Here is a 72089-nt window from a genome sequence, read left to right on the forward strand (position 1 = left end):
GATATTTTAGTCACATTCTGTATCAATGATCATACTGTACATACAGTAAAATGGATGTTAACTTTTAAATTCCACTTTAATGAATTGACAGAAGGGAACATTAATGACATTACAGAAAGGAAACAGCACAGCAGACACCTGTATCTAAACGACTGTGTCATTATCTGAGAATTACATTGTCATCCTTGAAGGGAAGACTGAAATGAAACATTGTGGAAAATGAATTGAGCTGTACAAATTATTAAAGAATACTGTGCTGAGAACAATACAAAATCAAATTTTGAATCACTCTCTGTCACTGGAAAAAAATTGCCAGCATATTAGAAACATTTTACTTTTCAGTTAGATAAGCAGGTGCCTCTCTGTGTAAAAAGGGCAGTCTGATTACAGTAGTTTAAACCACTATCTGCAGCACCATCCTTGGCAGAGAAACATTGATCATGTGAAAGACAATGCATTTAAAAAAGCAAATATGCTTTTGAACCTGCAGAGTCAAAGTGCAGTGTCAGAAGGGCTCAACTTTGTCAAACATTCAATTTCAAAAGATGAAATATGTATGCCATCAAAATGTTGAGCAATGACACAAAGTGCTGTAGAAAGTGTGATTTGAGATAAAGTTATACTTTTGAGATACAATTTGAGATTCAATTATAGTTTTTTTAGACTTACAAACAAAAAACAAAAGCACTCAAACAAGGAACCATCAAGGTGGACTTACCGATGCTCCACAATCATCTGTTGTGACGAATTTCTGCTGAGGGATTTCTAATGCAATTGTCCACTGTTCTGTCAGTAAAATATTCATATGTCTTGCCAAGTCAGCAGGTTCAAAATAATCTAAAGCAAGCATTTAGTTAAAAAAGAACAGACTGCATGGGACAAACCTTTTTGCAATGGCTAGTATTCCAATGGATCACCCTGCTTACAACAGTAAACGTAGAAGAGAGCTAGTTATTTTGCACAGTCAAGATGAACCAGGCAGGTCCAAAGAATCTGTAATTGATCGTTTCACACATAAATTAGGAATATATTTCACTGATAAAACTAATGACTTACTATGAGCCTGCAAGTATTAAATCCTACAGTCACTACCTTTGCTAAGAGCCTTTTAAAGGCAGAGTTGACAGTTGCTCAAGCAGCCAATGTAGTTGTGCAGCTTAAACTCTGTCATTCACCATCATTGGAAGTTTCGCAGTCAGATTTCCAAATCTCTGGAAATCATTGCAAGAAGATCTGGTATGCTCCCTTCTTTTTTTAGAAGGGTTTACACCAAACTTTTTGGGTCATATAGGTGGGCGGCTTTATATTTTAAGTGTCGTTGGGCTATGATAAGGATTCTGCAGAGACACATTTGTCAGGTTATGCTGAGGTTGTCATGCAGTGATCTAACTACTGTGTGGCAAAAGTCTTTACTTTTTGGCTGAAATATTAAAATGTGAAAGCTGCTATGAATTGTGGCTTTACAGTGAGGATACAGTGCCTATAGAAAGCAGTCACCCCCCTTGAACTTTTTCACAGTTTGTTGTGTTACAACCTGAATTCTTGTTGCATTTAAATGGGATTTTTTTTCCCTTTGATTTACACAACCTACTCAACACTTTCAATGTATGAAAAATGGAGAGGGGATGTGTGTGTGAAAAAACAGATAAATTAAAAATAAAAATCTGAAAAGTCTTCACTAGATAAGTATTCACCACCTTTGCTATGACACTCTTAAAAAAAGCTCAGGTGCTCAGGTGGACTCCATCTGTATGCAATAAAAGTGGTTCACATGATTTCAGATTAAATACACCTGTCTCTGTAAGATCCTAAGGTTGGGTAGTGCATTCAAAGCAAGGATACTACCATGAAGACCAAGGAGCTTTCAAAACAACTCCGGGATAAAGTTGTGTAAAGGCATAGATCAGAGGAGGGGTATAAAAAGATTTCAAAGGCATTGAATATCCCTTGAGCACAGTCAAGTTGATCATTAAGAAGGGAAAGGTATACGGCACCACCCAGAATCTGCTTAGAGCAGGCCATCCTCCCAAACTGAGAAGCCGGGTAGAAGGGCATTGGTCAGAGAAGCCACAAAGAGGCCAATGACAACTCTGAACAACCTAAACAGCGTTCCATGGCTGAGATGGGAGAACTGTCCATGTGTCAACAATAGCTGAGGTACTCCACAAATCTGGCCTGTATGGAAGAGTGGCAAGAAAGAAGCCATTTCTGAAAAAAGCCCATGTAAAATCCTGCTTTGTATTTGCAAAAAGGGAGACTCTGAAAAGATGTGGCAAAAGATTCTGTGGTCCGATGAAACAAAAATTGAACTATCTGGCCTAAATGCAAAGTGTTATGTCTGGCACAAACCCAACACAGCACATCAACCAAGTAACACCATCCCTAATGTGAAGCATGGTGGTGGCAGTATCATGCTATGGGGATGCTTTTCATCTGCAGAGACTGGGAAGCTTGTCAAGGTAGAGGGCAAAATGAATGGAGCTAAATACAGGCAAATCCTCCTGACTTGTGAGGGCACTATGTAAAAGGAACAGAATACCCTTAACTAAATGGCATGACAATTTATTCCTTAGGGTAGGTGGAAGTCGGTCATTTTGGAAGGGGGCTGAGCTACAGCACCCAAGCTCAGTGACTCGGTTGGGGGACAACGTGGTATCCGAGGATTGGAGGAGCGGATACGCTCGTTAACCTATGGGTCATGAACGAGGGTATAAATAGGGGGTGTAGTGTAAGTGATCTGTTCCTTGGTAAAGAGTTAATGTTTTAACCTATAAGGAGTCTATGTTGCCGTATTGTGAAACTGTGGGTTTTGTCTTGTGTCTGTTAGTGTTTTGTTAACTGTTGTCTGTTTGTTAATAGAATACCAGTAGCACGATCTGGAGCTGGAGTGAAAGCCAGCATAAACCCAGACATCACTTTCAATCCTGCATTTCACTGAGAACTGTAATACACCACTAGCACTTATTCACTGTCACTAGGAACTGTGTTTGTGTTTCGTGTTTAGTGTTGGTGTGTAAAAACTGGACTTTTGGGTTACGGGTCAAACCCGGGGATTTACAAATACTGAGTGATACACACCACTGTATCATGCCATCATTATTATTTACAGGTATTTGCCATAAGGCTCTGGACATTGTTTATTCAATAAACACCCTTGCACCTGTAAATCGTTGTCTGTTTTGTATCCACTCTGCACTGAACACATTTGTAATCATTTACCACTTTGCCACAATGGCCTAACTGTAAATCTATGGAATTTGTGAATTAATGAAATAACCATGAGAGGAACGATGTATTAAAATCTTTTTAAACTACCAAAAAACATGAACACATTGGTAGAAAAACATACTACTTTAATATGCAAAACATTATTAAAACATAATACTTTAATATGCACAATCTAATCAGATGACCTCTTCGGGGAATCAATTCCCAAATCCTCTGTATATTCTGCATGTAAACCAGTATCTAGTTGGGAGTTTAATGGGATTGATGTGCACACAGGTTTGAATCATTGATTCCTCTCAATTCAATTGAGTTTGGCATGGAGACTTTGTTCTTTTCAGAGTCAAAACAATCAATTACAAAGGGGTGATTCCTTGTACATATAAATGTAGTGATTCACAAGTCCAGAGTGTAAAACAAATATGTTCAGTGTGGAAAAAAAACAGTTTAAAATATGTTTAATATAAAAGTTATTTTTAATACTAATATAAAGTTAAAATATATTTTATTTCCTAACCAGAATGTGTATTGCTCAATCTTGTCTACCAGACCAGGAACAAACTGTTTGCAGACTGTTTCTGGGTGACCAGAGATTCTGGAGATAACACCTTTCTGGTGAGAGGATGACCAGGATTTCTTATCTTAAATACAAATGGTTGTCTGTGGATAGGCTTCATGGAGCCAGAGCCAGAATATTTCTGAAGTGCTAAACCTTAACATTCATTTGCTCTCAGAAACCAATTGGCCGACATGCTATACTAAACCTATACTGAAAGAGGGTTAATATTGAACTGGGAATGGAGAGATTTAAAATGCATTAATATCAGGAATATTCCAGTGAATTTCTACATTTTAAATCCCTTAAAATATGAGAAGTTTACTCTTATATTCACCAATAATTAAACAAACTAGACTAGAAAGCAGTGTTGAATATTTAGTATGTAAAGATAGGACATTTCTTGAGGAAAACTTAACTAATCAAGTTAACTCAATATATAATAACATATTTGGTGAGTTATGTTCCTTTGAAAGTTAATTATTTTAATTTTTAAAGGGTGATTCTGCCTTTGAGAGATTTGGTGTGCTGAAAGGACAATTGAGTTGCCAGGCTCACCTTTGTTTAAAACTAACTTTGACTCTCTAATTTTGTGTAAAACCTTCCAAAAAAAAAATTATAATAATTTCTACAACTAAACCAAGGACTTGGTTTATTGAAACTTGTGCGAAACTTAAACTTTGTTTAATAGCACGTCTGAGGTAATAGCGTTGGGAATTATAAGACTTTGCTATAAATATTATTAAAAATTTAAACTTAAAAACTTTAACTAAACCAGTAATCACTGAAAAAACAATCCTGTATGCTTGAAGACAAAGCACTTGGAAATCTTTCTTTAGGTTAAATTATTCAAAACAGCTGAGTCATGTCTACCAAAACTTTGCTACAGGACTCCCTTTCCTTCAAATGAAGTTCTACAAAATCTGAACAACAATCATCACTTCATTGTCAAAGCTACACTGAGACTGACTCACATCTTCTCAACAGGGATGGTGACTGTGCAGTTTGTTGAATTTAACAGGAACAGGAAATTCATATTGTTTAAGTGTTAATGATGAAATCTGTTATTAGTTTGAATATACTTTGAATGCCAGTTCTGACAATGCTTCTATAATATTTTGTATTGAATTTGGTAACTTCTGAATAAACAAAGCATTATTTTTTACATTTCAAGTGTCTGTTCTCGTCTGATACATAAATCTCTGATATTAGTATATGTGAACCTCAAAGGTATACTGCATGTATTATTAATGTCACTGTTATCTTTCTAGTCTGAAATATGATTTAACTGTGTTGAACAGTGTTTCAGTGGAAATAATTGTCGCACAGTTGTACCAATATTACACAACATGAAAGGAGAGGGATGCTGTATTATGTTTAGGCTTCTGTTTTTTTTTTGTTTGTTTTTGTTTTTTATAAATTAAATTTTTCAGTGCTTATTTTTAGGTAGTTTTTTTTGTTTGTTTGTTTGTTTTAAGTTCTTCAAGCGTGTAAATACTCCCTGTGGAACTGTAATTGCTTTGAATCTCGTGAGAAAGAACAATCCTCCACTCTAATAATTAAATCTTGAGCATGTTACAATCCTCCAATAGAAATGTAAGAATTTGCTGTCACTCAGTAGTTCGGATGGGTTTAAAGTATTCAGAACAAATCAATGCGAGATACAACTCAGTAGGTTACTGTATTTATTTATTTTTTCCACTGGGAAAGGGGTCAAGACAAACAAATTAAGTAACCATTTCCACTGTTTTTCTGGTGTTTATTGGATATGAAAATCAAATATAAAACCAAAAATCAGAAGCCTTAATTATGTTATACCTTCTGATCAGCAAAAACAATTATAGAATATTATCTGGCTTAGCTTCTAACTTATTTTAGCACCATGAAAGGTCAAGAAATTGTATTGTATTTAAAGATTAAGTGGTGGGGCTCTGAAAACACATCCTCACGTGTTTAAATAACATATCTGTAACTGTTCTCTTCATTGTTGACATCCTGACAGCGTTTTACACTTATAACTTTAAATTCAGTTTCAAAGCTCTTTTCAAAATGTCCGCTCTAGTGCACTGATAATGTAAGGAATATGGCCCACATTGTCAAACAGGTAACACAGCAATAACAATCTATCACAGAAAAGCCAGAGCAATTTTTTTTTTTTTTTTTTAATCACTCTTCCTGCTGTGATTTAGAGAAGGGTTTCTAAATTCTAGTCCTGGGGGACTCCTGTGTCTGCTGGTTTTCATTCCAACTGAGTTCTCAATTACTTAATCAATCCCTTAATAGAACTAATAATGTGCTTAATTTGACCTTTTTTGATTGTTCTCGCTTCTAAATAGTTGCCGATTTCAAGTTACTTACTGTATAAAATTGTATAGTTAATTTGAAATCTCCAACTGTTTCAAAACTGAAAACAATCAAAAAGCCTAATTAAGCTAATGAATAGTTCAATTAAGGGTTCAATTAAGTAAGAGAACTCAGTTGGGATGAAAACCAGCAAACACAGGGGTACCCCAGGGCCAGGATTGAGAAACCTTGCTATGAAGGATAGATCTCAAACCCCAGTGCACTAGAGTGGACATTTTGAAAAGAGCTTTGAAACAGACTTTAAATTTATAAGCAAAAAATGTTGTCTGGATGTTAACAATGAAAACAAAAATTACAGGCACGTTATTTAAACAGCTGTAGAAACACGTGGGGATGTGTAACACTCTATTTGTTCAGAACTCCGTTACTTGCTTTTGATGAACAGCCATTTGGCAGGACGACTAATTTCGACAGTATCCACTGGAATACTGGGCTATACTACTTCGACATTGTGCTACTTAGGTATGTATTAAAAGTACAAAGTGTTGATTCGTATCTAAGATGTTGATAGTGTGACTGTCAGCCCTTGTCCGCAGCACTCCCACAGTAAGCTGTGATGTGACTCTCTGGCTGAGCAATGCTTCGGCACACACACACTTGAGTGGGAGGGTGTTAAAGTGACAGATATTTCAGCCCAGACAAACAGCTTTGTTGACTAATGCTAGCTGCATTGCTGCAGTCATTCCTTCCCCCAGCCATAAATCACAGGTCCTGGGCTGATACATTGGAGATGTGGAGAATCTGTAGTGTGTACATTATTTAACAGAAGTGTTCCAATGTTAACTAAGCTTGACCCGACTTTTAATAGTTTTGACAAACATATTAGCATAACTACAAAAATGTACATATGCACCTGGGGTTTCTGTACAGAAATCAGATCAGATAGGCCAGGCATCTTTAATGTACAGAGTTCCTGAATTCTGGTATTGGTTACCATTTGAAATTTGAAATGACAATATATTTAAGGGTGGTTTCCTGGATCCCTCCTGATAACAAGATGTCTGTGCCAAGTTAATGAGGTTTTCCTGGTGTGTGCAAATGTTTAAATAAAAATAAGAGTTACCCTTATAATAGTTTCCTATAGCAAATGCACAGCATAGTGTAATAAAGCATAGAGAAGCAAAGGTAAGCATTCAGAGGTAAAAAAAAAAAAAAAAACAGAGAGGTATGGTAAAGCATATTAAAAAAATATGACCAGTCATGGTAAACTATAGTAAAGAAATACCATAACCATGGGAAAAGTAGGGGATTTACTGCGCAAATTTTCTGCTGTAAATTTTATTAAGGCAACTTTAGAAAACTGTTGAAACCACTGTAAGTATGTGCACAGAGCCGACAAAAAAATGCATTGTGATTGGGAAGGACCCTTTGATTAGTGCCAATGGAAAAGGATTGTCCACTGAGATATTCCAAGCTAAATGGTGTTCAAGTTCAAATTGCATGGCTTTTTTGCACAACCTAACTTGCCTAACCAATATGCTAGTCTTTGAGCAGTACATCACTATGGATAGTGACAGCAACACAACAAGGCATTGATGAGGACTCAAACAAATAAAAGTATCTCAACAGAGAGTGAAATGAAGCAGGCACCTGACATCATCAGAGGCTCCCTGCACTACCACAAAGAAATGCGGCCTCAGATGATGATACACACTGCAAATCCAAGTAAAACATTTCACAGAAACAGCCCAGTTAGAACGGAGCAGCCACATAAAGATGTGTTATCTACCATAGGGACCAAATTGGGGACAAGTCTCAAATTGACTTTACTGTATATAAGGTCCAGAACTGTTAGCTGTTAATTAGTTGACAGTTAACTGGAGCATGTATCTCAGACTGAAACTGAAACTTGGAAATTAAGGTGTGTAGAAAAATTTTGTAAAAGAAAATGACTGATCAGTCTAATCAGAATTGACTGGTAACTGATAGGAGGAAGATGACAGCTGCAGAAGATTGCAAAATCTGAAAGGCAGCAATTGGCACCCATGCAGGTACCGACCAAGAGGCTGTTCCAGAAAAGCAGACAAGGGGAAGACTGTGCCATTATATGAGGCCATTATACAATTAGACCCAAATTAAAAACACATGCTATAATTATGCACATCATTTTGTGTAAATAGGCAATCCTTCACCTGAATGATTTTGTTATTCAAATGGCACGAATCTTACTTCATTTACCGCCTCCACAGCTTCTTTCAGGATTCATCCAAGGCAATACCCAGTTGATGCTCCTGACTGTTTATCATTCCGGACACAGTCTCTGATATATATGGACATAGAGGAAGCATTTTACAGCCCACCCTTTACCATTTCCCAGTCTAATATACGTTTCTGATTGCTTCTCCTGTAGCAAAGATACTGCATACTTGTGAACGGGGGTGTAGTGGAGCCACATATTGCCATGTATTTGCCTAAAGTCAACACTTTGGTATTTGTATTTTATTAACACAGACACATTTGTTGAGGGTGCATATCCTAATAGTAACAATTGTCAGTCACCGCCAGACTGCTTCCAGTGCAGATGTCTCCGCCACACAGCACAGGCCAGTCGCAAGGTACTTTAGGGTTTTAATTATTTCATTAATGTGCATCGAAATGCCCACAGACTGTAAAAATGGCTCTTAAAAATTCATCAACATTTCATCATCTTATTTATACTGTATCACAGTGGATTGTGACTCATAATTAAGTGTATCTACTTGCACAGACCTTCACGCACACACACAAGTGTACATAAAGAACTTTATTTAATAGACATAGAAACAAACACTGTATTTTCAGGTAACGTGCTAATGACGACATTTGTATTTTACAATCGGACTGGGAATACTTCTTAAAAAGAGGCTACGATTTGCAGTCAGAGCAGTAGACCAAGAGGATTAACCATACATCTTTTTTAAACATATTTAGATATCTAGTTTGCTTGCAGTCTGTCAGTGATAGAGATGGCTCAGTGTTGCGAACATTACCAAAAGTATGTATGTACTGCCATCTTCTGGAGCGAAACCAGAATTAATTACATGAATATACATTTGTTTCCAGCACTGTATTTGATACACGTATTCCTTACAGCATCCTGCTTATTACCTGCTTCAGTACATTATTCCATCTTCCATGTGTTGTAAAAAAGAAGTTCCTGCTGGTGGTTGAGAGATGGCAGGAAATTTGGAGTAAATGTGCCCCATCAAGAAGGCAGTGTGGTTAAAGTACGGATCTTGAAACCAAAAAGTTACCGTTTAAAATTCCTCCTGTGACGCTGACTGGCTCACTGTGTGACCCTGGGCAAGTCACTTAACCTCCTTTTCTCCAGCCTATGGATGAGATGCTAAAGCAATGTCCTGTTGTAAGTGACTCTGCATATGATGCTTTTGTGTTGGTGGTCCACTATGAAATGTGCTATATAAAAAAAAGATATTATTATCTGCAGGACTCTGATAATGCAGTAGTTGCATTTGGGGTTCTTTTTATTTGTATTCCTTTATTATTTGTTATGTATGCATATTCTCTTTGGGCACTATTTCTTTTGCAGTTCTTTATATGCATAATGTGACTGAATGCATATTGAAGCAAAAGTATGCATTTACATTTTTTCCATATACAATATAATTTAATATTTGTGTTATATTTATGGTCTTTCAAGCCATTAACTGTTGATAGCATAGTATTGTTGTGTAATGGGTATTTTGACACAGAGAGGAAGTTCTGGATCGGGCGGCCATCTTGGTGCAAGGTGGAACCATGAGGCCACCGAGTCCCATCATTGCAATCAGCTGTGCTGTGCTCGTCGATTGGCTGATGTGGGGCAGCGTGCTCATTGCAGGGGCAGGACTTGGCAGTATTTAGGCAGCGTGGTTTTGCCATTCTGTTTCCCTGACCTGAATTGAAAACACGGAAGAGATGTGCTGTGTTTGTTGTTTTGCTTTTACCACCCTGCTGTAATTCACAGAAACCTGAACCTTTGGAAAACCTTGTTGGATTACCACGGTGGGGAGAAACCCAGCACAAGTTGTTATTCCTTGGAAGGGAGCCAAAAGGTGGTGAGAGGAAACCCACTGCAGTAGCACGGAGAAACCCAGTGTTTCCTTCGTTGTTGTTTTTTTGTAACCGCAATGTTTTTGTTTACTCTTTTTATTTAAAACCTGAGTTTATCATTGCTGGTATTCCAGGTGGTTTTCTTGTTTGTTTTCTGCAATACTGGACTGTTTTTCATTGTGTGTTAAAATAAAATCCTGCCCAGATACCATTGTTGGTACAGGGCTCCAGGACTAAACATCACTTCAGGCTCCTGTGTGCTGTTATTTCTGGTCCTTCCCTAAGCTCTGCCCACTACCATCCCACAGTGACACAATCCTAACCTCTGTGCTGCATTCAATTCACCAGTACAGGCAGCACTGTTGTCTAGGTTGATTTGAAAATCTTCACATAGGATATGCTGTCACTTGCCTGTAATGTTGCCAAGTTTCGTTTATGTGCTGAACACAGGCCTGCCAGAACCCTCCTTTTTTTGGAATCTTCTCCCAGACAACTCCCAGAACAAAACTCTCCTGTAAGCTCTTTAGGTTAGCAAACTTTTCATTTTTGCAAAAGTCATTTTCTTTCTAACATTTAATTTACAATTTTCTTTACTGCGTCATGTACAGTATATTGTTACTGCAACTCCCATCTGTGTGGACCCCCTTGTAAATGAGGCTCCTGCCTCAATGAGTAAATCATTTGGTTAAATAAAGAAATAAAAACCTGTTTATCTGGGAGTTTTAATATAACCCCTCCTTTTGTTTTGCAATCACTTAAGTCCCATGTGATAATATCACACATAGCACAGCTGTTGTCCAGCTGGTAGGGTGATAAGTGAGGACCAGAGGAATTCTGATAAGCCGGTAGGGTGATAAGATGACAGAATTCCTCTAGCCCTCACTTATCACCAGACCAACAGAGAACTTTGGAAAATCGTGCAAAGAATCTTTAAAAATTCGTCAGCAAGACCTATCTACAGCACCTTTTTTTAAAGACTTCTCCACTGATATCATGTAGAAAGAGACAGGAATAGAAGAGAATACAGTGACTCTCAAAAGTATTCACCGCCCTTGGACTTTTTCACATTTTAGTTTGTTACAACATGGAATCAAAATGGATTTAATGGATATTTTTGCCACTGATCAACACAAAAAAGTTCATAATGTCAAAGTGAAAAATAAAATCTACAAATTGTTCTAAATTAATTACAAATACAACACAGAAAATAATTGATTGCATAAGTATTCTCCCCATTGAGTAATTATTGGTAGAGGCACCTTTGGCAGCAATTACAGCCATGAGTCTATTTGAATAAGTCTCTACCAGCTTTGCACATCTGGACACTTCAATTTTTGCCCATTCTTCTTTGCAAAATTTCCGTCAAGTTGGATGGGGAACTTTGGTGAACAGCAATTTTCAACTCTTTTCACTTATGCTCAATTGGATTTCAGTCCGGCTTTGACTGGGCCACTTCAGGACATTGACCTTTTTGTTTTTAAGCCACTCCAGTGTGGCTTTGGCTGTATGTTTGAGGTCATTGTCCTGCTGGAAGATTTTCCATTCTTCTCCCAAGTCCCAGGTCTCTTGCAGACTTCAGCAGGTTTTCCTCCAGGATTTCTCTGTACTTTGCTGCATCCTGACGGAGAGAAGCAACCCCATAGCATGATGCTGCCACCACCTTGCTTCATGGCAGGCATGGTGTTCTCAGGATGATGCACAGTGTTAGGCTTGCACCAAACATAGCGCTTAGCGTTGAGGCCAAAAAGCTCTATTTTGGTCTCATCAGACCATAGAATCTTCTTCCACGGTCTCAGAGTCTCCCACATGCCTTCTGGCAAACTCTAGCCGAGACTTGATGTGAGTTTCAACAATGGCTATCTTTTTGCCACTTTCCCATAAAGGCCAGCTTTGTGAAGCACCCAGGATATTGTTGCCGTATGCATAGTGTCTCCCAACTCAGCTGTGGAAGACTGTAACTCCTTTAGAGTCGCCATAGGCCTCTTTGTGGCCTCCCTGACTAGTGCCCTTCTCGCCCGGATACTCAGTTTTTGAGGCCAGCCTGTTCTAGACAGATTCACAGTTGTGCCATATTCTCTCCATTTCTTAATAATGGACTTCACTGTGCTCTGGGGGATATTCAATGCCTTGGAAATGTTTTTATATCCTACTGTGGGAGGTTAGTGGGCTGAGTCAAATGGTGGTGATGATGGGATTGGCAAAAATACACTGGAGGCTTGTATAGTTTTCCCCGCAGCAGGGTTTTTATTTATCTGGCTGTAGATGGCCACCGACCAGTATTCCAATAAAAAAAAAAAAATAGAACAAAAAGAAAATAAATAAAAATAGTCAAAATAAATTCCCCCACCAGTATCAACAATGATAAAGGAGGAGGCGAAAATAAAAAGGTAAAACTAACAAAAGTCCCGCACACAGTAAAATCTAAGTTATAAATATAGATAAATGTTTCACTGGCGCTCCTGCGCTGGCCTCTAGGGGGCTCCCGGTCCTGGGTAGGGTTTAGTGTCGAGTACCCGGTCGTTCTTCCGGGAAATAAGCTGAAACTCCGTCTCCAGTCTCTATAACCACAACACACTTTTTACACACGTCAATAAATTCAACAGCACGTCTCCTTTCGCGGTTACCCCAGGACTGAGCGAGCCAGCTCAGATCGTACCGTCCTTTAAATACTGTTCGACCCCGCCCTTAGCCTCAGCCCCGGTCGCCGCTGTACCCAATCGGCGTACATGGTAACTCTGACTGGGGTACGTGGCGCAGCGGCCGCGGACTTCCGCGTTCGGACGGAGCGGGTGATCTTTATGGAATTCCCGGAATTTTGCCTTTCCGCCGGTCTCGTCCCGTTTTACGCAACGCCACCAGCAATCAGGAGGCTCGACCACAGCTCCGACCCGTTACACCCCCGTCACACCTACCCTTGATTGGTGCTTTTGAAGAACCTTATTCTGGATTTGCTTTGAATGTTCCTTCGTCTTCATGATGTAGTTTTTGTTAGGAAATGTACTAACCAACTGTGGGACCTCCCAGAGACAGGTGTATTTAACCTGAAATCATGTGAAACACCTTAATTGCACACAGGTGGATGGCATTCAACTAATTATGTGATTTCTAAAGACAGTTGGTTGCACCAAAGCTTATTTAGATGTGGCATAGCAAAGGGGGTAAATACTTATGTAATCAATTATTTTGTTTTATATTTGCAATTAATTTAGAACAATTTGTAGACTTTATTTTTCACTTTGACATTATGGACTTTTTTGCGTTGTTCAGTGGCAAAAACTCCTAATTAAAACCATTTTGATTCCTTGTTGTAACACAATAAATTGTGGAAAAGTCCAATGGCAGTGAATACTTTTGAAAGCCACTGTATGTGGTCCACAGTGAGATTCGTCCTTCTGGGGAACTTTTAAAAAGATACACTTTTATGCACTAGACCAGTGGTTCCCAAACCCGTCCTGAGGATCCCCTGTGGATGCTGGTTGTCTTTCCAACTGAGCTCTCAATTACTTAACTAGTCCCTTAATTGAACTGATAATTTGCTTAATTAGAACTTTTTAATTGTTTTCAGCTCTTAACATATTTCAAGTTAGCTGTAACATTTTATAAGTTAATCTGCAACTGTTAAAGAGCTGAAAACAATTAAACTAGTCTAATTAAGAAAATGATCCGTTCAGTTAAGGGTCTAGTTAAATAACTGAGAGCTCAGTTGGAATGAAAACCAGCAGACACAGAGGTTCTCCAGGACCAGGGATGGGAACCACTGCATTAGACCACGATGTACTACTTGTAAATACATTAACACCCAAACCGAGATCAAAGGCATTAAATCATCATTCAACATCCATGAACCTTTCACATTCACCTCTAAAGGAATAGTATACTGCAAGATCTGCAACAAACTGTAAATTGGGGAAACTAAAAGGCATTAACAGACTGCTTTGAAGAACATTTACGAAGTATTCGAATCAGCACCACTACAATTCCAGTAGCCAAACATTTCACCAATTATAATCACACTGCTGAAGACGTCACCACCTGTGGGATCAGTCAGTGCCATGGAACAAATGCTGCTCAAGAACATGAGTTTATCTTCAAACTTTGGAACCTCTTGGAATGAACATGCTATTCTAACATAAGCATAACATCATTGTGAAAAGATGGCTTGAGTGGTGCGTGTGGGTGGTGACGTCAGACCAGGAAATGAAACAAAAACACATGTTGTACGGGCAAAACAGCGCTGATGTGCTTGCTATTTAATAATTAACAAAATAAACAGTTTAAACAAAAAAAACACTAAACAAAGAAAAGGGCACTCTGGACAAAGTCAAACAAACACTAACAATACCCTTTATTTCAAGCACACGAGTATCTTGTTCGCTGGCTGGTAGCATTTACACTTATTCCTCTTATTCTTCTTACTTCTCCTTTTCTCACCCTCTGACTAAGCACAGAGTGGGTCTTTTATAGGCTCATTCCCACAGGCCTTACTGGGATGGGGATTTAACCTATTTAATACTATTTAATGCGAGTGCTGGCTCAACTCTAGTAGCTAAAGACTGTGTTATGCCATTGAACATCTGCAATTCCACACAACAGACTGTTATGCTAGGATGTCTCATAGATTCATATTACAGTACTGTTGGTCAGGGCCAGCCTTAGGCCTATGCAGCCTATGCGACTACATAGGGCCTGCACCTCAAAGGGCACTGCATATTGCTTCTGTTGGTCTTGAATTTGGATGCTCACTCGCACCGCAGCACTGTCAAAGTTTTATATTTTTAAAGGCCATTAAAACCAGCAAGAGCACACACTTCACATATGCTCTGACAGGTTTTAATGTCCATCATTGTGTCTATGATACAGCTACATTTGCATCCCTTTTAAAAGCCACTACTGGTGCTTTTGGAAATACTTTTTTTTTTCATTTTTTTCTGAATTATGACATACATAATTGCTTCAAAACTATTTTTTAAATGTTGGGTTATAATTTAGAATATGTAATGGTAATCTTAACCTTATTTTCTCTTTTATTATACTCAAGTGGCTAATTTCTATTGAGTTTTGTAATTCTTTCTCAATAATCTGTTATTTATATCAACTTTTTAAAATATTTATGGTCATGTTTATCAGAACATATTATTTTTTATCCTTACACCTCTTTTAGTATGGACAAGATGTGTAGATGACAAAAGTAAAGATCTGTTTAAACTTTAAAGGTATCTAAGAATTAAATTTTCTGATTTTGTCTGTGGATATTATTTTACTCATTTGTGAAACTGGAAAATATATTCTTCTCCATGTGTTCATATTCTAAATGTGTCAACCCCATATTGCATGCAGTCTAAAGGTTTCTTGTCCCGTTTACTCAATAACATTTCTTCCCATTTACTCATTGACCTGCTTGCAAAATGCATGTCCAATTCTGAGCCTATTGCTTTGCCATCATTCTGCACGTTAACTTATTTCCAAATGTAAAATAACTATTTTCTAAAACTGTCTTAATCACAGTTAATATTTCAGCTGTAGGCATTATGTATGACCTTCTCTTGTCTGTTATCCCATGTTTCTTTACATGCCTCAAGTCTATTTCCTAGGGACACTGTGGGACAGGGATTTTACATCCATGCAAAATAAAATAGAATTCACTGGAAGTTTAATCTTTATTCTATTAACCCTTTTTAGAAATGGTGTTGTATCTTTAAGATAGCTAGGTACACTTTTAGCAGGTGGCTGCAGACACTTTTCAGCTATTTCCGCAATCTTGTATGTTGGGTTATCACTTGTGCTAACAATCACTCGCATTGGCTGAATTACATCGAACCAAACATCATCTTGAATTTTGTGGGAGCATGTATTTTATTTAATTATTTGTATAAAAAAAAAATTGTATACAATCTGCTATAGGGTGACCACTTTTTCAAAATGCAAAAACGGGATCAGCAGAAAATATTTTTGAGCTACTATTTCCTTTAAGTCTGTATTTCAAATAGGATTATTTGTAGCTTTTATTGTTGTGGACTATTTGGCTGTCACTGTAGTTGCTGTTCTGTCTCGATGGCAGTGCACTGTGTTCATTTTCAAAAAGGGAAACTCAGGAAAGAACAGAAATGTAGCACTCTGACTGAAACATTTTACATCATGTTGATGCAGAGTCGTTATCGGCATGAGATGAGATGAAATGAGAGGACTCCTGGGTGCTATCTACAATGAGACACGGATACAGTCTACAATTCCGCTTAGGTCCGCCACCCTTCAAGGGTGTGCTCCTCACCACCATCGAACCAGCGAGCGCGATACTCCTTCAACAGGAGATCGCCAATCTTCAACAGAAGAACGCTGTGCACTTGGTAAATCCAAGCGATGCCCTCAGCGGCTTTTACTCCAGTTACTTCCTGGAGCCCAAGAGGGACAGCGGTATCAGACCTATTCTGGACCTGAGGATCCTCAACTTGTTCCTCAAACAGAGGAAGTTCAACATGTGGACAGCACAACGTAACCTCCAGTCTGTCCAACCGGACTGGTTCACATCGATCGACCTGCAAGATGCCTACTTCCATGTCCCTATCCGTTCCGCGCACAGAAAGTATCTGCGCTTCGCCTTTCAAGGCAACTCGTACAAATTCTGTGTGCTGCCATTTGGCCTCTCGCTGGCGCCCCACACATTTTCAAAGTGCATGGATGCAGCACTGACTGCGGGGTATTCGGATCCTGAACTATCTGGATTGGCTAGTTTGCACACATTCCAATGCATGTGCAGAGGCGCACACAAACAGGTCACAGATCATGTGATGAAGCTAAGGCTCTCGATACATCAACAGAAGAGCAACTTCATACCGTCTCAGTCCACAGTGTTTCTAGTGATCAAACTGAACTCTGTGAGCATGCTTGCCTCACTGTTGGAAGCCACACTCTCCGTATTCAGAGAGGATTCTCTCCTAAAGGTCCGAATATATCAAAGGTTGTTGGGACTGATGGCAGCCACCTCGAGAATCCTTCTGCTAGAGCTGCTGAGAATGTGCCCGCTTCAAGCCTGGGTAAACACGCTCAAGGTGCATCTGGTCCGAGATCGGTACCGGCGTGCGAGTGTCAAGACAATGTCGGAAGACACTGGAGTGGTAGCTCTGCCCCGGCAATCTGCGCCTCGAATCCCCTCACAGAAGGAAAGTGGTCACTACAGACACCTCCAGCCTGGGCTGGGGAGTGGTCTGGAATAGGAAAGGAATAAGAGGTCAGTGGAAGGGACATTGGCAGTAAGCCCACATAAATGCCCAACAGCTGCAAGCAGTGAACCCGGCATTATCTCATTTTCGCCAGCAGTTAGTGCAAAAACATGCGCTGGTCCGGACAGACAATACGACAGTGGTAGCCTACATAAACCACCAAGGTGGTCTGTGCTCGCCGGGCGTTTACCACACAGCGCACAGGCTCCTATCCTGGACGCACAGAAACTTGCGTTTCATCAGGGAAGTTCACCTCCCCAATGTGGACAACAAGGCAGCAGATCTCCTGTCCAGAAGAGCTCCAGACAGCTCGAAATGGAGACTGCATCCCCAAGTGGTGCAACAAATTTGGGAGGGGTTCCGTACTACACGGGTCGACCTCATTGCCTCCTATGGTTCTCCATGGAGAGAGACAGTGGCCCCCTGGCTCAGCCCTGGCCACAGGGGCTTTTGTACGTGTTCCTGCTGCTACCATTAATACCCCTGACATTAGAGAGGCTCAGGCTGGAGAGAGCACAGGTTCTGCTGGTTGCACCCAGATGACCGAGGTGACCATGGTTTGCTCTCCTCTCCGACATGTTGTTGGGTCAACCGTGGCAGCTCCTACTGCACAAGGACCTCCTGAGCTATTATGGCACCCAAACCCATCCCAGCTCCAACTCTGAGTCTGGCTGTTGAACGGAGCCATCTATTCAGACATGTTCTGCCACATGCAGTGTAGAAACACTACAGTCAGCTAGACCTGCCCTATTGTGACAATATTAACTTTCTTACAACACCGCATGAAAATTAGGTCCACTTTGAAGGTATACCTGGCAGCAATATCAGTGTGCCATGACAAGATTGACTCTTTGTTCCCTGGGGCACATTTCCTGGCAGTGCAATTTCTTAAAGGGGCTTGGAGGCTTTGTCCTCCCATGAAAAGTATGGTCCCCAAGTGGGATCTAGAACTGGTACTGCGGGTCCTTACGGGACCCCCATTCGAGCCCATGGCGTCCGAAGAACTGCGCCCTATTTCCGTGAAGGTGGCGTTTTTAATAGCCATTACGTCTGCCAGACAAGTAAAAGAGCTTCACTTGCTGTCCATCGATGATAAATGTATGGCTTTCACTGGAAATGACTCGCGGGTAACATTAAGAACAAATCCAGCCTTTTTGCCAAAGGTGGTATCTCCATTCCATATTAACCAAACAGTGGTTTTGGCAACTTTCAGTCCTCCCCCGCATGAGTCACAGGAGAACCGTAGATAGCACACGCTCTGTCCAGTTCGGGCTCTGCGCTGTTACCTGGATAGGACGGCGTCCTGGAGACAGTCCAACCAGCTGTTTGTCTGCTATGGGTCCCACTCTAGAGGTCAGGCCCTACCGAAGCAACGTCTAGCGCACTGGGTGGCAGATGAAATACGTTTGGTATATTGCACCGGGGGACATTACAGCCCATTCTATCAGGGGCCAGGCAACTCCATGGGCTTTCCTTCATGGCGCATCCTTAGATGAGCTATGCAATGCTGCTACAAGGACAGGTAGTCACACATTTGCGTGTTTTTACCGCCTTCGTCTGGCAAACCGAGCGACACCCTCTCTGGGCTCTAGGGTGTTGCAGGCGGCATGCCCTTAGGCGTCATGTGGGCTCTGTGGCTATCGCTGTGAGGCTGTACTGTCGGTAATCTGGAGCCACGACAGCTTTGGTACAGCTTCCCATTCGGTAATGGTTGTCACTGCATTGAAAGGGAATGTTAGGTTATTACCATAACCCTGGTTCCCTGAAAGAGAATGACAACCATTACCCTTCGAGGTCGTGTCCCCAGCTGACCTCTGATTCTAAAGAAAATGGCGATATGCTACTAGGAGCACGTCCCTCTTCAACAGGAGGTGGGAGGGACTTCCCCCTCACTGCAGGGCCCTGATAGGGTGGCTTTTTTATATATGCTCAGTGATTGGTGGTCAGACAGGGCTCTTCCTATTCAGTAATGGTTGTCATTCTCTTTCAGGGAACCAGGGTTATGGTAATAACCTAACGTTGTCTATCACAGGGTCTGATTACAACCCTCACGTCAGTGATAATAGGAAATAACTTTTTGTTTAAAGATATCCCTTAACAGTGGTTTACAACAAACCTTAGCTTCACAAATCAACAGTTGTAAACAAAAAAAACTCTATTGCAGCATGAAATAAAATTAAAACTTTCCTTTAATTTCTGTGTTGTTGTTTTTTTCACCAGCAGCAATTATTTCGACTTGGGGAGAAATGGAGAAATATGCAAGTCTTGCTTGAACCACAGCTATATGTTGCAACTTTGAAATAACACTGGACGAAAACTGTGTTCTCAGGTTAATGGTCTTTATTTCCAAGCACACTGAAAAAGCAAAAAAAATTTTTACACTGGCCGATAATACATGAACCACTGGCTTTGTTTACAGCATAAACAATGAGGCAGCGCGTGTGCAATACAGCTTCACCTTTTATTACTCTGCTGCTTGCATTCTCGACACCACCTATTGGCCGGGGTTAGTATTGCTCGCCTAATGTATTTCAATGGACATTAATTTTACCATAGAGTAAACAACCAACATCCAGAATTCTGTAACATTTAAGTATATTATTGGGGGGTAGATTGTCCAGGTCTGCAATGCCACATATACCCCAAACTACACAATACTCTCAGCCTATAAACCCCTCAGTTAAGAATAATAAATCTTAACACTCAAAACTAACATTTCAAGTTACACATACACTCAGCATCAGCACCTTCACTACACAAAAAAATCAGTAACAGTGTAAACAGTTTTTAGTACAACTAACACAGCGTTTCTTTCCTTAACTGTTTCAGTCTTTTAACCATTCTTGTTCTCCGTGTTTGGAAGGAGATCCACACACAAAAAACTATTTAGCAGTCCAATTTTTTAAAAAAATCTGTCTTGCTGGCAAGGTCTGCTTTAGAATAGTCTGCTTTAACATTCAGTAGCACAGTTGGTTCTAAAAAAAAAAAAAAAAAAAACAAGAAAATCAATAGCAGTTCTGTTGTAAGGTGGTAAAAATGAATAAAGAAATGAGTTTGCAGAAAATGTATGCTCTTCAAGAAAGTAAGTCAGAATGCACAATCTTACAGTCCCGTTTCAAAAACAGTTCAAGGCCATATAGTATACACCCAGTCCCTTCGTTTAAAAAAATATATATATTTCACTTAAAATAGGTCACGTTTTAACACGGCAATCTTCCCTTTTCAGTTTAAAAGAAAAAACAAAACAATATTTACTACAAAAAATAGACATTATTTGCAATGTCTCGTTTCAAGTCTCAGGTCTGTTTAAAGTAACTACGACTGCTTCACTGCATACAAATAAAAAAAAAAAAAAAATCCAGCAGCCGATATATTAAAATTTCAGTACTGTAGCAAACACCATTTAACTGGCATTCAAACCTCCGTGGAGATTTGGTACTGTCCCGCACTTTCAGTCCCTCGCTGCAAATACCACAGAAGTGTTCCGTTCCAGCTCCAGCCACCTGCTCAAGTGCACTGCTTGGTTACTCTGGACCAGTGTTGCCAGGTCCGCGGTTTTCCAGCGGAATTGGGCTACTTTAAAAAGACAGGTATGGGAAATATTTAGGAGTCGCTGGTTGCTACTTTTTGGGCTACTTTCAAGAGGTTTCGTTGTTTTTGGGCTAGTTTATATATATATATATATATATATATATATATATATATATATATATATATATATATATATATATATATATATATATATATATATATATAAAATAATAACTTTATTAAAATTAATAAACTTTTGCAACCTACCCGCTGCAGTCCACACAACCAAGGTAATACTGTAAAATAACAAGTTGCGCATGTCCACAACCACCACTGCTCAGGACCATGAGCGTGGACAGGAGACGAACGATTGTGTTAATTGACAGTGAAAAAGCAGCCATTTTAAGAAATGGTAGAAATGTCCAAACCGCTAAAAAGCAGGAAAAGTAAAGAACCAGAGATGCCACTTCTGAAGTAGACTAAATACGGAAAAAAATACTGCAAAGACTGGGAGAAAGAAAAGGGGTTAAAAGAGTGGATTAGCAGTGTACCTGGCGATGACTCAAAAGCAGCGCGTAGGTTCTGTAAATGTGAAGTCCGAGCGCATCGCAGCGACCTGTTAGCTCACTGTAAGACAGATAAACACTAGAAACGCGGCTCCATTTGCAAGTGCAAGCTTATTTGATACGGGATATAAGAAAAAAAGTTGACAATTCCGTTAAAATATGAGTTGAAGCTGGCAGCCCATATTGCTTGCCATTGCAGCATCCTCACAGTAGAACATTTGGGATGTAGTCATGGGAGTTGCACAGAAGGATATTAGTCTTAATAGAACAAAATGCTCAGCACTTATAAAATCTGTCATCGGGCCTGTTGTTCATCAGGAGATGCTTGAAGGCATCGGCAAAGAGCCATACTCTCTAATTGTAGACGAAAGCGCAGACATCAGTGCAAACAAGCAACTAACTCTCTGTGCTGTTAAGGTACTTCAGCAGAAAACGTCTCGTGACATCGTTTGCCGGGATTGTTAGCTTGCCAGCCGGTGATTCTCACAGCATTGCAACAGCCTTATTCAAATTCTTAAAGGAAAACCAATTTGAAGTGGAAACATGCATTGGTCTAGCAACAGACGGTTGCAGTACAATGTGTGGGGAAAATAATTCGGTACTAACAAAGTTAAGAGAGGTGAATCCAAAAATTGTGTACATTAAGTGTGTTTGTCATTTATTGCAGCTCTGCATCTAAAACAATGGACGTACTTCCTTTAAACACTGAGTGCATTGTATCACAGACGTACTCGTGGTTTTCCCACAGCAGTCAGCGTCAAAATAAGTACCGCGATCTCTATGCCACCATTAATGTTGGAGAAGCCCCGTTAAAGATTTTGCAGCTTTCTGACACAAGACGGCTCGCAATTAGCCAGTGTGTTGATCGAGTGCTTTCTCAGTATGAAGAGCTGAAGTTGCACTTCCAGCTTTCAAAGGACACTGAAAGGAACTACAATGCTGAACTACTGTACCAGTTGTATTCAGACCGCGTAAACAGAATGAATCTGTTTTTTCTTCAGCCCTGTCAGTGAGGTCAACAGAATAAACAAGCTGTCAGCAAAACTTCTTGCTGATTTAATGACATTTTACAGCAGTTTGATCCAACGAATAATGAAACCTCATGATTTTCCAACATGGTCATCTGTAATGGATTTTGACATTACGTCCAACAGAAACAGCTTGCCATTTTCAGCAGTGGACTTCGGGATCAAGTTCCAGTTAGAACTGTCAGAATCAAAGATCGAACCTTAGAAAGCAGAGGATGTCAAACGCAGATGCAGAGATTACATGTTCGAGTCTCTGAAAGAGGTAAAACAAAGATTGCTTCCCAATATCCAGCAACTTGAGTCACTTACCGTTCTTAGACCAACTGTTGTACTCAGTTCCAAAAAGCCACAGCTGGCAAATTTATCATTTTTGCCACTATACAATGGAGATCTTGGCAAACTCGAACAGCAATGGCGAGCTTTAAACAATGTACACTGGGTGCACACTGAAGACAGCCAAATTGAATAGATCTGAAGTGGCGAAAAATTCAGCTGGTGATAAAGATTTCACTGAACTTGGTCTTTTTGCCATATCTCTTTTAGCCCAACCATTTATCAATGCATTAGTGGAACGAGCTTTTTTCACAAATGGCCCTAATCAAAACCAAACTACGAAACCGAATGCAAGAGAAATTGTCGGAAAACATTCTTAGGGTCAGAGCATATATGCAGCGTACTAAGATGTGCTGCAACCAATTTCAGCCATCCAAGCAATGCTGTCACTGTTTACAGGCGACATCTGTGAAGCAAATAACGCAGAAGATGGTGCCGACTCAGAGGAGCTTTTTTGAAACTAAAACAAATATAAAAAGAAAAAAAAAACAGCAAAGTAAAAATGTTTTATTTTGTACATACTTTTTTTTCTTTGTAGATATTTAAAATGGATTTGAGATACACCTGTATGGTGATAACAGCTGGCCGTTGCACAAGGAGATTGAAGGTAAGAAGTTAAAAATGTTTTTATGTGTTATATTTCAATGCATGGGGCATACTTTCAATTAACTGTTAACTTTTTTCTGTTTATTTAAAAAAAATGCAAGCTGCTGGCTATATTTTTGCAATTTGTTAAGGTAATTTAATTGACGTGGATGTTTAATTGATGTAATTGATGTGATCATCTAATTAGATTGGTGGTATAACTTTAAAATATTGAAGTGTTTTCTTCTTTGGGAATCAGTAGCAGCATTAAATGAATTACACTGTAATCCGGTTGCTGGTATGAATGTTGATTTTGCCTTCAGTTTCGTATGATTATTATTATTTTTTTAATGACGTGTGGGTGAGCTGTGCTGGGGCCTGTCATTTTTATCATATCTATACTAGATATCTTTTCTTACGAAAACTTTTGATTTTTTATGCATAGGGCTACATGTTAATAGCAATAAGCTTGGTTTCAGTAAGAAAAAAAAAATTGGGCTAGTTTTGAAGTGACTTTGGATTATAAACACCGTAGAAATCTGGCAACCCTGCTTTGCACAGCTCCAGATCTTCTACTGGATTACTGTTGTTCAGTCTCCAACTGATTTTACTGTACCGAATTCACTGAATACCGTTTTCTGGGCAAAACATTCAGGTTTCTTTTTCTTTTAATTATTTTTACTTGTACACCCGACTGCTAATCCTCCATCTTGCTTCAGACCAAGCCTTCTTGATCCACCCCTCAACCAGGCTGATTAAATAGATACAATATTTTCCCGCCGAAATGTTTTGTTTTTTGTTTCATTAAAAGGAGAGTGCTTAATTTCAACCTATTACATATACTATGGTTTGACTGGCACTAAACTGTAAGATTTCACCTTGTCTACCAATTCGAGACAAATGCTGGCCCAGGGGGCATTAAGCCCAGGACCGGGACTTGATCTTACATTTTGGGACTGTCCCGCCCAATTATGGACGGGTGGTCACCCTAATTTGCTAAAACTCTCCCTCATTTTGTTTTATTATAAATGTTATTCGTTTTTACTTCGCGTGTTTGTATATAAACAACTGCGTTCATTATTATCATTGCTGAGTCTTATCTGCTGTTCTTATCCTCTATTCATTATTTCAATGCTTCTTAATTTTAATAAATCTATATAATAGCAGGCTGAAAGGGTCTCAGTTGCCCTGAAAAACATAGTTCTTTTTCAAAAATGTGAATACTGAATTATATTATTGTGTAAAACGGTTTTGTTTCTCTGTGTACATGTCCAGAAACACAATTCATAATAGTGACAGACAGTGAGAAATTGAAAAAGCCGGAGCTTTCGTCTTTTTCTAAAACCTCACGCCACCCCTCTACTTTCTCTTATCACGCAAAGGTTGATGGGATTCTGCGGGCTTGTCTGAGACGCCATCTTTAAACCCCAGAAGCAGCCGCCGTTGAGCGCTGCGATCTGTGAGTTAGTGGTGAAGACATTTCTGCGGGGTTTTTATTGTAAATGCAAATAATTCGAGACTAAAGTACAGCAGACAGAAAAAAAAGAAAGCGATAAAACGAGTAACAGACGGTGTATTTACAGTAGTAAGTTTGAGAAAGCATTGCGAAAAGGCGTATTTTCTTTCTTTGTTGTTGTCAGCCACTAGCTGCGACTCGCTGCTTGGCCGCCGTCGGTCCCGAGTTCTCCCCCCCGTGGCCCGGCCAGAGATGAGTGGAAGATGTCGGTGTCGGGGCTGAAGGCCGAGCTCAAGTTTCTCGAGTCCATTTTTGACCCAAATCACGAGCGCTTCCGAATTATCGACTGGAAACCAGATGAATTGAGTTGCCATTTCAATGTGACTGGGGAAAAACTGCTAGTGATACACTGCAACATCACGGTAAGAGATCAGACAAGCAAACGAGCGGGCCCAGTGAAGTTACGACGAGCTGGGGCCGAGCAAACCCAAACAAGCATTAGGCAGACAGACCCACACAGGCAGAAGTACACTGATCCAGGGTGATCGACAAATGCAATAACAGCTATATAGGATTGGGAAAATCGATATAATCACGATTGAAGAAAAACAAAACAAAACAAAAAAACACGATCGTATGTTTTATTAACATCGCATTAGGGACCGGAAGAGAAGTCAGCTGGTTAGGGGTTTTAGTCTATAACACGACATGTATGCGTATGTTGGTGTAAACAACATTTATGATTTGTTAAAGTAACATATAACACATCAAATATATTTGTTTTTGTAGTGTTATCAGTTTACGCCCTAATAACACCAAAGCAATGGACGGTGTTTTTGTATGTACGTAGTTCCTGGATTAGAGTTGAGCCTGTAGGATCAGGTACATGTTGAAGTTTGATAGCTAATCAAATATACATATGAGTCGACACCCATTTAGATGCAACTACTACCAGATTACAGTTGTTGCAGTGCTTTGTAACTATTTTTGTTACATAAGTGATTTCATGGAGATTATTGGGGTTAGTAATTACAATTAAATCAATTAGGCCGTCTAAAATGTTTCCTGGAACAAAGTGATTAGTGCTTTAACAAAACGGGAACAGATGTACAATTGTAACCGTGAGCACCTATTATTAGGCTTATAACAAATAGGCTTCACAGTGTTTAATCATAGACCTAATTAAAAACACGTTTGATAGCTGTAGTTTGTAAATTGCTTCACAGAGATCAAAACAAACAGTGTATTTGCCGATGGAGGTTTGGCCACCACTTGAAAGGACGATATCCAGCTTGATAGGCTTTTCTCCATTTTATGTGAATTCTGGGCTGCTTTTACATTAAAACTTTGTGTAGGAGCTGCTCATTTTAAAAATAGTAATAATAAAATAGAAAATACCTTGTTGGCAAGTCCTATCAATCTTGACATTACACAAAAATGATAGGCAGTGTTGTTTAAATCCAAATAAAGAATAATTACTAAAAATAACTATGAAGGTCCATTGTTACATTTCTATTAGTTTTATCAGAAGTGAAATAGTATTATCTGTTTTGTATTAAGTACCTAACTGAATTTATAGAGGGGGGTACAGGGATTTTACATCCCTGCAAAGTAATTTTTTATATATATTGCTGAACTGATAAGAATAATTTACTGTATTGTTTTGGTTAGTTACTTGGCTTAAACCTTTAAGTGTATATGGGTTCTCATGTACAACTTTTGTTCCCTAGGTCTTGGAGAAGTCATCTGTTTTCACAGTGTAACATACATGAGTTGCTAATACATATTTACCAAAAAACATAATGTATTGTGCTTTCACTTTCTAAATTTAAGTAGGTCAAATTGTATACTTTAAGCGGACAGTATTGCAAGTAGGAGAGAGATCTTACACTAATTCACAGGTTCTGCACTCTTTATGCATACAGATGATTTGTACTATTATTTTTAACTGAAGTCTTGCTCTGTGACAGGAATCATACCCCTCTACTCCTCCAATATGGTTTGTGGACTCCGATGACCCAAGCTTGGCGGCTGTGCTGGAGCGCCTGGAGGATGTGAGGAAGGGAACCACTCTGGTAAGCTGTTAATTAATTATGTGTGTGTATATATTCTGGTTAGTTAATTAAAAGGTATACTCAAACAAAACTACAACAACACTGACATGAGTTATGTAGTTGGTGTGAACATGAGACAATTCCAAAGAATTGGTGGCTTTCTAAAATTTATCAGTAGTCTAGTATTGTTGGATTAAGGGTTGCTGGAGAGTGTTCAGTTTTAAAAAAATTAAAACATTTGACATTTTGAACCTAACAACCTATGATTTTCTGAAGAGATATCTTGAATCAGTGCAGTAATATACCGTATTCCTTCAAATTTAAGACGCAGCCCAAATTTCCCGCCCTCAGTTTGAAGGAAAACTAAAACATCAAATAAAGATGCATTTACAAAAATACAAGCTCAGTTACACATGTAAGAAAACAATGTATTGAGGCAGTTTTCAGCTGTCTGCTGTCACACTGAACATAAGTTATGTGCTGCATTATCATTTCCAGTCATCATTATTTGCACCTGTTTTTTTTCCTTTTTTTGAACTGCGGTATTGCTTGGCATGTTTAAAAATACGGGGAGTCTGATCAGCATTTCCGATCTGTCCAAGCTGGTCCTGTTTGCTAGAACAGAGCCTAATAACGAAACTGTGAAATTGTAAAAGTTTCTCTTTGAATTCCTCAGGAAGCTAATGATTCTTTTTTGAAAATGGCTGCCTTTGTCACGGATGAGTCGAGATCAGACAGTAATGTTTTTGTCCATCTTTTCTCGGGCAGTCTGTCACATTTCTGTTTTGTGTACTCGAAAGTCACGTCTTTTGTTGGCGATTGTGGAAATAGGCTATTACACGTTATAGTTCACAGCTATATAATTAAAATGGTGTGTGCTGCAAAAAATCATGCTGCACAACGTTCAACTAATACGATTGCTGATCTGATTGTGTCCCCATAGCTCCTGCAACAGCTGAAGCGCCTGATCTGTGACCTGTGCAGGTTATACAATCTTCCCCAACACCCAGATGTGGAAATGCTTGATCAGCCATTACCAGCTGGACAGGTAGGTACATGCATCCAGAAACTCCACACAGGCTCTGTCAGGTGTGCAGGGTTACAGAAATAGCAACCTTCTAGGTCTGGCTTCAAAAGCTTTCAGGTTGCCTTCCTCTTTAATGAAAGGAAAGGTTAAACGCATTAATGATAGTATTGTAAAATCGTTACATTTTGCTGACGTTTGTATAGTCTTCCTGTCTTTGATTGGAATTCCAGTTTGGTTTAAAAACTGAATGCATTCAAGCAAGACAAGCCTGGAAATACTTGATTCAGAGTTTTCCTAAAACTATTGATTTACTGCTTATTTGTTGGGGAAATTATTGGCTGATCGAAGTTCCTCCTTCAAAAAATAGTTTTTTTTAATACTATAGGTTAGAATATTATATACTATATTTTAATGCTATAATACGATAAAAAAAAATTTATATATATTTTCATTTTTACATGATTGTGAGGGACCTCTGTGTGCAGGCAGTGGTTTGTTGGTCACTTTGTATTGCAGCATTTGCCAGAAAAAATAATCAAACTTATTGTGGTGATATGTTTGTATGGATTTATTGAAGGACTCTTTCTTGTCCCACATGGCTGAAGATAAGATTGTGATTGACCTACTAGTGTTACAAATGCATGATTCAAAGCATCAAAAGCAGCAGGAGTCTTTTAGCTGCTCCTGTCGCACTTCTCAAGCTTAAGGTGCTGAGCTGCAGATTTGAGATTGTCAGTTTAAATTCAACAGGAAGATAGTTCAAATGTCAAACATTGTCTCTGAAGTCCTGTATTAGAACACAGCCTTAAAACAAACTTCAACTGCATATGATTGGGTGTCAGATTTGACTGAAGTCTGCATTAAAAAAGGATAACCTACCATAACTTGCGGCTTCAATAGATAAAGCAGGGGAGGGTGAAACATTTTGTTTTTCAAGTGCATCCTGGCTCACTGCTTAGAAGATTGTTGTACCTGTAATGTTCTGGGTTACAGCAGCATCATATCGCCAAAAGTTACTGGCCATGTCTAGAAGGAATACAAAAGTAAGGTTAGGCATCAGAGTTAGTGTGAAGCCGACCATAAGTTTGTGAATGAATTAATGGATTGATTAGCATTTGCTTGTTTTAAACAGTGTTCTAGCATGTAATCATAAACAGGTACAGATATAGTCAGTAGAATTCTGATAGTGCCAACAGACCTATAGTCCAAACCCGTGCTGATTACAGCTGTAGAAAGCAAACTTCAATATTAAAATTGACATATTACATTCTGTTCTCTGAACAGGATCTGTTTCCAGCTGGTTTGGATCAACAGACTGTCGGACACTGAAATTTGACTTTTAAGACTATGAAATAATTCTGGATTTTTCAAACTGGTTAAGCCCTGCATACATGAGGAAACATGTTTCCTTAAAAATTGGCAAGAAACATTTTCAAGCAGTAAGTGATCATTCCTGCTGCGTGCTCTGAAATTGGAGGAAAGCCTTACTGTACTGAGTGGTATTGCACTTATAATTGCACTACAACTTTGTAAAAGAAGGGGAAGCACAGGACCAGTCATGTGTATTGTAAACCATGAGGCGAGAGTAGCGGACCATAATCTTAAGTGAGCTGCGCTTATGTTCTCGCAGTTTTGTTTGTATGGATCCAGACAGGAAGGAACTGTTGAAGTTTGTAGGATCACAAGTAACCTGAAATGACACAACAATGCATCAGCATACATATCAATAAAACTATTTGCTTAGCAGGATTCGAAACCATGTCTTCTGTAGAAGTCACCATTTTGCATAGTCACATCAGGGGTAGAAATTTCCCAAAATCATAACATGCCCGGTCGGGCATGTAGCTCTAAATTTTACATTCTTAACACACAATTTTATACCCCCAAGTATGAAACTGAAAAACACTTTTCTGCTGCTGGTGATTCCACACCGATAGAGGACTTCTGGACTGCATGACCTGCAGTGTGTCAAGTGGGTGTCTAGTGCCAGTAGTCTCAAACATCCAATGTTCCACTGCTGCATCCTCTTAGTTGCTATTTTTTTTATCAAATAAGTATACATCCAGTGATTTAATTTGTGCCGGGGCAAAGCCCTGGAACATCTGGGTGTGCAGAGTCATATTCCCGGTACCTGTAGTTAAAAATCACATAAAATGCTTTCCTTTTAAATTCTCAACACAGTTGATCAAGTCTTCAAGTTCTTGCGTGAGCACTAAAGAGAGACAGTCCGCTGCCATGTTTGTAGCCTATTTTAAATTACTTTATGATTACTCGAGTGCCTTTGAGTAAGATGACAGTGCATGCTGCAACTGTATTATCTTTTTTTTTTTTTTTTTTTACACAAGTAAGCTTACTTGATTTTAAAAACATCATGAACGATACAAGCGACTTGCACTAATTGGTTTGATTCAATGAGTAGACACAACAAAATATAAAAGCTGAACGTTAATTTCAACAAAGAACGACAGCTTTTTAATGAGAAACGTATTGTAGCCTACTTCAGTAGGAACATTTGCCTGCTATATTATTTTAAACCAAAACAATAAAAAATAACAACAGTCTGGTTCTCTTGACTTTTTCAATGAATATAATTTAATTAATAGATAATAAAAACATACTAAGATAACAACTACCTAGCCTAAGTTTAATTAATCATTTTTATAATCTATCGGTGGCTTCTGTTGCTTTCACATTGCTGATAATAGTGCCGACCGTGGGTCAAACCAATGTCCGTGTTGGTGCTTTTTTTTTTTTTTTTTTTTAAATCAGTGTCGTCCTCCTGGATCCTCTCGATGTCTTTTAATTTGTGGGGTTTTTTAATTTTTTTAAACCATTTAAATGCAAAACCATAACAAAGCACTTGTACAGGCTTTATTTATTTATTTATTGGTTGTCCTGAGGTTGCCTTTATTTTTTTTCTGCACATACTGCTTGCTACTTTGTATATGATGTGGAATACATAAAAAATCTAACACTAATACGTCGTGCATTACTCTTTCAAATAAATGTGATTTTGATTGTGCGGTTCTTAAGGACGGTATTAATGACATTGTTTGTGCCCCGGCACCTCTTTCTTTGCAAATTAAGCACTGTGCACATCCAGTTAGGGATGGGTCGTATACCGGTTTTTCGATTTACCGTAGTTTAGGTACATTACGGTATTAATATTGTTTCTTTTATTCTAAACCGCAATTAATCATAATTCCTTTATACAATGTTTAACACATTTTTTCAACAGCAAAGGCGCTTCTTCTAAGCCTTAGCAAAGATCTTTTGTGAACTGATACTGGTTTTGAAGGAAACGGTCAAAGACACAGAATACATGTTTCAATTGCTGCATTCTGTTACCCAGAGCTTGCTGCGCCGGCTGCTCTTGGCTGCTGTCTTTCTGACCTCCACATGCAGCTTTTAGAGAAACGTCTTCACCAAACCTTGTAGCTCAGAACACATTTTCAACGTGCTATATGTACATTTGTCTGGATTATCAAGTCAGTTTAATGTAATAGATAAACATTAACTTTATTGTAAAAATTATACATTTATCATGGATTTAGTACATTATGTTTTTTTATTTATCTTAAATAATTTTTTTTATTTACTCTAGCGTTGATAAGGTTGTTCACGGAGTCATTGTATAACGATAAAATGTCGTTCGCCTCCGCTACAAGGTGGCAGCAGTAGTTTTAGTGGTTAGTTGCATTACTATTAGCAGGTCACTCGTGATCTTTGCATCATCCCTTTGGTTCACAGCCGCAGCCAGCCTCCCGCAGTAACATTTCATTAAGCTGCTCTTGGCTATGCAGAATCTGCACAGATTTCTGTGGGTGTTGAGTGACTCTACAGCGCATCTCCGAGATTCTGTGCAGCACTGTGCAGAACTGCGGAAATCTGCGCTATAAGAACACGACCAATGTCTCAAACAAAACTAGCACAGACCCGCGACTGCAACATCGCAACTACAGCAGTACCACGTCATTTTGAGCAAATCATATGTTGTAGTATAACATGAGAGTGTACAATTTACAATTAATTGATATTATTATTAATAATATACTAATAGTTATTATAAAAAAAAATTGTCTTTATAAAAAAAAAAAAAAAAACATACCAAGTTATTTGGCATAGGAAAATACTAAATACCAAATGTTTAAATCATTCCATGAAAGGAAGTGTGTTTTCTTGGTTTTATTTTTGTGAATTATGGTAATTTAAGTGATTTATGTTAGTCTTTCTTTTTTTGAGCCTTTATTTGATAACTTGCATGATGTATACCGTGATATTAAGGTTACCACTGTATTTTTTTTTTTAACGGTTATACATTGTTTACATGTATCAATACCGTCCCATCCCTACATCCAGTATACTATACGTAAACAAAGTGTGATTCACAATCTAAACCTAGTTTAACACATAGTTTAACAATGGTGTACTCAATGACACAAAATAACATTATTTTAAAATAAACTTTAATGAATGCTCAAAATTTGCTGAATCTCTGATTAAACACTTTTTGTTATTTCCTCCCAGTTTCATTAATCCATTGCAATTACAATCCATTATCACTCCGACAGCACAATAGCTTAACCAGTAGCAGCTCAAAACACTCGGGCATCACATTTTCTACTTTTTGCAGAGGGGCGCAATGCTAGAACACATGAGAGCTGGCCGCAAGTCATGCGGGAGCAAATATGGAAGTTTAAATTTGTAAAAGTAATCGCTTGCTTTTGTTTAGGGCATTGAAAAATTTCAGGTGCCCAACTCGGGCATGTAAGCAATCTTGGGACATGCCCCACTGAAATTTGTACATTCCCTGGGCATGTGGGGCAATATAATTTTCGAGCACTGCACATGACCTGCACAGTCACTCCCGATTGGCTAAGGCAAAATGTTTGTCAAAGCAGAACCCTGATTTACTCTGGGAAACGTGTTTCCTTGTTTCTGGAAAAATCCAGCATAAATGAGGAATTGTCTATTAGCATGCTTCCTTTTGTATGCTGGGTTTTATAATCAATCAGTAAATAAGTAAAACACCTGTTAATTTTCAAGAACTAGAACCAAACAATTGTGTTAAGTCCTCTAAGTGCACTTTGTTCTGTTTTTCATTGACATGATAGGAATAAAAGAGTGGAGGAATTGCTTTGAAATTATGGCCCATAGAATTACATTAAAGCTTTTGCCTCTGTTTTTTTTTTTTTATGCATCTAACATTATTCGTGGACAGTTTCAAAATGAAAGATGTATAAATCAAATCTCGGTGTGGAAGCTGGAATCTACCCTATCCATTGTTTGGTGACCTGAATAACCATAATTGAAAGTCCTGTTTTATTATATGCTGTTTACATTTGTTTTTCAGAATGGAACTACAGAGGAAGTTACATCAGAAGAGGAGGAGGAAGAAGAAATGGGAGAGGTCTGATCTTTAATGCCTTTTTAGATACTCCTGTTATGGTTCAAATGAGGGTAATGTAAAGCATTTTGCACTGTCATTCCACAGTTCATTCAGAGCCCTGCTTTGTGAGGTATGCAGGCAGCCCTTACATCATCTGTCTGTTCTTGTCTACAGATAAATGTTTTTCTTTGTTACACTTCATATTAAGTGGTGTTAAAGGGGACCTAAAGGCATGCCCAAATGTTGCCCTGCAATCTGGAGGCTATATAGAATTGAGCTTTAAAGGACCGAGAGGGTTTTGTGTTCTGTTTTAGCCAGCAGCTCATAACAAGGCTTTTGTTGCATCAGTCCCTATTGCTTCCCATGTGGATACTAATGCGTAAACAGCACTTAAAATGTAAAAGCTATGTCATAGGCTGGTGCCAGTACAGTAAGAGCTATTTAAACACACATTCTTAAACCTCAAATCAAAATCTAAACATTTCAATAGTTTTCTTTCATCAAAATGAACTTTATTGTTCTTTGTTTGGGCCTGCAGGATATTGAAGACCTGGACCACTATGAGATGAAGGAAGAGGAACCAGTCGATGGGAAGAAGTCTGAAGATGATGGAATTGAAAAGGAGAATCTAGCCATCCTAGAGAAGATTCGGAAGAGTCAGAGGCAGGACCACTTGAACGTAAGTGCTCATTCGGTAAGGTGACATTTCATACATATTTTGGGGGAGTGGGTAGGGGGGTGGTTGAGTGGCACTGGGCGAGAGAAGCCACTTGTTTTAAATCCTGTCAATGTAAGCTTAACTCTGAAACTGTTCAAATATATAAAAAAAAAAAAAGAAAAAAAAGATAGTAGAGAAGATGTGCTAGTTGTATTTGAAGGGCTTTATTAGTTGCGTATTTGTAATTGTCAACCACCTAAAATTGGTCATTCTCCAAATGCTGGGTGAATTAGCAGGTGCAGTTTGTATTTGATTTCTTCCACAAATATGCTTCAGAGAAATCCCACCAAAAAGGGATAAATGCATGCATTTAGGTAGATGACAAGTAATGTTTAACTTTATGTAGTTCTTGTAAAGGTTCATTTTAATGTGTTTTGTCTGTGTGAAAACTGTAAAATCTATTCCAACCTCCACCCATACCCAAAAGAGAGAGCTACGTCATCTGCAGTATACAGTGCTACCCTTTGATGGCCATAGTTAATTCACTGCTGACTTGTATAGTGGGTCTAAGGAAAAGTCCCACTAAACAGACCCGTAAACAAAGCTAATGTTAATTAGTGTTAAATATAAAAACAAACTTCAGTTACTGGTCATTCTTTCTATAAAGTAACTGTGCTGAAAAAGTTCATACTCCAGGATAAACGGAAACCTTGCTAATAGACCTTATAACCACTGTATAAAGGGCAGCCTTATGATGGGGGAGCTCTTTATATCCCTGGAAAAAAGGTCAGAAAGATCCAACTTATTAACAATGCTATTGAATTTCAATTAAATGTTTCCCTCAAAACTAGTAACTTCGTTGTATGAAATTATTTGTACTGTTTGATGCCTTCTAGGGTGCTGTGTCTGGGTCAGTGCAGGCTTCAGACCGCCTCATGAAAGAACTCCGGGAGATATACAGGTCACAGAGTTACAAAACAGGTAAGGGGGAGACAACTTGCATGGAGTGAACAGTTTGAGATTACTCCTGCCTGTTGCTATGATAAAACAAGTCAACTTGTGACCTGACTCGGGTGTACCTTTCATGAAAACCTTTTCTCGTCATAACTAGACAACCCATAGGTTTGTCATTGAGTGTTCAGGGTTTGTGAGTATATTGCCTAAGCTGTTGTGTTGTTTCTCAAGAATGCACTGTCAGTTATGAACACCTCAGTACCTATTATGAAGTAGTGAAATTGTTTTTATCCCGTTATGAAAGAATCACTGGTAGTTAACTTGCATGTTTTGTCATTTTGAACTGGAAAAAGGGAGTTCCTATCATGTTTAAAACTTAAGTACTGTTCTGATATATGTTTTTTGTTTTTTCTTTTAAAAAGGAATCTATTCAGTGGAGCTTGTTAATGACAGCCTTTATGAATGGCATGTCAAACTGCGGACGTAAGTTCATATCATATCTGATACTGCTGTTTGTGCATGAACTATGAGGTGGTTGTGTTTGTGTGTTTTGTTGATGCGTATGTCTTGACAGTGACCTCAGATGCAGTATGATTGTCATACTGAGGTAATGTATCTGGCGTGTGGACAGTATAGTATAGTCTTACAGAATACACCTGTGTAACAAATAGTGAGTTTTCTCTTAAGTTCTAATAACAGTGCTGTCTAGTATAAATTAAGCTTCAGTGTGCATTGTTTTAACATCAAGCCATTGTGGTGTGAAACTTTTTTGTAGACTTTGTCAAACTGGTATTTAAAATACACCATACATGGGTGATTTGTGTTAAGGTTTTGTTTTTCCTATTTCTGCTGTGCAGGGTGGATCCAGATAGCCCATTGCATAGTGACCTGCAGGTTTTAAAGGAAAAAGAAGGGATGGATTACATCCTTCTGAATTTTTCTTATAAAGTAAGTGTTGTAGTTTTTTGCAATGTACTATATATCCACCTAAACTTGAGTTATGCAGCGTTCTTTTTCAGCTCTTAATTTGTATTTTATGTAAAAGAGTACATTCTGAAATTTCAGGCAATTATTTTTATATTAGGGAAGTGCTTTTGGTAAATTTTTATTAACGTTTAAACGCTTTGCAATGTCAGCGTTTAAACCATATCTACATACACACACACACACTCTCTTTATATTACATTCAGATACTGACAGCCCTGGTTAGTATTTTCTAAGCAAAGAAATTCTAAATAAGCAAATAACATTTTAACATCGCAAAGACTTAACTTCAAAGTAAATAAATAAATAAAACCTGTACACATCAAAGTATATATTGAAATGTTTATTTATGGCTGTAATTAAAGTTGCTAGTGAAGATATAACTATGTAATATATACATATTGAACATTTTCGGATAGTATGTTTTTAGAATAGTGGGTTTTTTTTTGTTTTTTTTTTAAAGGTTCATTTAACAACAAAAAAGGGGAACCTATTACGTTTTGTAGTTTTTTTTATATATCTATACCTATATCTATCTCTCTCTTATATAAAACACACACACACAGTGCCCTCCATAAGTATGAGGCAAAAGTACCGAATGTCACCTTTTATTTCTGAAATTCAACTTAAAGCAAATATAAGAAGTATAAAAGTTAGTTTTTAGTCGCAAATCAATTGCATGGAATAACAGCAGAGAGTTTGCGACCAGATGGTTTGCCAAGACTTTAGCAGACGTTTGCAGCTGTTGCTTGTTTTGGGGTGTTTCTGACTTTAGTCTCCTCTTCAGCAAGTGAAATGCATGTTCAATCGGATTTAAATCAGGAGATAGACTTGGCCAGTCTAAAACTTTCCACTTTTTTCCCCTGATGAACTCCTTGGTTGCGTTGGCAGTGTTTTGGGTCATTGTCCTGTTGCATTGTGACGCGTCGCCCAATGAGTGTGGTGGCATTTCTTTGTACATTGGTAGCCAAGATACTTCTGTACACTTCTGAAGTCGTTCTGCTGCTTCTGCCATCATTCGTTACGTCATCAATAAAGATGAGTGAGTCCGTTCCAGAGGCAGCCGTGCATGCCCATGCCATGACACTACCTCCACCGTACTTCACAGATGAGGTGTTGTTCTTTGGGGTCATCTGCAGTTACTTTTTTCTCCACACTTTTTTTTTTTTTGCATTCCCATCACTTTGATAAAGGTTAATCTTCATCTCATCTGTCCATAAAACTCTGTTCCAGAACTGTACTGGCTCATCTCTGTACTTTTTAGCAAATTCTAATCTGTACTTTTCTGTTTTTGGTGCTGATCAGAGGTTTGCATCTTGCAGTGTAGTCTTGTAATTCTGCTGCCTAAAGTCTTCTGCGAACAGTAGATTGTGACACTTTCACCCCAGCATTCTGGAGGTTGTTGGTGATTTCACTGACACATGTTTGAGGGTTTTTTTTCACAGCTGTGGTCATTGTTCCGTCATCAATTGCTGTTGTTTTCCTTGGCCGACCTGGTCATTGCCGAATGCTGAAGACACCAGTGGTTTCTTTCTTTGTCAGGACATTCCAAACTGTTGATTTTGGCTATGCCCAACTTTTGTGCTGTGGTTCTAATTGAGTTCCTCTTTTCTTTTAGCATCCAAATATGTTGCTTTTCTGTCATGGACAGCTCCCTAGTCTTCATGTTGGATTATGCCTACTGACACCAAACGCAGACTCCAAAGGCAAAAGCAAAGGATAGAACTGAGACTACACATTCACAGGTCTCATCAATCAGTGCAACAGGAAACACCTGATCAATTAGAACCAATACTTATGCTCACATAAAATGGGGGGATGGAACTCTGAAAGTGTTGTTATTCTTAGTTGGTAAAACGTGTGTGTTGAAACAGCTAGAAATGAAAGGTACTTTTGCCTCATTCATCTTTTAATCATATTTTCATATTGCTTGAGTGTACAGAAAAAATAGCAATTTTGACTTCTGTTCCAATACTTATGGAGGGAACTGTATGTATGTGTGTGTGTGTGTGTGTATATATAATTGTAATTATAAAATCCTTGCCCAAATTATATGGTTACAGGAAAGCAAAAGAAAGTTGAAAATACTTTGTTCTGGAAAAGGTAATTACCAGGGATAAAATAGCACAATATTTTAGGATTTTTTAAAAGAGCACTGTGACTGATATTAGAAAGTCTGCCTCGGAGGTTTAAAAGTTTGCGGTCTTTCATAGTAGTGGTGGGATTTTTGAGATCTATTGTTGCTCGACAGTGTCAGAGTACTCGAATCAAACGCCACTCTCCTCTACATACTGTACTAGTGTATATAAACCTCCCAAACATTGCCACAACTTATATTTTAAATGCAAAATGAACACACAATCAAGTAATATATTAACTAATTGAATTATATGTTTGCTGCCTTGTGCAGTTAACTGTATATGGTCAAGTATTACTAAATAACGTAAAGTATTCAAATTCCCATATCCATACAACTTTACATTAAATTGTAAAAAGAGATACCTGACCAGCCTGTTTGAAGTGTCTCAGGGTTCCTTTACTTGAGTGCAGTAGTTCCAACATACAAATAAAAATTGTGCTAAACAAAATGAACAGCTGTTCGGCCCAAAAGTTTACAGAATAATTTTAAGTGAAAAAAGCCTTTCTATGGGAAGATTGGGGAATGGGGACAATGAATCTGTGGTAATTGCAACTTTTTCTCCGTTTTGAAAATTTTTTGTGAACAGTTGAAGCATGATTCTCTAAGTTCCCCCCCCCCCCCCCCCCCAGGCCTTGCTGCTGTTATTTTATGTGTCGGCACAGTATTGGGATAATCGCATCGATTTCAAAACTGCTACATTTACGATTCACACGAACTGTCCTCATAGGGAATACCGTGGTCACACCCTGTTTGGCCAAATCTATAGCAAATGTTGTTATGGATGTTTGTTTTTTATTGCCATCGGTAGCTCCATCCACAATAATTCTGAATGTTTTCATTTCAAACTGTTAAGCATTGAACTTGTGTTTCTGTGGTATAGCAGTTTCGTTTAGCATAATTATTTGCTTACCACGGTTTTCTCGTCCTTTTCCTCGAAATACTTCCAAACGTGATTTCCTTTGTTTAGAGATTCCATTTTAAATATAGAACAAACTCAGAAAAAACACCCTTTATTAACGCTGTTACCCTGCCATGGAATTGATACACACCTACAACAGGCATAAACATACACAGTGCACCAATGAAGTGCCAGGTCGACCGAGAATAAAACCTACCCCAGTGTCAATCTTTCTGATGCACCAATTAGAAAAGCTACTTGGAGGCAATTGCCAAACCCCTTCCTTTTTATAATATCCGCCCTTATTGTGGCACTAGAGCAGTCTGATATGCGATGGACTACTGATGATAAATTACAGAAATTAATGCATAAAAAATATGCGTTTGGTGACATTTGTCATGTGACTGGTTATATGTCTTAAACATATCTCAAATATATATATATATATATATATATATATATATATATATATACACACACATACAGTGCCAGTCATAAGTTTGAGCACATCTGCTTGAAACCAGATTTTTCGTGATTATCTATGCTTTTAACTGTATAAACTTCTCTATAAACACTTAATATTTCATTATATGTTATGTGTTCTTATATAAGCTGATAATCATAAGTGCATTGCATTCAAAAATTTAATTTTTAAATGAAAATGTAAATCTTGCCAGTTTCAATGAAATGATCACCCAAAGCAAGGGGATTTCAGTCTGAAGCCCAAGTCAGTTAAAAGTCTGAAATGTGTATAACACGGTGTTGGAACACTAGCCTGAGTATAAAAGTGTCTGTCTTAGATGTTCTCTGAGTTAACTAGCATGTTACCTAATTAACCTTTTGTCACCAGTTATTAAAGGTGAGGGTCCATGATTACTATAAATATAGCATAGGCACAAGTTTGTCATTCCTGAATGTAAGGGAGCTGAAAATGGCAAAATACGCTCAGTTAAGCAAAGAAAAAAGACAATCTGTAATTACTTTTAGAAATGAAGGTCAATCTTTAAGACAAATCGCAAGTGTCTGTAACTGCTGTGGCCAAGACCATCAAATGATTTAAAGAAACTGGCCCGCATGAGGACTGAACAAGTTCAGGAAGGCCAAGGGTGATCTCAGAATCGGAGAACAAGTTAATTCGAGTCACAAGTCTGCGAAACCGGCGATTAATGCCCCTGAAATACAAGCTCAGCTAAATGCTACTAGAAGTACAGATGTTTCAACATCAACTTTTCAGAGGGGATTGCGTGAAGCAGGCCTAACTGGAAGAATTGTTGCAAAGAAACCATTGTTAAGAGTGCAGAATAAGAGGAAGAGACTTGCCTGGGCCAAAAAACACAAAATGGACTTTTGAGGAGTGGAAGTCGGTCTTATGGACCGATGAGTCAAAATTTGAAATATTTCGGTCCAACCACCGAGTATTTGTAAGACGCAGAGAGGGTGAGCGCATGAGTTCTGCATGTGTGGTTCCCACTATCAAGCATGGAGGAGGCAGTGTCATGGTCTGGGGTTGCTTTGCTGGTGATCTTTACCAAGTCCATGGCAAGCTCAACCAGCATGGCTATCGTAGCATACTTCAGAGGCATTCCATTTCGTCAGGATTACAGCTAGTTGGGCACTCCTTCATTCTACAAATGTATACGAAGTAAAACATTGTCAATTATGAAAAAAACCTAGTTTCCAGCATGTGTACTCAAACTTTTGACTGATACTGTACATACACACACATACATACAATGGCGCTCAAGTATTCACCCCCCTTGGACTTTTCCACATTTTATTGTGTTACAACATGGAATCACAATGGATTTGATTAGGGGTTGTTGCTACTGATCAACACAAAATAAGTCCATAATGTCAAAGTGAAAAATAAAATGTACAAATTGTTCTAAATTACAAATATAGAACTGAAAATAATTGATTGCAGAAGTATTCGCCCCCTTTGCTATGACACACCTAAATAAGCTCTGATGCAACCAGTTGTCTTTAGAAGTTACATAATTAGTTGAATGGAGTCCATCTGTGTGCAATTAAGGTGTTTCACATCATTTCAGGTTAAATACACAGGTCTCTGGGAGGTCCCACAGTTGGTTAGTACATTTCCTATCAAAAACTGCATCATGAAGACGAAGGAACATTCAAAGCAAATCCGGAATAAGGGTCTTCAAACGCACCAGGATATAAGAACATTTCCAAGGCATTGAATATCCCCTGGAGCACAGTAAAGTCCATTATTAACAAATGGAGAGAATATGGCACAACTGTGAATCTGTCTAGAACAGGCCGTCCTCAAAAACTGAGTATCTGGGCGAGAAGGGCACTAGTCAGGAAGGCCACCAAGAGTCCTATGGCAACTAAAGGAGTTACAGTCTTCCACAGCTGAGTTGAGAGACACTGTGCATACGGCAACAATAGCCCGGGTGCTTCGCAAAACTGACCTTTGGGAGAGTGGCAAAAAGAAAGCCATTGTTGAAAAAAACTCATATCACATCTCGGCTAGAGTTTGCCAGAAGGCATGTGGGAGACTCTGAGATCAAGTGGAAGAAGATTCTATGGTCTGAGACGAACATTTTTTGGCTTCAACACTAAGCACTGTGTTTGGCGCAAGCCTAACACCGCACATCATCCTGAGAACACCATCCCTATAGTGAAGCATTGTGGTAGCAGCATAATGCTATGGGGATTCTCCTCTGCGTCAGGGCCTGGAAAGCTCATGAAGATAGAGGGCAAAATGGATGCAGCAAAGTGCAGAGAAACCCTGGAGGAAAACCTGCTGAAGTCTGCAAGAGACCTGGAACTTGGGAGAAGATTAATCTTACAGCAGGACAATGACCCCAAACATACAGCCAAAGCCACACTGGAGTGGCTTAAAAACAAAAAGGTCAATGAACTGGAGTGGCCCAGTCAAAGCCCGGTCCTCAATTCAATTGAGAATATGTGGAAAGAGTTGTTAATTGCTGATCACCAAAGGTCTCCATCCAACTTGACGGAGCTTGAGCAATTTTGCAAAGAAGAATGGGCAAAAATTGCAGTGTCCAGATCTGCAAAGCTAGTAGAGATTTATCCAAATAGACTCATGGCTGTAATTGTTGTCAAAGGTGGCTCTACCAAATATTGACTCAAGGGGGTGAATCCTTATGCAATCAGTTATTTTCTGTTTTGTATTTGTAATTAGAACAATTTGTAGATTTTATTTTTCACTTTGACATTATGGACTTATTTTGTGTTGATCAGTGGCAAAAACTCCTAATTAAATCCATTTTGATTCCATGTTGTAACACAATACAATGTGAAAAAGTCCAAGGGGGGTAAATACTTTTGAGAGCCACTGCGTGTGTATGTATATAAAATAAAATAAAAAGGATAATGCTCACTTTGTTCTGATTTTCAGGATAATTTCCCATTTGATCCTCCTTTTGTGCGGGTGGTGTCGCCTGTGCTTTCTGGAGGGTGAGTAATTTGGTTTTGTGTTTTTGTTTTTTTTTAAATATATAAATCCGTACAATTGCAGTGAGTTTTAATACCTTGGCTCGAAATGTTGTTGCGCCATTGTCTTTTTAACAACCAGATGAAATTACTAATGAGGAATGCATGCAATATAGGTTTTTCTTAATTCTAATCGAGGGCAAGGTGTCTTTTACCTTTTGCCACGTTGAGCAGGATTTGGGAGGCTTTGGTATTTTGTTATAAAGTTCTGTTGCTATTCTGTTGTCACAAAGTACTTGTGCTACTTAATTTTGACCCTGATTTTTCTCATTTCAGCTATGTTTTGGGTGGCGGAGCCCTGTGTATGGAACTCCTTACAAAACAGGTAAATAGTTTGATTTTTAAAAAGTAAGTATTGGGTTCTGAAAAATAACGTTGCATGTCCACGTGTTGCTACAACTGTTTAAATAACTTACCTGTAATTTTGTTTTTGTTGTTAACATCCTGACAACTTTACACTTAACTGTAAAGTGTGTTTCAAAGCTCTTTTCAAAATGTCCTCTCTAGTGCACTGATAGTGTCAGGATTATTGCCCGCATTGTCAAACAGTGTAACATAGCAGTAACAATCCATGATGTGGTACAGGACAGAAAAGCCAGAGCACTTCTGATTTTTTTTTTTGTTCCCCTTCCTGTAGTGCTTTAGGTGCTTTTGAGAACAGATCTCAAACCCCAGTGTACTGGAGAGACATTCTGAAAATAGCTTTGAAACAGACTTTACAGTTTTAAGTGTAAAGTTGTCAGGATGTTTAAACTGTTGTAGCAACACGTGGGGATGTATAACACTATTTCAGAACCCTTCAACTTACTCTTTAATTGGCATTACAATGAGGGAAGTTATGAATGGAGGACTACAACTGAGTTCTGAAATTTGAATGTTTTTAATGGAATGTAGCAGTAATGACTGTGGAGTAACAGTCCTGTACAAAGTTGCAACAGTGTCATTTATTTTATGGTCTTTTAAAGTCAGACCAGCAAGGGATTAAATATCTGGTGACAGGGATATAGTGGTTTGTCCTACTGAGCTCCTTTTTTCTTTGTGTAAAATTTTGATGGGTAAATGTATTTAAAAATGATCAAAACTGGAATGATTTAATTTTGTTGTCTTCCCCCTCCCCTCAGGGCTGGAGCAGTGCCTATTCGATAGAGTCTGTCATCATGCAGATCAACGCCACTTTAGTTAAAGGAAAAGCCAGAGTGCAGTTTGGAGCTAATAAGGTAAATATCTCCATCTGGTTAGCTTGTAAGTAGTATTGGAAATGTATGCAAGGTCCTTTTTTAGGGGTTTAAGGTCTAGAAAGAGCCTAAAGAGTATAAGTCTCAAACAAATAGTCCCAATGCTGATCCGATCCCTGCACTAGCAACTAGTAGATACATATCCCTGGCAACAGGGAGGTGTTTGTACTTGGAACACATTCATATTTTTGAGAACCAGAAGTCAAATGGATAGCACTTGGTATAGTTGTTGATTAGTCATTTTGCAGATGCCTTCATCCAAAGCGACTTACAGAGATTAGGGGGTGAAATATGCATCAATAACTGATGCTGCAGAGTGACTTACAAAAGGACCTTGGTTTAACATCTCATCCGAAGGACGGATTGCAAGGAGGTTAAGTGACTTGCTCAGGGTCACACAGTGAGTCAGTGGCTGAGCTGGGATTTGAACGGGGAACCACCTTGTAGCAAGCGCTTTTCTTTAACCACTAGACTACCAAGCCTACCACCTTCAGTATAAAGGAGGATGATGACAACTGCGGTAAACTGCAAAAGCGCTATACTCACCCTAACTAGTTTACTCTCTTAATTGTTGGATTAGTAACTTTTTTAAAATTGGTTTATTTATTTTCTTTGTCACAGAACCAGTACAATCTTGCCAGAGCACAACAGTCATACAAATCCCTGGTGCAGATTCATGAGAAGAATGGTAGGTTTCAGTATTTTGATATTTCTTTAATAGAGGTTGCTGTGGAATGAAATGAGACAAAGTATGTTAGCCCAAACTAACTCGCACACAATTTGTGGTTGGTTTGAAAATCTGACAAGCCCCAAGCTGTACTCTCTCTGAGATCTGATCAGAATCTAAAGGAATATGGCTGCAAGTATAAAGTTTCCTTCATTCCTTTTTTGACTAGGTATCTTTCAAAAGAAATTAACAGTACCCATCTGTCTTCCTCCTTAGGCTGGTATACTCCCCCAAAAGAGGATGGGTAAGAGACAGGCTCCTGCAAGTGCACTGGGACCAGGTTTCTAAGGGTCAACTCTTTTTTTTTTTTTTTTTTCCACTCCGAAGGTATCTAATTGGGAGTGACCCCTCTTGGGTTGACTCTTTCGGTGGTCGTATAACCAACGGGTAAATCTTCTCGCTGACCTCTCGACCCTAAACTCGCAAGGCCAGTTCGACCTGATCGTTTGTCACTTTCTTTCTGTCATTCAGCAGACAAGTGAACTAAAAAAAGCCACCGCTGAGCCTCCCTGTTCTCCCCTTTTATGTGGGCTAAGTGTTTGAATGACTGCAGTTTGTGGGGTTTACTCATGTTTTTTTTTTTTTTTCCTTTTTTAAGCTTATTCATAAAATACTTGTGTAGACTTTTGAGTATAATGCCTAGGTTAAATGGTAAAATAAGTTCAGTAGTAGTTGAGGAAGTAAACTTTAACACAAACGGAGAGGCTTTCATCTTTAAAAGGTCCCCTCCAGGCAGTAGTTACAGTGGGCTTTTCTTTTGAAATCTTCACTATAGCTAAATACCATCAAGGCATAATGTCACTAGACAGTGGTAATGGACTTACTACATTGCTATCAGGAGTGTGATGTTCACTAGTCAACCTTATTTTGATACAAATCAGGACTACCAGCAAATAACTTTTTACAAGCAAATCCACAACTATTGTAGTGACTTTAAGGAAGATTGGAGCTGTTATGGATACCATTAATTTGTGTGGGATGTGCCACTGGGTCATTCTGTACAAATGTTTTGTGTATAATAAATAAATAAATAATGCCAAGATTCTGAAGAAATTACACTCTAAAAAAAATTGGTCTCCTGCTTCTGTTATAATCCAGTGTCATTAGCCAAAGTACAACAGGAGTGGACTTGATCAAATCTAAATTAAGGATTGGTAATTAAACTAAGATTGTTAGACAAACTATGTGGAGGCATGGTATCTCTACCTACTAGCCATGTCTTTTTTTTTCATATAGCAAATTGCAATGTTTAAAGAAAAATTAAGGTTACCTCCAAGTGACAAAAATAAAACCATAAAACACTTTCTTCACATCAGTTTTCTTGTTTTCACAGGGCTAGTAAGATTTCTGTGTTTGGTGTTGTAACTAGATTACACCAGCAATTTTCAATTAATCATTAAAAAATAACCCTAAAATACTTCGTAGATTTTCTATCTGCATTGTTCAGGTACATAATTGCCTACAGTAGCAATGTAATGTAGCAATGTAAGGTTGCTCATTAATCATGAACTCTAAATGAATAGCAGTTACTAATAGTAGCTTGTAACATTTTATAATTTTTTTTTTTTTAATCCATAACTTGTATGTTTTCCTGTTGGAACATACCTTGCCACTCCACCTAGTCAACCCTATTTAATATATTTGTAGCACCTTTTTTTAGTTCTCTGAAGAAATACCTCGGTGGTTGTTCAGTATGTAGCAAGAAAGTATTCCCATGCATTTATTTTTGTCAGTTTTAATAGGATAACTTTTGTCTACACTCCATATATCTCCCTTTTTTCTCAGTGGTTGGTAGTGTCCCCACTGACAAGCAATCAGAAGTTGCGCTTGGCATATATACCAGAATCCAGGGGGTCAGCTAAAAAATTGATGCTATTTAAATGTTGTCCCTTGTGTGTTGCTAGACACCCCTCAATAAATGGGCCTTTCTATAGTTTTAATACAAATGTATTTTTAAAAGTGAAACATTATCCCTCTATTTGGTGTCTTTACCCCCCCCCCTTCTTTAAGGCTGCATAGGTGCACTGTTTCATGATTGCTGTGGCGTATTGTGAAAAAGTGGTAATTCTATTTTTGCCAGTGCTACTGTAGAATGGCCCATATACTCTCCCCTTAAACACGAGCAAACAAATCTATATTTGTGAAATTCCAAGCAATGGGTTTATGTTGTATTGTTAATTTCTTCTTCATTGTATTCATACATATGAGTTAGTCAGCCCCACTTATAACCTGACCCATGCACACCATTTATCATCAAAGTAACGGTGTACTTGGCCTTAAATCTTTCTCAAAGTAACTGGGTGTGTTTGTTTTTTTTATTTTGTTTTGTTTGTTTTTTTATGATGCAGTTAAGTACAGCGGTCTATATACACGGGTATATTCGGAAAAACATCCAGCTGCATAAGGGGACTTTATGGAGAAAGCCTCCCAATCGTGTGTGTATACATATATTTTTTTTTTTTTTTTTTGGTACCCTTTAGGACATTTCTTGCTCACAAATAACTGAAGTGTCTAGTACTTACTGATCAAAGTGTAATTATAAAAATGCCCTGCCCATCCCCAGTCTGATTTCCAAATTCCCAATACTGCCTATAGTTGTAACTATACTGGATGCTGAAGCAGAAATCCATATTGAGTTGTAGTTCTGTACAGAGTTGTTGATTGCTTACTAAAACTACAGTTTTATATTTAGTTCTGTTCATATTTGGATTCAAAGTCTTTTGGGAGGGCTTTACAAAAGGGGTGGGTGGCCCGGGGCCCGAGCTGTAGTAAAAATAAAATAATTCGGTAAATTCTACAAGAGATGATTCCAAGGCAGGGCTTTGGTGCACCCTGTCTAAAATTGTTGAAGTTCATGTTTTGATTTAATTTCTTGCTTCTTGGTTATGTATTTAATTTATATTTAGAAAACTATATGGCAGCAGACTTGAAATACTACTGAAGAACATAAAACTAACACATGGGATCCATACATCCTTTGGATGAGACATAAAACCAACGCCCGTGTTGCTGTGCAGCAGTTGTTGATGCATAGTTCCCCCCCCCCCCCACCCACCCACGGGGTGGTCATCTAGTCAGAATACATTTTAGCTAAAAAATCTTCTGCTAAATGACTAAATGTGTGTGGATGTTAAAACTTCTCAGACCACCACTGGCTTCAATTCAGGGTATTAAACTTCCCTCTATAGAAAACAATGAAGTAGGATTTTTCATTTTCCAATTTTAAATTATCAAAACCTTGCACAGGTAACGAAAGGACTAAGAAAAGCTGTTGTCAGGTGTTTTCTGATTCTCTAGTAAGTATTTCAAGTCTGTTTGTCTGACAAGCTAGTATTATTCACAGGGAATGGATACCTACATGGAAGCATTATCTAGTGTCAAAGTGCAGTAACCAAGGCCTTGTTGTATAAACAGGCCAGTTCTCCCATTAAAAGGCAGTGTTTGAAATACTGACTTCTAATTGTGGATTTCCTTTGACACCATTTTGTGGTGGGCAGGTTATCAAGTTATGCACTGTCAGCATGCTTTGACTTTTTTTTTTTTTTGTTGTTTCTATTTTTGTGTTATTTTTTCATTGCAAGAGTAATTTTGACCATGTACAGTAATTTGTAAACTTGCATCAAGTTTATGAATAAAGAATTTTAAGAAATACTTTCTGGACTCCTGTGGATTTTTGCACTTTGATCTACTGCTATCACCTATTGACGACTGGTTTCCCACACCCTAATTAGCACTACCTTACTATGGTTAAAAACGTACACAAGTCCTGCTCCCACAACTCTCCTTGTTGTGTTATTCAAATGAGCAGGTGGCAGGAAATTGAGCTATCATGTCCTGGCTAAAGGGCATGTTATATTCACTGATTGTTTCCTCTAATTTACAACCAAGCTTGTCTCAACGTTGGTGTGCGTCGGACTTTATAAATTCAGCAGTCATTAAGAAAAAAAAAAAATTGTTTCTTCAGTAACAAGAAAGCAAAGTAAGAAAGTAGTGGATTGGCTGTCAAATGTATATTAAATTAATCCTAAAAGTCTGAACAGGGTTAGTTAAAGCTTTTTTTTTTTTTTAATAAATAGAAAGGATGTTTGAAAATATTTAAGGAAAATAGTTTCACTTGACATCTGGTAACTTGACATACTTTCCCATTACTATTTTGGTGATTATTTATACATTATTTAGGAACCCCTTCAGTAACTCTAATTGACCTGCCAATGCTAATCAACGCAATACTGTAAAGGTCTAACGGTACCGCTACCATCAAACTGTTTTAACCCAAATCTACTCTGAACTGATTTTATTTATCAAAGCTTGAATAAGGCTTGTCTGAGTTTCATGGATTACTTAGGAGCGGATCAATATGCTATAGGGGAGGACTGACTGCAAAATTTCCTGGCTCCTGATAATTTAAATAGATTCCTTTTGGTTAGCTGTGAAACCAGAACTGTTTCTAACCCTGCATTGTTACTTTGGGTAATGTAGTCCAAGATTGGTGTTAAGAGGGCTGTGAAACTGGTTGCCCATGGATCAGATAACTCAACATAGCCCAGAATCAAATTTAATGTCACATATGTGGCTTGATTTCTGAATTCAGTTGTTTAGAAATGTGATTCCATAAGCCCTGTTAACGTACTGAATGAGTGGTTAACCATATTTACTACGTTGTGACATTAATATGGCTGGATTGTTTTTGTATTTTCTTGTTTCAGCGATTTGTATTGATGTGTGTATACTGTACAACTATGTATGCATGTACTGAATCTCATAACTTTAAAATTGAGTAATCTTAACCCCTGTTTCCTTGTTTAAAAACATGAATAAAAGATATTAGGTATATGTGCATTGTACTTCATTTTCAGCTCCTCCAAGGGCTAAATGCAACCTGTCTAAGATCTTTCTTTTGTTAGTATTTTGTGTGGTTGTGATGTTGTAGTAAATGCTTGCAACACTGTAGGCTACATAAAGACAATGATGAAAAATAATTGGAAAAGTACTTTTATGTTTAAAAAAAAAAAAAGAAAGTTTATTTGCAATTCAAATAACTTGACATGCCTGACAAATCCACGTTTTGCATCCTCTTTTTATCCATACGTAAAATAGAAGTGTGCCTGGCTGGAATTGCTTTGTACAATATTCCTATACTGAAAAGGAACGGGACAATTCCCAGATAAGTTTTATATTAGTTAGGCTGTAAAAGTACATTTCGGTATTGACTATTGTCATTTCTCTAGTGAAAAATACAAAACATGGCTTACAAAGTTGTACAGTAGCCTAAACAAATGCACAGAACCAGTGCACACTTTACCAACAGTAATTTACTGGACCAGCACATCAACGTTGTCTGCATACAGCAGATGACAGCGATTTGAATATTGAAGCAAAGTGCCCTTGTCTGGAGCATGTCAAAGTGGTTTATCGCCGAGTCTTGGTGAGCTTAAACTTACAAAGGTTTTAAGGAAGTGATCCATTACTAAAGCAGTACTTTGAAAGTAAAATGGCATGAATGCCATGTGTGCACATTAGTAAACTATGCATTTTATATTTAAATTCCTGTTTCTTGCACATCAGACTTCGAGCTGGATCCTAAAACCTGCAGCACGGAGTAAATCAACAACGTTGCGGCAGGATGCGTGGGGTTCTGTCCATTCAAAGTGTGGAAAGCTAAACAAAAACAGATGCACGATCAGAAGCAGTAAGCATTGTTTTTTTTTTAAAAGCATGGTTCTTAAAGTAATAAGACATGACTGGGTCTTCGAATGTGATCCAGTATCTCCACACCTAGGAGTGGTGAACAGCACAAGGTGAAGCCAAGTGCCGCTGAACAGCCTAAACCTGTGGATTATGGAACTTTAGTGTGTTTAATGCGCTTATAAAATTGCACCTCCGCCATCCCAAAGTGAATCGGGCAGAGTGGTTCTAAAAGCTCCAAGACGTGCTGGTGTAACATATCTGCACAGGATGGAACACCTGTTTACCAATGAGATTGTTCCCTCTGTTCTTGCCATTTTTATAATACCCATCTAATGTAACTTGTTCATAACTTAAAGAAAGTGTAGATCAGGATACTGAATACAACCCATGACCTCCTATTAACGGAACATATTTTTTGTATTGGTGTTTTTCAGCATATGTAAGTATTCTCTATCATGCTAATTAATGTATGGTGGATATACTTAATTTAACTTGGAGGGACAAAAGTGTCCTGAACCATGTAGCAAAAACATTCAAACCAGATGTAAAAACAGTCTCCTCCACCTTTTCAATTGCAATTGCATCCAAAAATATTCACTTAGTAAAAATAACTTTGACACAAGAGGGCAGCATTGTGTTCGATTGCTTAAGTTGTGACTGAAAGGCATTTTTTTAGTTAGCGTGTATCAGCCTTCTTTTATAAGAAAAATAACAACCCCTTTTGTTCTATTCTCTGCTCATATCAGTAAGTTCTCACTCAAATAGTCAAATTTGTTATTTATTTTTAATGAGTATTCTGTAATAAAGCATTATAGCAATACAACTTTTTTGTAGGAATGTATCTAACTGGGCTTCTTCGTGAATTATATAAAGGGACCTGTTTCGCAAAGCTCTTGTAGTTAGAAGGCTGCTAAATCTTGATTTAACAGATTCTAGAAGCTGTTCTATATTGTTTCAGTAGGCTCTGCTACTAGCTCGTATGATTCTAGGTGATACCAATGATAATTACCATGAAAATTACTCGCCTGTGGGACACTTCACTGAATGGACAAAAAAACAAAAAAACATTCTAGAAACTATAAAAACTATTACAAAATCTAGTGTTGACCACCAATGAAATGTAAATTCGACAAGGGCGTCCTATGTATTTTTACTGTGAGTCAGTGTGGCAGTGTGGGTTGCGGTGCTCAAGACAATGACAGACAACAAAGTACTGGTGAAATGGTGGTTTAATTTGTAATCCAAAGTCTGATGACAACAATAAATAATAATGGAGGATTGGCAATACACAATGATGTGTAATGCACAGTTAAATAACACGGGGTTCAGTCCCGAAATAATAAACGCGGTATTTAAACACACACAGAACATAAACATGGTCACAAGTCCAGAGTGCTGTGGTGCTCGTGGTGGTTTTTACGCTCATATTGTGTGTCCCCCAGGGGCTGCATTATAGCGAGGGAACACTGTATTAATCCAATTAATGTGCTAATATATTAAGGATACATACGACTGAGTCGTTTATTATGCTTAAAATGTAGCTAAAGAAAAACCACACATTTGCATTCATTTGTATTTGTCTTTGAAACAGCTTTGTTGTTCTCTAGCAATAAAACAAATGTCTTCGTTTTCCATGTTATACACAATATCAACATTAATACAACCATTGGGCAGTGAGACTTGAGCTTTCTGCAAATGATGCATGCCCCTGTGATCAGAATTATCTTTTCTACAGTCAAATAAACAATATATTTTATACCATGTTTAGACTCCTTTCACGGCCCTTCAACTACTCTATCTCTTCAGATCGTCATCCAGACTACAAGAAGTGTGTTTGACCTTTAAATGCCTGTTTGTTTCAAGAAAAATAGATCATTAAACATGTAAGTCCATCAGACATTTTGTACCCCTAAATATATTACATATAAACTGATTACAAAATCAAGGTATTTTAGGAGAATAAGTATTGCTCCTCATTAGCTCGAACAGTTAATTTGGGATCTGGCCATGTAAAATCATACAGATTACCACTACAGTTTGGTAGTGATTTCTTTACACCAGTAGTGGCCAGTGAAAGCTAGAGCTAACTGGAATGGTCACATTTAGGAACATTCAATCAGAAATTGGCAGAAGCAACAGGCTTATCATTGTACAACCACAAGTGGCAATAAGAACCATACATTAAAAAAAACCCCAAAAAACACTTGTTGCCATTTGATCAACATCTTGCATTTGGGTGGTGGCACAATTAAGTGGTTCATGAACTGTCATGAAGAACTGACTGAAAAAAAAAAAACATCACAGGCAACCCCACTGAGTAATAACTGAGCTATTTCATTTTTTTTTTTATTCTATTATGGATTAAATAAAGCTTTGTACTCACTAAAAGTAAGGCATGTAGACTGAGTGCTCAGTGTTGTACAATAATAATGTTTAATGAAAGTACATTTAATCACTTAACAATGGGGTTTTTGTGTTTTACATTCATGTAATTCTATGGCCCCATTTGACCACAGAATAGTATGTAAGGATCTTCGTAGACCATTTAATGTTCAAAAGTGGTATGTTGACTTCTGTTGCTATTTTTGAGCTCCAACAAATATTTAAGAAAATAGTCTAGTAAAAACAAACTAGCAATTAGTATTGTAACAAAAGGGGTGTGTTTTAAATAACAAACCAACTGCCATTTTCATTGCATTCAGCTTGTCCCTATTAAACCTGGTAAATGCACTGCTCTGTAGCGTGCAGGATGAGTCATAAAGTTAGGGTCTATATTCTACTTGAATTTCTTCCCAGAGGGAGGGTCATGACCAAATAATTTAAATGAAATAAGTTTGTTTTATTATAAATATTTTTTGTTAAATTACTGTGTATTTTACTTTTATAGTTTTATTAAAAAGTAGTTTTAATAAACGTTTACTTAATGCTTGTCATTAATCTGGTATAATAAGCTTAGGGTGCTAATACTTTTGTCTGCAACTGTGTGTGTGTATACACTGAGTGTACAAAACATTAGCCTAATTAGCCAATACACCTTCCTAATATTGAGTTGCACCCCCTTTTGCCCTCAGAATAGTGTCAGTTTGTCAGGGCATGGACTCTACAAGGTGTCGAAAGCATTCCACAGGGATGCTGGCCCATGTTGACTCCAATGCTTCCCACAGTTTTGTCAAGTTGGCTCCGAATAGTTCGTTCCATCTCATCCCACAGATCCTCAATTGGATTGAGATCTGGGGACTGGGCAGGCTACTGCAGTAAGCTGAATTCACTGTCATGTTCGTGGAACCATTCCTGGACAATCCTAGCCTTGTGGCATGGGGCATTATCCTGCTGAAAAAATCCATTAGCAGATGGATACACTGCTGCCATGAAGGGATTGGCAATGATGTTCAGACGTTGCTCCACTTTTATCAAGGGGCCCAATGTGTGCCATGAAACACACCCCACACCATCACACCACCACCACCAGCCTACAATGTTGACACATGGCATGATGGATGAATGTACTCAAACTCCCATCAGCGTGAAACAGCAGGAACCAGGATTCATCAGACCAGGCAATGTTTTTCCAATCCTCCAGTGTTTTTGTTCCTTAGCCCACTGCAACCTCAGTTTCTTGTGTTTTGCTGAAAGAAGTGGAACTCTGTTAGGTCGTCGGCTGCCATACCCCATTCGTGTCAAAGTACGACGAGTTGTGCATTCTTTTATGGGTCTTTCGGCACCAATGTTGTACTGGACTGTCAGTTAACTAACTGTAGCCTGTCTGTTGCTCTGCACAATTCGTGTCAGCCTCCTTTGGCCTCTTTTCATCAATGAGCCATTTTCAACCACTGGTCCTGCTGTTGGCTGCATGTTCTTTGGGTGGTGGACCATCCTTGATACACATGGGAAACTGTTGAGTGTGAAAAACCCAGCAGCGTTGCAGTTCTCCGTTCAAAGGCACTTAAATCTTTTGTCTTGCTCATTTACCCTCTGAATGGCACACATACACAATCCATGTCTTAATTGTGTCAGGACTTAAAAATCCTTGTTTAACCTGTCTCCCCTTCATCTACACTGATTGAAGTGGATTTAACTGGCTACATCAATAAGGGATCATAGCTTTCACCTGGATTCACCTAGATTCACCTAGTCAGTCTATTTCATGGAAAGAGCAGGTGTTCCTAATGTTTTGTACACTCAGTGTGTATGTATGTATGTATATATATATATATATATATATATATATATATATATATATATATATATATATATATACATACACACACACACAGAGCTCTGGAAAAAATGAAGAGACCACTGCAAAATTAGCAGTTTCTCTGTTTTACTATTTACAGGTATGTGTTTGGGTAAAATAAACATTTTTGTTTTATTCTATAAACCACTGACAACATTTCTCCAAAATTCCAAATAAAAATATTGTCATTTAGAGCATTTATTTGTAGAAAATGACAACTGGTCAAAATAACAAAAAAAAAATGCAGTGTTGTCAGACCTCAAATAATGCAAAGAAAATAAGTTCATATTCATTTTTAAACAACACAATACTAATGTTTTAACTTAGGAAGAGTTCAGAAATCAATATTTGGTGGAATAACCCTGATTTTCAAGTACAGCTTTCATGCGTCTTGGCATGCTCTCCACCAGTCTTTCACATTGATGTTGGGTGACTTTATGCCACTCCTGGTGCAAAAATGTAAGCAGCTCGGCTTTGTTTGATGGCTTGTGACCATCCATCTTCCTCTTGATCACATTCCAGAGGTTTTCAATGGGGTTCAGGTTTGGAGATCGGGCTGGCCATGACAGGGTCTTGATCTGGTGGTCCTCCATCCACACCTTGATTGACCTGGCTGTGTGACATGGAGCATTGTCCTGCTGGAAAAAACCAATCCTCAGAGTTGGGGAACATTGTCAGAGCAGAAGGAAGCAAGTTTTCTTCCAGGACAACCTTGGCTTGATTCATGCGTCCTTCACAAAGACAAATCTGCCCGATTCCAGCCTTGCTGAAGCACCCCCAGATGAGTCCAATTTTCAGCTTTGCCCAACACCTGGTCATCTAATGGTTAGACGGAGACCTGGAGAGGCCTACAAGCCACAGTGTCTTGCACCCACTGTGAAATGTGGTAGAGGATCAGTGATGATCTGGGGGTGCTTCAGCAAGGTTGGAATCAGGCAGCTTTGGCATGAAAACTTGTTTCCTTCTGCTCTTTTTTTTTTGTTATTTTGACCAGTTGTCATTTTCTACAAATAAATGCTCTAAATGACAATATTTTTATTTGGAATTTGGGAGAAATGTTGTCAGTGGTTTATAGAATAAAACAAAAATGTTCATTTTACCCAAACACATACCTATAAATAGTAAAACCAGAGAAACTGATCATTTTGCAGTGGTCTCTTAATTTTTTTTCCAGAGCTGTATGTATATGTGTGTGTGTGTGTGTGTGTATATATATATATATATATATATATATATATATATATATATATATATATATATATATATATATAGTATAATATATATAATTACTGAAGGAGGATCTCCCTACTGGGGATGAGGAGTCCTGAATGTAAGGGTAAATAATATACATATTATATACACGATATACACATTTATAATACTTTTAATTTTCAAGTCTGGTGACGTATTAGGATCACGCCACGAACCTAAAAACCTGTCCCTTCTAAAACCTTCGTTTTTCGTAGATGCGAGAGTCGTTAAAAATAAGAGCATTGCTTTACATAAATATTTAAGGCAAATGCTTGTTAATTAGGTTTTTATTTCTGGCATTAGAGCCGAATATGAGGAAGTCTGCTGGCATGCCACTCCCAGTGGCTAAAATGAAGGAATTTATGGCTGATAAATATTAATGACAAAAAAGATCAATAATCCTTGCAGCCTTGTAAACAAATGTTATATTTTATCGCTTAAACGTATAGAAACTATTCACTGCAAGTAACCTACAAGTATGTTTTTTTTTTAAATAACAGACAATGGGGGTTATTTTCAAAAGAGATGTGCTGGAGGATAGCTCTATACGTCATTATTCAGACCGCTTTTTCTGCACCTCTGTTTTTCCCATCTATTGAGTATTTCCTAAAGCTGCAGAAAACACGGAGGGAATCTATCCACTAGTTGGATTCAGTAATTATTCCGAATCTTTTTTTTTGGTAGAATATACAATGATCTAAGAATCCATGACTATTTTCAAAGACCAAAGTTGTGGATAATTGAAAAGTCCATCAGTTAGCTTTCCGACTGCTTCAGAATTGTCAATCCATCAATCTGCCAGTATCAGTGACAGCACTTCAGATGAATCGTAGTTGACAACATAAGTCCATAAATGTTTTTCATACTTCCGTACTGTGTAAGTCTCCAATGTGCAGTTTTTAAAGAAACATGTTATAGAAAACATTCTGTTTGAATACAGATATCCCATCTTCCACAAAGTCCTCAATGTCCTTGTCTTACCTTCCAGGAAGTCTGTTACTGCTTGACTTCCTTGGTCATTTCACCCCAGCAGTGTCTTCTGGGTAAAATCATGTTAGTCAATAGGGGTACAGTTGATTTGTTAGTCACTCGAAAGAAGTGAAGGAGTGGGGACAATTCCACGCTCCAGATGAAATGACCCAGGAAGTGCAAGACAGTCCAAAAGCATAGCTTGCACACAGAGATGTCTTTAACTTGGTGTAGTTTTAAATTGAAAATATGTGTATTCTAAAAACGTGATTTTTTCAAAACTGCATATTTGAGACCTATATACAGGGTTGGATTAACCCATAGGCTAATAAGTCTTTGGCCCTCCATTCCATATTGAAGTAACAACTGAGCGACAGTAGTGCAGCCATCCACATTTTTTTGTCTTATTAGATATTGCTTTGTACAGATTGATAATATTAGTGACACGAATTGAAGAACCCTCATGGTCAGTTAGCAAACTACTCACTTTTTTAGTCTTCAGCCTTCACTAGTTGAACACTCTGTCTCTGTGACAGCGACCCATTTTTCAAGCCGTTTCAATCTTGAGTCTGCCTTGTGTTTTTATTTAATTTATTTTAGCGATCACTTTTGCATTTAGCGAATCCAATGTGACGGAATGTTTCCCAAATTTTTTAACTGCATTACGGCTGTATTTGTCAATAATGATCACTAACTGTAGCTGAGAACATTCCTTCTCTCTTCTAAAAAGGGACAGAAATGTCCTCCAATCCACCATGACTCAAGAGCATCTCAGTGCTTTGTCCCTCTTGAGCATTGAGAATGAAATCGTAGGTCTTTGAATTACGATGACATCATTCATGACTTTACCACAGATGAATCAAATAAATGTGTTACTTTTACATAGGTAAATAAAAAAATGAATGTTTGATGACATAATATTTTTTGCAATATGTAATACATACTTAGGCCCTTCCCTCCTATTAGCCTTAGGCCTCTCATAACCTTAATCCGGCCCTGCCTATGTAACGAATGGATACGCAGGGCAGAGTAATTATTTTGGAATTATTTTTAAGCTACAATTAATTGAAAGTTGTGAGGGTCTGGAATCAACTCCCCAGTAATGTTGTTGAAGCTGACACCCTGGGATCCTTCAAGAAGCTGCTTGATGAGATTTTGGGATCAATAAGCTACTAACAACCAAACGAGCAAGATGGGCCGAATGGCCTCCTCTCGTTTGTAAACTTTCTTATGTTCTTATGTTCTTAAATGTAAGGTTGTATTGCTTTTTTTTTTAATGGAAAATGTTCTGAAGAGAATAAAAAGATTTTTCAGCAGTGCATGGTGAAGAAAATTCATGGAGCAATTTTGTTAGCTACAGTTAGTAGAATCGGCATTTGACATTTAAAAAAACCTTTCAGCCACTCTAAAATTGCGTACAATAGCAAAACCACACCACTGTGTGAGGAATGATTCTGATGAATCCCTGATCTGTGCTCTGATGAAATATTAATGTGGATAATGTGAAAGAGATCTGGGACTCTGCTAAGTAGGTATTTTAATCCTCAATTAGGTGGTGCGTTGTTGTGGCTTTTAATATTTGCTTTGGGATTCCTGAGGATAGAAGCAGCTTTCTTCAATAAGTTCAACGGATCTCTGTCTTTATATGTCTGTTTCTCTGTGTAAAAACCTGTAAGTCTGGCAAACATTGTGTAAATGAATTACATCTAAACTGATTACAGAATCAGTGGTATATTGGGGAATAATTATTTCTCCTTATAACTTGTTAATTTGGGGTCTGGCTATATAAAATCTTATCAGCACAAGAATTTGGGAGTGATTCCGTTGTAGAGCTAGCAGCCAATGAGCGCGGGATCAAATTGGAAAGAACACATGTGGAAACATGTTAGAATTCAATCAGAAATTGGCAACTCACAAAAAGGTTTTTCCTGTGCCACCAAAACTTTCACAGTTTATAAACCATACATTGATATAAAGGGCCACATTGCCAGCACTGAGCTAGTAAGTGTGGAGTTGAGTTTACCTTCTTCCAGCATTGTGCTGGTTGATGCAGAAAAGCACACCTGTCCCCTGAGGACCTGGGTGTAGCTGTCAGATATACAGAGACTTCCTTAATGGCAGCAATGAGATCACTGGCCTATCAGTGTTTTGTTCCAGTCTGCTGTTTATGTGTTTGGGTGTCGACATTGTGCCGGCACTGCCCTTCCATTCAGTAAGACTGGGGCTAAAGTGTTTCCACAACCAGGAGTAAATGCTGCGGGCCATACAGACAAAGGCTAAAGAAACGTTTTTATAAAATATGTAGAATCAGAACTGCACACTCCATGGAGTCATTCCTTTGCTTCCAGATTTATTGCCCCCTACAGAGGAGTCCTTGGTGATGGGAGGATAGTGGGTGCACTTGTACGATTGTTTGTCACATTCTTTTAACCTTTATAGAACCTTGTATCCAATTGTGCTGTGAAAAGTGAATGGTACAAAACCAGCATGAAACTACTCTCTGTACTGTAGTAAACTGCTCCTACCTGCAACTAATATTCAGAAAAATATTCCCTAAACAAGAAAGCAGTGCAACCTTAAGATGAAGTATAGTACCCAAAAGTTTAAGCAAATCCCTAATTATTTTTATACATATTTCACTGGGAGGGTAGCTCAGCTGCAATGCATCACAACTTACCACTGTTTACATAAAAGCAGACTGTTTTCTCTCCCATCTTCTCTTACATGAATTAACTGAATAGTACCTGTAGTCTGAGGTCTGCAGGGATTCTCACCAATGGGCTTGTATGCATAAAGACTGAAAAAGGGCAAATACCTTTCGAATGTCAAAAGTAAACGGGGAAGACTTTGAACAATGTTTTTATTTGAATGTGTTATCTCTTATCCATTGTGCTGTGTTGTTTTACTGTGAGCAATAATGGTGGTGGATATTTTTTAGATGTTACTCACTTTTGTATACTTTTAGAAACAAAAAATAACACATGGGTGAGAAACTGTTATTATCACACAGTAACACACGTCTCTCACTGGCTGCGCCGCCAATGCATTGCTGCCTAGAACCAACTTGAGATTATTGTGTGATAATATTTTCTAGCCCATACGTTATTCTATTTATTCCTCTAAGGCTTACATATTCACCATGGCTGTAGGCTTTTAAACAAAGAGATTCTGACTCCCCAGTAGGGGGCAGCAACACACTTGCGATTTGTATTTTTATTTTAATGGATGGCTGTTCAGGAGCTTGGCAGTTGTTCTGTTCAGCTGTTCTACTCTATACAAACAGAATTTCAGAACACAGCTACTCAAATCTCTCCAGGCATTATATTCACTTGTCTAGATATTCCAGTCTCCTGTTAGATGGATTACTGTATGAGAAAAACAAAAATAACTGCAATTATCTATTTCCAATTATCCATAAGATTTTCTTTTGTAACAGTGGTGTTAAACAGAAATTATACATTATATATATATATATATATATATATATATATATATATATATATATATATATATATATATACAGTACCAGTCAAAAGTTTGAGTTCACCTGCTTGAAATCAGGTTTTTCATGATTATCTATGCTTTTAACTGTATAAACTTGTCTATAAACACTTAATATTTCATTATATGATACATATACTTATATAAGCTGATAATCATAAGTGAATTGCATTCCAAAATGTAATTTTTAAATGAAAATGTAAATCTTGTCAATTTCAATGAAATGGTCACCCAAAGCAAGGGGATTTCAGTCTGAAGCCCAAGTCAGTTAAAAGTCTGAAATGTGTATAACACGGTGTTAGAACACTGGCTTAAGTATAAAAATGTCTTTGTTAGATGTTCTCCGAGTTAACTAGCATGTTACCTAATTAACCTTTTGTCACCAATTATTGTTAACAGGTGAGGGTCCATGATTACTATAAATATAGGTAGCATAGGCACAAGTTTGTCATTCCTGAATGTAAGGGAGCAGAAAATGGCAAAATACGCTCAGTTACGCAAAGAAAAACGACAGTCTGTAATTACTTTTAGAAATGAAGGCAAGTGTCTGTAACTGTTGTGGTCACGACCATCAAATTATTTGAAGAAACTGGCACCCATGAACACCGAACAAGGTCAAGCAGGCCAAGGGTGACCTCAGAATCAGAGAACAAGTTCATTCGAGTCACAAGTCTGTGAAACCAGCGATTAACTGCCCCTGAAATACAAGCTCAGCTAAATGCTACTAGAAGTACAGATGTTTCAACATCAACTGTTCAGAGGAGATTGCGTGAAGCTGGCCTAACTGGAAGAATTGCTGCAAAGAAACCATTGTTAAGAGTGCAGAATAAGAGGAAGAGATTTGCCTGGGCCAAAAAATACAGAAACTGGACGTTTAAGGAGTTGAAGTTGGTCTTATGGAAATATTTGGGTCCAACTGCCGAGTATTTGTAAGACACAGAGAGGGTGAGCTCATGAGTTCTGCATGTGTGGTTCCCACTGAAAAGCATGGAGGAGGCAGTGTCATGGTCTGGGGTTGCTTTGCTGGTGACAGAGTTGGTGATCTTACCAAGTCCATGGCAAGCTCAACCAGCATGGCTGTCACAGCATTCTTCAGAGGCATGCCATTCCATCAGGATTACTGCTAGTTGGGTAGTCCTTCATTCTTCAGCAAGACAATGACCTGAAACACACCTCAAAGTTGTGCAAGACCTATCTGGCAAAGAAGGAAAGTGAAGGACAACTCAATCTAATGACCTGGCCTGCCCATTCTCTAGACCTCAATCCCATAGAACTTGTATGGGATGAACTGGACAGAAGGGTCAAAGCAAAGCTACCCACAAGTGCCCTACATCTCTGGGAATTGCTGCAGAAGAACTGGGAAGACATGCCGGGCGATTTCCTCCTTTTAACCGAATGCCTCGTAGTTGTGAGGCTATTATTAAGGCAAAGGGTGGCTATTTTGAGGATTTAGAGACAATTTTCAAGTATTTACAGAAACATATATGACATAAAACATTGTCAATTGCAAAAAATACCTAGTTTCCAGCAAGTGTACTCAAACTTTTGACTGGTACTGTATATATAAATTAAATCTTGGATAATTGAACCATCTGTTTACAGTCCGTTTCTCTCATACTATGATGTGAAGTCCACGCATCAGATGTTGTTGAGAAGTGACAGACAGATAAATATATTGCATATGTATGAGATCCTTGAATGGCTCACCATGGTATGCTGGGTGAGTCACACAATCGGGGAAGCGCAGGATTCTGTCCTGAGCCCAAGCAGAGAGCTCCTGAGCTGGTCTTTGTTCTCCAGATGCTGGCAGCTTTATAACATCAACTCTTGTTCAAAAGTTCAACGCTCAGTTTTCTATTATGCTTAGAACCGCTGTGTAAAACACATGTTATTGGGCAGAATAATATAAATGATGAAAATCTTTGGAAAACAAAACTATTTTAAATGTAAAATGTTCTACTTAATTTTATGGTACATAAAACACAAATTAAAAAACAAATACAAGAGGCTGCAAAATAAAATATAAATTTTGCTTCATCATTTTCTGATAACACTGCTCTCGCTAATAGTCCCACGTCAGTTTCTGGCTAGAGCTGGTTTCAACCCCTTTTCAGAGATTAGCGAGCGGCCATTACTCTCACTACACAAGGCTTCGTGTAGCTGATACACCGTTTGAGAGCTGTTGTGGTGTGATAAGGAGCCCCAGCAGGCTCGTGGTGTCGTCCTCTGCGCTTTTCTCTGCGCCGATCCCGGCACCGAGTGATTCGGCACCTGGGAATAGCTTCGAGGCCATCTACAGCCCGGCACCGACTACGCTACACGTCGGCATCGACCTCGGCGCCGACCGACTCAACACCGACATCACGGCACTAACCGCGCGCATCTCAACGCCGACCTCGGCACCGACAGCGCTCGCCTCGACACTGATCCCAGCACCGACTGATTAGGCACCGGTTAATAGTATTAAAAAAAAAAAAAAAAAAAGCATCTGCAGGCTGCTCATTAAACACAGCAGTTTTGACAACAATAATTGCAAATATGTCAGTGCAATCTACTGGATCAGCGTGCTTCCACCAGTGTGACTGGTGCTTAGCCAAGCTGTCCAGGCAGGATGAACACAGATCCTGCGCCAGGTGCCTCGGGCCAGAACACGCGACCAAGGCACTGGTAGGTGAGCTGGACTGCTCTCCCTATCGGAAGTTCTCAAGGAGAACAAAGCGACGGAGAGTAGCCCTATCCCCAGCAGAGTCTGTCTCCTCAGGCCAGGGGAGAATGAGATCAGTGGTCCAGGAGTTTCCGCAGAGGTCGTCCAGGACCCCCCCCTGCTACAGTGACCAGGGAACTCTCCCACACAACCGGATCACCCTCCCCTTCTCCACCACTGGTACAGAGGCGCAGGCACCTCTCAGGGGAGGTGTGATGGTCACCACCAAGGCGGTACCATTCAAGGGGACGCTCACCGCGCAGGTACTGCTCCCCTTCCCCAGGGGACAGGTGATCACCACACAGACGCATACGTTCTCCATCGCTGTCACCTTGGAAGGACCCAAGCTCGGCCAAGTGGCGCTTTGCCGAGCTGGCAGAGACTGTGAGAGCTAGAGACCCTATTAAAATCCTAGGGCAGGTTGCCCTCTACCACAGGGCAGTCCCAGCCCCCACAGTCTCGTTCCCCGTCCCCTCTGCCTAGACCATTTAGCCCAGTCGAGCTGTCCTTCACGGCGTCCAGGTCGGATGTGTCGGACCCAACCACCTCCTTTGGGCAGGCCACAATGGGGAGCACCTTGCCGCCCTTGCCACACGTGTCCCAGAGGGAGGAATTCCGGGTGCTAATGCAGCAGGCGGCTGCAGCCATGGACTTCCCATGGCTGGCGGAACAGGAAGAAAAGGGGAACCACTTCCTCCGGCAGAGAGGGTATCCACAGCACGCCCTCCCCTTATGCCAGGACTTCCTTGATTTAGTGCGCTCCTCCTGGGACATTCCAGCTTCTGCACCCTCAACCTCCAGAACAGCGGAGTCTCTGCTGCAAATTTCAGGCGCCCAAGAAGAGGGCCTAGGTGCATTGCCCACCATCAGGGAATCGGTTACGGTGTTGGTGCAAGGTTCCACCTTCACAAAGAGGATAAGGACCCAACATGCACGTCATGCAGCAAACGCCTTGGCCATACTAGTGCTCTACCAGAGCCAGTTGACGGAGAGGCTGCAGGACAGAGCCACGGAGGCAGACACAGGGGAGCTTCAGCCAGTGGCTAATGCAATGACTGATCTAATAGGGGAGTGGCTGATGCAAGCTAAGGTCGTAGAGACTGAGAAGGTGGCGCTGCTGGATGCCTCCATTACACTGGGGCAGACTTTCGGGGCGACCATTGATGTGAGCCTTGAGAGGTCCCACAAGGCCATGGTGGTCACCTCAAAGTTCTCGCGACTTCCAGCTTACAGTCAGCGCCCAAGGTGGCATGCACAGCCTGCTGGGGTAAAAAGGTTTGAACATCACCCCAGAGTAAACAATCAGGCAGAGCCAGTGGCAGGGGACCAACACAGGCCAGGGGTAACTAGTTCTCTGGCTGGAGACCGAGGCTGGGGCCAAAGAAAGATCCGCCCCCTCTCAAGCCCAAGGGAGACCGCTCCTGAGGGGCCTCGGCTGCCACCAAACCCCCCCCAAAACCACACTGACCAACGGCAATGACCCATGGCAAGGCAGCACCCAGGACTCCTGGGTGCCATCGACAATGAGACATGGATACGCTCTACAATTCCGCATAGGTCCACCACCCTTCAAGGGTGTGCTCCTCACCACCATCAAACCAGCGAAGGCAATTCTCCTTCAACAAGAGATCGGCAATCTGCAAAGGAAGAACTTTGTACGCTTGGCAAGCCCAAACGATGCCCTCAGCAGTTTTTATTCCAGGTGCTTTCTGGTGCCCAAAAGGGTGGCGGTTTTAGACCAATTCTGGACCTCAGGGTCCTCAACTTGTTCCTCAAGCAGAGCAAGTTCAACATGTTGGCAGTACAGCGTATCCTCCAATCCGTCCAACAGGGCGACTGGTTCACATCGATTGACCTGCAAGATGCCTATTTTCACATCCCAATCTGTCCCGCGCACAGAAAATATTTGCGCTTTGCCTTTCAAGGCAACGCGTATGAAATCTGTGTGCTGCCATCTGGCCTCTCACTGGCGCCACGCATTCAAAGTGCATGGATGCAGCACTGACTCCACTCAGGCTGCGGGGTATTCCACTTCAGCAGTCAGTTGAGCATGCCAAAGTTTCTTCCTCTCAAACACCTCATCCACAGCATCCTCCCATGGCGCTGTTAACTCTACCAGATGAAAAAGGCGTGCTGATCCAGACCACAAGACAATGTCTGGTCAAAGGTTAGTGGTGGCAATCTCAGGTGGAAAAATAAGCCGTTGACCAACATCTGCCAGCATTTTCCAGTCTCTAGCAGCTTCCAGTTGTCCTGGGTGAGGCTTGGCTTTAACATCTTTTCTTGATGGTTGCTCTCCTGGATGGAGGAATACTGTCTTTTGTGTGTAATGCTTTGATGAAACTGGTGTCATCTTATATGACGATTTGTAAATATATTGAATGTTGTATCCCAATATGATAATTTGCTTGCAAATTGCCCTTTCATTCACTATGCTTATATATAAAACAAAATCAATTTCTGTTGACATATGCAAAAAATGTATTTAACATATTGCTTATAATGCACATTTAATATATTACATTCCACTATAAAATTATTATTGATGTGAGTACCATTATAAATAAAACAGTCCATACATTTTAATTATCAAAACATATGTGTTTTGTGATACACTGTTGTTGCAGATTCCGTCCTGTTCCCTGTTGGTGAGATGAGATGAGGTTAACTGCTCTGAAACAGAGCAAAAGAGCCTTTTGCATTATGGTTAAGACGCTCAGGGTTGCCTATTCGATTCACATGCTGTTTAGGATGATGATATCTAATTAAATTAGTTCATGAGCTACAGGCTGCCAAACTAAATACTATACTTCTATACTATACATGCTTTATTGGAAGCTGACACTGGTTTTCCAGGATTAGTCAAACATGTTCTAATTTACAAGAGCTGGCAACATAAGCAGCTGCATCTCTAACAAATCCTAAAATGATTTAATGCAGAGGAAGGCAAGCCAATTAGGAGGTAATTACATTAGCTGGTAATAAAATTGACTGATAAAATAAAAGCGAAATCCTGCCAAGTTAATCAGAATATTCTTAAGAGTGACAACCAAGGCATTAAGAAACAAACCAGCTTTTAAGATCATGTAGTTATGCCCCTCCCCCGTCCCCACCTATAAGCACAGCCATGTGGTGTGCATTGTCAGTCATACAGACAAGTTTTTTTTTTCCCTCCAAGTACAACACAATAGCTGGAAAAGCTGGCTCCTATACTGTAGGTCACTGCTGGTATGATTGCCACCTATAAAACCATAAAGAACTAATGCTTTTAACACACTCATTCTTTTCCTGAAAACCAAATTTCCTGTAGCATCCAGGATCAAAAGCATCACAAACAGTCCAACAGTTGACAACAACATATAGCTGCAGGAGTTTCAATGATCTGATTCTTCATAATGTTTGTAAAGCATGCATACTGGTATTGGAATCCAGATCTGAATACTGCCTTTTTTATATCTGTTTATAAAATGAATGACATAACTATCCTTTCATTTTGCACTTCAAAGAGTTCAGCAGCGTGACCCATGCAGATAAAAACACATTTATATAAAATGTTTTGGAAACTTGCTGGAATTCTAGGGACCAAACCATCCTTTTTGCTAAATCCTATTTGTTAATCAGTCACACCTTTCCCAAAATCTCTTTCTCCTCCACCTCCCCACCACCATCTTTGCAACTGTATCTCCCTTCCACAGGGTCAGTGGTTCTTCTGACCTTGGTGGATCTCAGACTGGTGTCGGAGGTCATACCTTTACCAGAAGCCAAGATTCTGAGTCAAGCTTGCCAGTCGTTACTACATTAAATTATAGTACATTGTACTGCACTACATTAAAGATTACAGTGATCACAGCTGTGCCTCAGTATTTTAATTATATTCATATTAGTGTGTTTGAGTAGCTCAGCTGTTAGTATGTTTGGCTACAGTGTAGATTTCAGTGAAAGCAGTGGATGCAAATAGCTGTTTTGTTATTATAATCCACTTTTCAAGGGGGTCATTCATTTTCTGTTTTTTAAAAACACATTAAGATGCAGGCTGGTGTGTGTTTACAAGACAAATGCATCCCTTTCAATGAGTCCTTGAGATGCCCTCTTCCTCCTCACCCTCTTCACTGAATAAATATACCTTTTGAATGCTTTTGTAATTACAAAGCTGGACTGTGGAAGCTGGTAATGGAATAGGTGTACTTGTAACCTATACTGAGATGCTATCCTGGCCATTGTTACTTGTCTGTTAAGGAATTCAGTGATGATAAAAGCTATAGTCCCCAAGGTTTTAAAGCCCTTACCTTTATTTTCTTAAGTATAATTTTCATAGCTCTCATTATAATTATGCTATTGATCCTTTTTTCGTTGTTTAAATGTCACTAAATCTACAATATAATGGGCCATAGCCACACAGCTGTTATTAAGTTATTTAAGGAAGGTATGTCTCTTCAAGTTTGATTTTCTCAAAACTGTAGGTTTCAAGGCTTACTGGTTTCAATTGAAGTGTAAATGTAATTCATAAACTAACAATGAGGTAAAGGAGTTATAGACAACCGAAAGGCAGTACAGACATGTCCTAATGTTAGCCCTACCTCGGTCTCTCTTGTGGTTATCACATATTGCTAATCACTTTGTTATTTTGTATGTGAAATGGTCAGATATCAGTTATAGGATTACCAGCATTGTACTAATTTATAATTCATATCCTGCCATCATTTTTCACAGTTCTGGCCCATCAGTGCTCGTCTCAATCCTAGTAGCTGCCTGATCTGAAAAATTTTGTCAAGCTGTGTCTTAAGGGATCCAAGTGATTCAGCCTCAACAAAATGACTAGGTAGATCTACTATCAATTCACAGGACAGGAGCAAGGGTTGCATGGAGTGTACCTTGGGAATTGAAATAGGAGAGAAGTGCTTATGATTTAGAAAAGAGTACAACGCTTCCCCTTGGCTCATTGAGAGCCACCCATTGTCCTCCAAGGCTGGAAGGTGAGTTACTTTCCCCAAGAGCAACCGAAATAGGATAGCGGTTGAATCAAAGGGATGAATAGAAGTCCAAAAAAATCAACATGCAAAGAGGCCAGAGGTCTTTCCCACCCCCACGCCCGGCTCTCTGAAAGCCACCTCCAAGGAGTCGAAGCTCCAAGGCTGGGAACAAGCTTTGCTCTCCAGAGAGAGAGACTTCCACGCGTGAAAAAAGAACAGAGTGAGCACAGGAAATGGGAAAATGGAAGAAAGTAGGCATAGTTTTGGCTGGGGGTCCCCTCTGGCTCGTGTAGAATTTACCTCACAGAGGATGAGGCCTCAACGGCTGGGCCTCTGAGTTTACGAAGTGAGCTTCACTTGCCCCCAGAGGGAGATCGTTACAGAGGTGGCACAGCATAGTGGAGGAGGAAGGGATGAATGAGGAAATGAAAAAGCAGATGGAGTATAAAATAATGAGATTAACACATTTTTAGTGGGACAGAAAGTGGGGGGGGGGGTTGGGGGGCTAGCTCCAGTCCCCTGAACCACACTTAAAGGTTACAATAATGCATTTAATAAACATACCTGTATATTCTAACCACTAAACTACCTTCTGCACTTCTGCCCAGCACTTCAACTACAAATCTCCTTAACAACTGGGCTAAAGAAACCCATTGCCTTCTATTCTTAGCCAAGCGCATTACCTTCTATACTACAGTATCTCAAATCATTTATTCCCACTCTACCTATTGTTTTGCTAACCTCCATAAGGTGCCCGCTGGCAAATTTAACACGTGTGTTTAGTGAAATATCAGCCACACCGTCAAAGACAAATGTCACATGCTGGGAATAAAAAAAGGACATTCTGTGTATGTGTGATAAAATGTGCTGTGTTGAATAATTCTTTAAACTTTCTTGGGGAATTCAATGGGGTGGGTAAACCTGATCTCTAGGAGGGGCTTGAATAGGAGGACATCTCAAGTCTATTATGGATATACAGTAACCTTTGTTGGAAATCATTAGAATCATGTGAGACTTTCCTCTGGCTATGGTCTGGGATTATATATCCATTCTACAGTATATATGTGGGACTCACTTCCTATGTGGGGCTCAGACATACTACAATATATTTTTCCATTTTCATCAAAGCAACTAAGTATCCTGCAAATACGCATACCCATAAAAATACATGGTAATAGTAAAGGAAGCTTAGTAAAAAATTTTAACAGATGTTGGTTAAATGAGTTTTAGGCCATATTTTGATACCACATAGAAGTAAAAAATACCATGGGTACTGGGACAGAACTGGGCTCCTTCTTCATTGGACAAGTTCTTGAAGAGGTCTTCAAATTCTTGTAATTCACACAATTATTTAGTAAAATGTACCTGTTGTGCAGTCGATTTCCTATATATGTCTCAAATGGCAAACAAAGACTATTAAATTATATTCAGTCTTAAGAAAAATATATTATTGTATCCTTTTTTTGGTAATATAATAAGATATCTGATTGCAGGCTATGAGATATGATATTAATCTATTAAGTAACATCAGCACAAATACCTTGCCAAGCATGGAGTAGGGAGTAGCATGGAGTAGAGGTGTAAAAAAGAATGAAAAAACACAATTTCCATATGAAGGAACCCAGCTGTGCCACAGGGAGAAAAAAAGTTTATTGTGGAAGGAGCCCCCAAAAGCATTCTTCCAAAGCATTCCAGTCAAATCAAATCAGTTCTCATGGTAGTCAGTGCTCTGTGGTTTTCATTCTTTTTTATTAGATACATTTTTTAGCTAATACGTTGTCAAGCATCTTGAGTGCTATAAGAACTATTTGTCACAATGTTTGTGCATTGGCATCATTTGTAAACCAAACTTCTCCATTTTATTTAAAATGCACAGGACAAAACAGGACAAAATCCTCAAACCTAGACAGACCCTTGGTACTAACTTATGGCATTAAGCTGAAACATTTTCAAAGCTACACAACACAGATGGGCATATCAGAGCAGTGACACAGAACAACCCAATAGAGAGGTAATCTTTGTAAAGACACTGGTGTTATTAATGAGAAAGTATTCCCTAAAGCACTATGTGACCTACAGAAGGGGTGACAATTTGTATCTCTACCCTACCCTACAAATACTTATACTCATTATAATTTCTACACTGCATATTTTCAGACTTGCTCTAAGTTATTTTTTTGTCTATGGTACAAACAAATCAATACATGACAATGTCGTGATAAGCAGAGAATTGTGGTTTTAGATTCTGCTACTATACCAGTTGCAAGCCTGTCACTTACCAGTACCACCGGTCTAAAACCACTGGTATACTTCACCACTGTGGGTATATATGTACCCATACATCTGACTCTGCTCTTGAATTTGTATTGAATAAAGATATTTCACAATGAATGTTTAATAATATTTCCTTTCTATAAAGACATACCAAACTTTATTGACGATCACATTAATATTGAATACTTCCATACCAAAAACAAGAATAATCATGTTATTAATAAAACATGTAGTGGAATCAGCATTTTAATCTCCATGATTGCAAATGGCATGAACTTGAGAGCGACCTTTTGCAATAAATACATTTTAAATATGTATTAGTTACAAAAGACTCAATGCATATATTAAACTAAAAGTTCAAGAGAACAATATATTTATCAAGTTGAAATGCATTGAAATGTTAATGTTGCTGCATATCTCAGTGCATTCACAGTAAAGAATTTGTTTTGGTCCCTGGAAGCAATGATACTTGTTTTGCTTTGAACAGCACAATAGAGAGGTTTAAAGTTGAACTGCATATATTATTTTCAGAAAAGTGATTTATTCGTGTTTAAATGTATCTAAGTTTATAAAGATTTCATTTAAAAGTGTTGTAAGACTAATAACAACAGCAAGAAAAAAAATGCTCTCATTGTGTAACACTGGTTAAAGTGGAAAGACCTGTTTAAAAGTAATTCCAGCATTAAGCATTGTTCCCTTTCAATTCGAAGATGGCCACCAAACATTGTTTATGAGATATACGCCTGCCTATTGGTAGGTGTCACTGAGCTCTTACTATCAAAGCTGCCGATAGGCCCCCTTCCCTTGATGACCTCCTCGGTCCCGCCTACCGAGGGGATAAAACCGTCATGCAAAGAAGGATCGACCTCTTTTCACTTTTCAAGTTGGTAAGGTAAGACCATCTGTGATGCATTGAGCCCTCTTTATTACTTAAAAAACACTGCGTTGAGCTTGCTGCTAGTTCCTCTGTACTTAGTGCTGAAAGCTGGCTTGCCGTTTTCACAGAATCAGTAGCTCCTTTCATTTTCTAATTACTGTACCTTTCCGCACCTATTTGCTTGCGTTGAAGGCTGCTTTGCCTTTACTGTCTGCCATCTGTGAGACAACTGTCTGTGCAGTATTGATTTTAAAGGAGTGAGTGTGTGTCTTTCACTCTTTTTCACTCAGGAGAGCACTGTTACTCCACCAGGGCTAAGCTTGCCTTGTCCCAGTTGTCGACTTAGCTCACCAGCCTCCTTCGGTGCCGCTGGTCGGGGCCTTGTTGCTTTGATTGTGCTGCACATCCTTGCGCTAGGTTGTGCAGAAGACTAGCTGCAGCGCAGCTGCTTATAGCCTGAAGCAGCCGTGTATTCCTCCCCAGGTCCAGCCCCGTTGCTGAGTTGAGAAATCTTTTGCTGGTTGTGTTGGGCCTTACAATCAAACAGACAGTGTGCTCTCCCCCATCTGCACTGTATAGTATTATTACTGTATTACTGCTGTATTGCTGTCAATGGCCCGCCGAGGCTTAGGCCCTTGTGTCCCCCTGTTATACGTTACGCGCTGCCCAGCTGTGTGACCACGCAGTTAGGGTAGGCACCATTGTATAGTTGCCCCCAGTGTTTTTTAAATACCGCGGTGCATGCTCGGCCCGTGCTACTTCGGTACCATGGTGCTCACGGTGCTCAATGACACACAGTACCCGGTACAGGCAATGTGCCGACGCTTCGCGATACTCGGTGCACGGGTGCACGCAGTACTCAGTGCACGTGATATGCTCAGTGCTCGGTGCATGCGGTGCGCATTGTACCCGCCACTGCACGGCACTCGGTGCACAGGGTGCACACAGTGCTCAGTGCACACGGTACGCACGGCGCGGTACTCGGTGCACACGGTGCGTACTGTACCCTGTGCGGCATGGTACTCAGTGCACGTGGGGCACATGGTACTCGGTATACCTGGTATGCATGGTACTCGGTGCATGCGATACGCACTGTACAAGGCGATCCACAGTACTCAGTGCACTTGGTGCACACGATACACGGTGCACAAGGTACACACGGTACTCGGTCATGTC

General features: G+C 39.1%; 1 protein-coding gene across 2 annotated transcripts; it reads left to right on the forward strand.

Annotated features, from left to right (window-relative positions):
- Positions 1–24839: 24839 nt before the first annotated feature.
- Positions 24840–46837, forward strand: LOC121299035 (ubiquitin-conjugating enzyme E2 Q2-like). 2 transcript variants are annotated; one of them, XM_041226499.1, is made up of 13 exons: positions 24840–25315; positions 26864–26968; positions 27891–27995; positions 33328–33384; positions 33902–34057; positions 34918–35002; positions 35398–35458; positions 35833–35923; positions 42386–42444; positions 42757–42805; positions 43602–43697; positions 44337–44403; positions 44659–46837. In XM_041226499.1, the coding sequence occupies exons 1-13, from the start codon at positions 25157–25159 to the stop codon at positions 44688–44690; spliced, it is 1122 nt and encodes a 373-aa protein (XP_041082433.1). In that variant the 5' UTR covers positions 24840–25156; the 3' UTR covers positions 44691–46837. The 2 variants fall into 2 exon arrangements, with proteins under 2 accessions (XP_041082433.1, XP_041082434.1); XM_041226500.1 differs by having other exon boundaries at positions 33902–34042.
- The last annotated feature ends 25252 nt before the right edge of the window (positions 46838–72089 follow it).

The sequence above is a fragment of the Polyodon spathula genome, chromosome 24, assembly GCF_017654505.1.
Source record: "Polyodon spathula isolate WHYD16114869_AA chromosome 24, ASM1765450v1, whole genome shotgun sequence".
Lineage (NCBI taxonomy): Eukaryota > Metazoa > Chordata > Actinopteri > Acipenseriformes > Polyodontidae > Polyodon > Polyodon spathula.

Bases quoted from the DNA above. Each gene is read 5' to 3' on its own strand.
- LOC121299035 (XM_041226499.1), top strand. From the start codon at position 25,157: ATGTCGGTGTCGGGGCTGAAGGCCGAGCTCAAGTTTCTCGAGTCCATT. The intron at 33,385-33,901 runs GTCTGATCTTTA...TTGGGCCTGCAG, and splicing joins AGGAAGAAGAAATGGGAGAG to GATATTGAAGACCTGGACCA. The intron at 42,445-42,756 runs GTGAGTAATTTG...TTCTCATTTCAG, and splicing joins TCGCCTGTGCTTTCTGGAGG to CTATGTTTTGGGTGGCGGAG.